This window comes from Denticeps clupeoides, chromosome 10 (assembly GCF_900700375.1).
Source record: "Denticeps clupeoides chromosome 10, fDenClu1.1, whole genome shotgun sequence".
In the NCBI taxonomy this organism is placed as follows: domain Eukaryota; kingdom Metazoa; phylum Chordata; class Actinopteri; order Clupeiformes; family Denticipitidae; genus Denticeps; species Denticeps clupeoides.
This window is the reverse complement of record NC_041716.1, coordinates 10352778-10416866: the sequence shown is the minus strand read 5'-3', so window position 1 is coordinate 10416866 and position 64089 is coordinate 10352778. Positions and strand designations below refer to the sequence as shown.

Genomic DNA, 64089 nt, shown 5'->3' with positions numbered 1-64089 from the left:
ATTGCTTTCCGCCTCAGGACTGCTGTCACGGGCTACTGTCCAACTGCGGCTGCGATGCATCACATATCGACCTTTGTCCTTATCGGCAGTCCTGCCAAGTCACACGGGCATCCGAGGTGCTTGGCACAGGCTGTCGTTGAACTTCAGGCCCTGGTGGGCCGCGGTTCCGTCCCAATAAACAGATGTGGGAGCGTCAAGCTATTTTTTAAAAGCCAAAGTGATGCTTCGGTGATACTGTCTGTTGAGCCGAATCAGCCTGTTACCTCCCTGTCCCTGTCCCTGTCCTGAGGAGTGAAGTCACAGCCTCCTCAGTCGCGTGTGAGAGATCCAGGTGAAATGTAATCCCATATGCATGTTTCATCACCCCTCACAATGCAGTCAGCCTGTTGTTAGTCAGTGCAACACTAAATCAAAGTGGCCTGTAACGCCTACATCTTTATGTTTTTTCTACTTAATAAAGCTCATAAAACATATTCAGCCCTTACAAAGCAATACAAGTACAGTGTGTGTGTATATATATAAAGTGTAGTGATTGTCACATGTGATACACAGCAGCACACAGTGCACACAGTGAAATTTGTCCTCTGCATTTAACCCATCACCCTGAGTGAGCAGTGCGCAGCCATGACAGGCGCTGATTACAGGGGCGCTTCCTTAACTGCTAGGCCACCACTGCCCCGATCGAACATATATAATATATATATTCAAGGACATTAATCGTCTACAGCCATATATTTCGAATGCACGTGTGAACTTTGATATGTGAATACTGATAGGTGGTTATTTACTTGCTGAGCTCTACAATTGTAGAGGCCGCCAAAGCCTTTTTTGACGCAACTAACGTAAAAGAAAAATGACGTAATGACGCTGGCGTCAGTGGGCCTGGCAACACTCTTCCGTCTCAGGAACCACAGGAAGAAAGGCTGCGGTCCGCCAACGCCCGGCACTTGAAGAAAAGGTAGATGGTTTAAGAGCTACGGTGAGATCCCCGACATGCCTCTGACCTATGAGCAGGCTGCGGGCACCTGGACGCTCCGTTCGTCCAGAAATGAAGCCGCTGCCCCGCGTTTCCGGCCTCTCCCTTGCCCTGCGGCTAACGCTGCTAGCGGCAGTATAGCTAGGCTAGCCTGCTTGTCTTGTTTACAGCCGGAACGGGATGATTTGCGAACCGGTGTCTTGTTCGGCCCGGGTCTCCAGTTAACTTGGGTGACTAATTATACCAATAATACGTATCTACCGACAATTTAGTAACTTTATCGCCAGTTTAGCGGCTTGCTGTCTGGGTACAGCGTGTTAGCAGGATGCTAATTGATGAAGTGATAGGTTGTTTAAAGGGTTCTTACTAACCAGCCCCTCGTCCGGCCTAGTTACGTTAATATAGACTTGCGCGGTAGTAATAACAATATAACGTGCGTGCGTCTGTACTCTACTGAACATTTTTTTTATTATTATTTATCATGTTCTCCTTAAAATATTGTATCGAATGCAGCGAGGAACCTGTGCATCATCGCACAACTTTTTACCTTTTCTGAAAGCTGTCTTTATGTGGCCCTGTGATGTGAAAACTCCTCTTATTCAAAAAGTATTTCAGACAAATCTAACACTTACACACATGCGTACACAGTGCACAAAATAATAATAATAAAATATATATATATATATAATAAGCCTTATCAGGGCTCTTAGTTTTTGTAAACTCAAAATCTATAGAAATCGAACGAGAATTGCTGGTGTCTTCCTCCTGTAAGTCGCTTTGGATAAAAGCGTCTGCAAAATAAAGTAAAGATTATTAAACTTCGTTGAATTCCAGATGTTTTCTTATCCGTACTTTAAAAAAAATGATCGACGATTGTCATTTTAAACAGGCATTATAAATCATTTTAATATCAAGCTTTCTTACCCTGGCATCTCTCATGGTGTACTGTGTTCTCCGTTCAGGTTTTGAAGCACAATTCTTTTGGACAAACACATCGACCATGCAGACAATTAAATGCGTTGTGGTGGGAGACGGTGCCGTGGGTAAAACCTGCCTTTTAATTTCGTATACGACCAACAAATTCCCCTCTGAGTATGTGCCAACGGTGAGTTTGTTTTTATTAAGATGCAATTTCGTAATGAATAATATATTAGTTGGTGGCACAGTACTTATTTGTGCAAAATGTCTTATTTTTTTCCCCCAGGTATTTGACAACTATGCAGTTACAGTTATGATCGGTGGAGAGCCTTACACTTTAGGGTTATTTGACACAGCAGGTAGGTTTTGCTTTCTTATCTTTGATATTTAAATGTTATAAACGTTCTCTGACTGATTGTAGACTCTTGGGGACATTATTTTAAAGTTTTATCAATTCTGTACACATAATTTGCAAGCAATATTTCAGAATTTGTCCTATGCACAGTTCACTTTTATACGATTGTAAACCTTATCTCAGTATTTGGATGTGGCTGCTTTTTCTTTATCGGTGTCTGTTCATGACTTCCAATGAGAATTTAAATGCAATTTGTCTTTGTTTTGTCTTTCCAGGACAAGAAGATTATGACCGATTACGACCACTAAGCTATCCGCAGACTGATGTCTTCTTAGTTTGTTTCTCTGTGGTTTCACCATCTTCATTTGAAAATGTTAAAGAAAAAGTGAGTAGTTTTTTCCTGCAAATTCTGATTTCGGTTGCACTTTATATTTAAATCATATCTGCTTGTCATCTTTACGCTGTTGCATTTAGTGGGTTCCTGAGATCACCCACCACTGTCCAAAGACTCCCTTCCTACTGGTTGGAACTCAGATTGACCTAAGAGATGACCCCTCAACTGTTGAAAAGCTTGCAAAGAACAAACAAAAGCCCATCACTCCTGAAACATCTGAGAAGTTAGCACGTGACCTGAAGGCAGTTAAATATGTGGAATGCTCTGCTTTAACTCAGGTGAGCTACATATAAGAAATCACTTGTCACAGCTGGACAATTCAGTAATATGAAAAGTGATCTTGCCAGTTCACATGCGTGAGAGATTAAACCAACCGTGATGAGTTGACATGTCTGTGTTTACAGAAAGGACTAAAGAATGTGTTCGATGAGGCAATACTGGCTGCCTTGGAGCCGCCAGAACCCAAGAAGAAGCGCAAGTGTGTGCTGCTATGAGCTTGTCTTCCCCGCCTCATCCCCCAACCCCACTTTTTTTAAAGTGCCGTCAAATGAATGTCCAGTGTGATGGCAAGTCATTTTCTGTTTGTGAGTGGATGGAAGGTAGACTGTAATTTGTGTTCTGATTTAGCAAACCTGTAACAACGTGTTCAAAAAATCTCACTCACTCACTCACTCACTCACTCACTACACAGTCAGCAGCATTGTTCTCTAAAAGCTGTGTGTGTATTGGCTAGAAGATCCATATAACCCAGAATGTACTTTATTGCTGAGAATTCAGCCACAACATAAGTTTCATTAAAATGTAGTTAATTGTCTTATTATTATATACAGTTCTCTTCTGTCCAGATGGTATTAAGTCTATACATAACTGCTCCAGTGTATTAGTGCAGCAGTCATTAGTAAAAACCTCTCACTGGATGATGAGGTGGGGAGGAATCTGTTCTTCATTAAATTTAAGGCAGAGGTTTGATGCATAACTAGAATGTTGTTTGTCAGACGCCCACCTCAGACAACTATTTGATTAGACTTTTTTTCATGTTATAATCCTCAAACATTTCTGTCTTAAGTGATGCTGCTGTATTGACAGTATGGACCATATGTTACATAAATTCCAAAGTGAATTTAATTTTAAAGCATTTTAAATTTCTTTGAAAGTTTCTGTTCAATTCATTGGCTCTTTTGTGGCCAAATACTAATTTCTTTGGCTATTAATAGAATTGATTGAATAGACATGCTAAATGTAATTCTTGACAATAAACTTAAAATGTGTATTAGGTAATGACGGCTTAACCTGTTTTTCATCAATTTGTGTTTTTTTTTTTTTTTTTCTTGGTTTTCTTAATTTTATACAAATATGTACTGTATGTCATTTCATTGAAAAATTATACTTTCAGTGGACGCTGAAACTTTTTGGAATAACGTTTGTAATATAAGCATATGCATTGAATTTTTTTGACAAATTCATAACATAATAAAGTCAGTAATGTAACAGTTTTTTACAGTGTAGGTTTCTGGTCCATATACTTCAGCATATAAGTGAATAAAAGGTGATAAATAAATATCATTACATATATGTGTTTTACATATGGTCAGGTACAAATATGTCTGCTTTCTTACTTGACTGCATGAAGTAGCATAACTATTGACTTAATTTACGAAAAATAGTGGTGGTGGGTGGTAGAAGCCTGGTGATCAACACACTCACCCATGGGCCATATGACCCCAAACCCTGTTTTTTCTGCCATTGTGTTCCTGAGCAAGACTCTTAACCCTGTGTTTCACTAGGGCAGACAGTCCCTGTAACTACTGATATCAAGTCGCTCTGGATAAGGGCGTTTGATGAATGCCAAAACTGTCAATTTAAATGAAAATGATAAATGCCTAAACTGTAAATGGTCAATGGAATGCAGAGACATAAAATTAGCCCTTGCTCCAGACAGACAGGCTTTTTTGGGCAAGTAGGGTGTCTGCTGCTCCACTAGCCTATATGGTGTAGACCATGAAATTAAGAACATTGTAGAATTTCTTGATGTTTAGGATGTTTAATGTGATATTTAACGGTTATAAACTGAATTAATAGTATAGCCCTACATTTCTGACCCTTTTTCCTGTAGGATGTATGGATGAAATATGAGGATTTGGGAGTATGTGTGATTATTGGCATGCTGTTCCACAAACTGATCTGTGTGGAGGCATCTTGCACTAAATGAAGTAACTATAATGTGCTGCCTATAATAATGAAGGAATATACAATACTTAAAGTATCAATTTACTTCATGTCTGAAGCCATCAATAAAAAACTAGAATTATTTCACTTTATGTTTAATGAATGTAGCATGTATGAAGGTTTAGTAATTGAATATTAGAAAACAAATGATCTTTTTCTAGTGTTCTAATTTTGTTAGATGCGCTATTTTGTGACCACATTCCTGTAGAGAGATTAACATACAGCAAGAAAACTCATTTCTATATGTTGGATTCTCAAGTTGAAAGTGTTTTCTATGCTAAAACCGGCCAGATCTGTCCAGAAATCTCTACCCATATCATTCATGGGAAGGGTCTCCTCAATAATGGAGCTGGCTCCGCTGGAGGTCCTTTGCACAGATAGGGTCTTGAGGTGCAGGTGCGTCACTGGGGTTCAAGGGAGGTGTTATTCTTCTGTCCCCTCGTGGCCACCTGCTCTTCATCCCAACTTAGTCATTCTCTTTACTGACTCTGTCATGATACATTCATATAGGACAACAACAACATTTATTTCTTACATAGCCTATAATCACGTACAGTATGTCTCAATGGGTCCTAGAGTTGACACCCCCCACACTTGACCGTTCTGCACACAGGGAAAAACCAGTAGTGACCCCACACCCTTCGAATGCAGGGCCTTGGGGGTGGGCACATTGAATGGCAATATCTGTTCATTCAGACTGTTCAGTGAATGGTGCCAGTACCTACTTCTCAATTTTAATAGCATTTGGGTTCTTGGGAGGGGCCAAGCTGACACAGACTGCAGTTTGGTAGAGGGTTATCAGCTCCCTTGTTTTAAATGTATGCACAGCTATCTTCTGTCACAGCCCCCTGGGGCTCCTGTTGCCCCCCCCTCCTGCGGCTCTCCTCTACCCTTTTCTTCATGGGGGCCACAGTCGTTCCTGTGGTGGCCCTCCTGGGTCTCCTGTGACCTCGGAGGTCTCTGTATGTCTGGGGTCTGGGCCACCTACATGTCGACTTCATGTCCTGGGAGGGCAGGACTGTGGTTCCCCACATACACTCCCCACATTTTTAACTAGAAACACACACAGGACTGCACACAGCGGTACACATAAGGGATCACGTACGCACACATCCTGTCTGAACATGTCCTGTACTTTTAGTACTAGGTGCTGTTAAATAACACTTAATATTCATTATTCACTGTGATTATACAGACGTTGGTTGTTCCTGTGTTTTTATTCTGCTTCAAGCAGATCATCTGTGTTCATTATCTATACTTCAAATATCCTTCAAATTACCCATTTCATTTTGACAGATTCAATTAAAATTCTCACCAATCGGACACTTTGGTGTCAGGTTGAATTCATCCATCAGGGCCCTTCTGATTTCCCTGGTTAATAACTGATAATAAGTGAATAGGATAGTAAGCGCAACATGGTACACAGTTTTATCACTTAACAAAGCGCATTTGGGGGAAATCTTGATTCAGCCTTGTGCTGAATTCCGTTTTAGTAAGCTGTTAATGCTAAAACGTGGTGGTCTACCTTGTATCATATACAAATTGGCCGTCATTTCCGGTATTACGGAACCAAAGAACGTCGAAGCGTTTTTCTAGGGGGAATACATTGCTGACGACACCGCCGGGAAGCGCCATTGTGGCACAATAAGGCGTTGGATCAGAAGTGAGAAGGTGGAATTATTTACTTTTTTTTTAGAACTTCGTAAAAGCGTAAAGGAACACGTGTTCGCAGGCTGCTTAGTTACTTACGAAGCCAGAAAGAGTCGCCTCACCGGGACTCTTGGCTCATCTTACTGATTATTTCACCCGCTGCCGTCAGTGAGAGAGGACGAAGTATGTTGTTGTTCGGGGGAGGTTCCGAGTCGGTCGTCTCCGGTATCGCATACAAAAAACAAAAACAACTTGTTCTTTACTTTTCTTGTTCAATCACCATTTTACCTGCACTTTTAACCCACTGCGCCCCTTAAAATGTAAAAATATCACTACAGTTAATTTTACTTATTTATCTGTCGTGAACCCTGGTTTAAATGGGCACCTGCTGTCTCGCTCCAAACGTTATCTGTACAGTGACAATAAAGGAATCTATCTAATCTATCTATCAACCAGAAGACCCAGGTTCAAATCCCACTTACTCCCATTACATCCCTGAGCAAGACACTTAACCCTAAGTCGCTCTGGATAAAGGCGTCTGATAAATGCTGTAAATTTAGTGTAGAGTAGAGGTACACATCTACCATGACATGGAGCGCAAAAGTGAAGTGATGTCGTGCTATGATACTTGCCAATAAAAGAAAGTTATTTTATGTTACCCGTTTATTGTGTGTGTGTGTGTCATCATGCATGAACATTATGGAAATCTGACCACACAGGAAAAAAAAATAGATAGATCTACATAGAAAAAAATAATGTTTATTGTATGCCATCAACACAGATAAAGAAATTGCGCTGTCTCCGACAAATCACACACAAGACAACAGAAGAGATCAATTTTCACACGTTACAATTTAAAACGGGTAGCTGAAGCACAGAGATGGTATACTGCTCCTTCAGGGGGTGTCAATTTGCACAATTACCTATGTACTGTCATTTCAAGCATGCTGCATACACATTAAAAAATGTAACTTCCAAAAAGAGTGTGGACTATTCACACAATTGAAGGGAGTGGAAGCTGCAGCATCACAAGGTTAAAGCCAAAAGAACAACTGTACTTTAATGAACTTTGCATGTAGCATACATGCATGTTGTTGTTCACAGATTTTTAACAGATCAGTGATCAAAATTGTTACAAATCATGTTACAAACATTGTCAAAGTCTTTCCAAATGAACTGCAATAAACGTTTTATTTTATTGACCTGCATGTCTTGTTCTGTCTTTGATGCTGGGGTGCTCGCCACCCTATTAGTGCATTTTTTACTCTCCGTTGAGCATGCAAAGGGAGGGTGGAGAAGCTGGCCACACATGGATAATTTTTATGTCTAATGACTATTTCTAGAATTTTATTGGAATATTGGCGTATGTAACATGTTATTGATTGCAACTGATAAGCTCTCCTTCTAACTGAGTTTAAAATATTCTTTTGTATAATTACATTTAAACACACATTATTGAGTATGTAATAATCCGTGTTAACAGTTGTCTGTTATATATATTATAATCTAACAATAGTGCAGAGATTAAAGTGCTGATGCGTTCAAACATTTCTCATTGTGCTGTAAGGCTTCAGAGGTTAAGGCAACAACATGGAAGGAACATTTGCAGATGCAGACTCAATCTTTGCACATGGAAATATATACACGTCATATTAAACCTTTTAATGGTAGATTTCACACGTTTCTGACTAATATATTATTATGCTTCAGGGCCGATTTCAACACTACTGTTAGTGACTCGGATTCCATACCACCCTTTCCAGAACTGCGTATCTTGTCCTCCATGGATGAACCGAATAAAACGTACACCACGTCCATAATCTTTGAAAACATGCGTTACCTGATGACACAAATCATATTTACGTAAGGCCAATAAAACATTTTTTTTTTTTATTCCATTACTAGAAAAACTGAAGCGCGGTTAGCTGCTAACTCACTTGATGCCACTGTTGGTCATTCCACTGCTCAAAAACGACTTCATCAGGCCGGAAACTTGTCAGCACTTTCTTGTTGCCGTTGAGCAGCTCAACACGTAACTCGTACCGACTACCACAGTCCCAACGAGGAGCATACCTGATCCAACACAAGCGTTTAAAGGGACAGCGTATTTAGCCGCCTAACACCGTCATACCAGAATGATGACAATAGCTACGTTCTCACCAATCCGATACTTTAATGGCCGGTTGAAATGTATCCATGAAAACTGGACTGTACCCCTCTTCTTGAAGATTGATCAACTGACATTTCAAGCACTTCCTGTAAATGACAGGAAGGGGTGGGAAGAAATTTAACATAAAAAGAATCATGTTTCAAAACACAAATACGGAGAATACGGTCTGATGTTCATTAAAACCTAGACCCATCAATGCACAAGCCAAGCAGGACACTTTATATGATTATGTTTTCAGTGTTTTCTGAACGTCTTTTTCTCCACAGACATGGTGCAACTCACCCGTAAGATGTAACGAAGCATTTAGTGACCATCTCATCTGGATGGGGCACAAACATGCCTTCCACTACCCAACAGTCTCCGCCATTCTGTAAAAGCTCCCACTTCTCCAAGTCGCCTGGAAGATAGACAGGAATAGGAACATCTTGTTGGGCCATAAAAACAGCAGAATACCTCATTTATCCTCTGACATTTACATACGTTCGGCTTTGGGATTCCTGATTAAGTTGCGCTTCTTTTTGCAGAGGAAGTAAAACAACCTCCAGTCCTCTGGGACTTTGGCTGGATCGCGGGGTAGAAGGCGTTCCCTTCTACACCTCTCTTTCCACAAGGAGACGCTGTCTGCTATAACCTTCCATTCATGGCACACCAGCCGGCAGACACGCACCACCTTCTCCGCGGGTATGTTGAGGAAAATCTCCTCGAGCACAGCCTCAGGGAGCTCAAGAGAATACTGAGGGGAAGCATGAACGGAAGCATATTAATACATTTAGAATTGCATTCACTGACCTGTATAAATCATGCACGCTTCATCTACACCAAACACACATGTACGGTTCTCTTAGGTTCTAACCGATGATATAGTGCATATATAATAACATAGGTTGGATGTTTGCTGTTCAGTGTTCAATCCAACAAATGCCACATCAGGCTGGATGTCATATCAGACCGACTGAAGGTCTGTTCTTATCCGAGACTCCCTGCGCGCTGCATTGGAAAACATTAACTGGACAGGTTGGCTTGGAAAACTGCTCATAGTCAAGCAAGCTCATCTGAGTAAACCCTCCCAGAACCATTTACATTTACATTTGCAGGACGCCCTTATCCAGAGTGACTTACAATCAGTAGTTACAGGGACAGTCCCCCCCTGGAGCAAGTTAGGGACACAGTGGTAGTAAGTGGGATTTGAACCTGGGTCTTCTTGTTCATAAGCGAGTGTGTTACCCACTAGGCTACTACCACCCACAGAACCCAACTTCAAATCGCTTTAGATTTTTTTGTTGTTCTAGTTGTTCTTCTATTTAAGATGGCGTGGGAAGTAGAAAAGGGCCAAATAAAGCCAAAGTCACCAGGCGGCCGTGTGAAGACATTTGGCGACACTGATGGATAAAAGGCGGAGCCGCCGAGGGCAGCGTGGACTTGACGTTCGAGTCGAATGCGTGAACGGGCCGGACCGAAGCGCGTCACCCGACGGCTACTTACACCCAGGCTGAGCTCTGCGAGGCTGTGGGACTGGCCCATCCTGGCCTTCTTGTCGCGGGGCGCCGCGGGACCACGCTGCAGCACGGCGCGCTTCCTTCCTCGCCCGAGCATCTGCGCCGCGGAGAGGAGACCCCGAGAACGAAGGTGGCGTCGGGCTCCTTCCTGGTGACGTCACACGTCGCCTGCTTCCTGCGCGCTCGGGCTCCCGTTCATTCGTGCGTCATGCAAACAATGCTGCTTTATCTATTAGCCTCCTAAGCAAATAAAATGTCATGTAAAAAAAAAGTGTATATATAATCATCACATCACAGAACGCTGCAATAAATCGGATTAGTTGCGCAGGGATCGTCAAAACTGGCCAAGTTTTTGAACACGCCCTTCTTCCGTCATCTGGTCGTTTTCGCGCTTTGTCGCCCTCTACCGTAACTTTGCACCATGTACATGTACATTTATAATCAGGGCAAGTGGAGCAAAGCACCGTCCCCACACGCTGCTCCCTGGCCGCCTTTCATGGCTGCCACTGCTCACCAAGGGTGATGGGTTAAAAAAATCACTTCACTTTCACTTCACTTTCAGATCACCTGTCCATCCCTTGTTGGTTTGACTATCAATATTCTTAAGGTGTGACCAGCGGCGGTTGCCATTGAGGCCTTGTTCATGCGTACAAATATGAAATCTGAAGGATTTGTCCCCCCAACTGTTAACAATTGCTGCAGCAGTCAAGGGCATCCCATGTTCTCTTATCATTTAATTTTATTTCCTAATTTCTAGCTCTTGCTTTTTTGTTCACAAGGAATTCACAGTGTGAAAGGCAACAGTGAGCTTGCAAAGGCTCACAAATATCCAAGTGGTTTTTTTTTTACACAAAGAATGTAGGCAAGGTCTCTCTAGCTGTCATTTCATGTTTGTGTCGCTTATATCTGCCTCCCTTTTTGACACACACCGCTTGTCCGATGGAAATAGAATGTTATGTACTTGTTCTGATACATTTAACTTTTTTGTGAACCTTTCGAACGGCTTGATGTAGTTATTGCTGTGCACGTTGGCCTTTTATTCTGGAACAAACAACACGACACCACACAGCACCGTGCGTTTTTATGATACATTAAATACGATTCTAATGAATCATCTGCACCGCCGTTGCCGTCTCCGGGAGCCGAAGTTTGCCGAGGACACGAATCGGAATTTAGGCCCCGCCCACCCGGCTCGGGTCCGACTTCGGCCGTCGGCGGAGCGCGCACAGCGATGGAGTTCGCGGCGGGGAGCGGCGCGTCCCACGAACACGCCGTCAACTCGGAGGATGGCCGAGCGGCGCAGGTAGCTCCACGCGTTACCTCACTTTTAGCGGAGAAAGGAGCCGAATTCGGTTTTTAACATGGGTCAGGAGAGAATTGGGGAAACTTTAATCGATACCTTTTCATTGCAAATGAATGGCAGCATAACAACAGACACAATAGAGTGGGATGGGATTCAGGGGCGCAAAAATCAGACGTGCAACATTAAGAACACTGTGTGTGATGGTCCATGTTATCCAGTGCAAAGATGACGCGATGATCCTGACCTTGAATACTGATTTGAAAGTTGGACATGGCCAATGTAATAAATTGGTTTGGTGCTGTAGAAATCTGTCTTTGTCTGTCTACAGACGACTTTAAAGAGAGTCGTGAAGTCGATGAAGCTGTTTCCATCTTTTGCAGAAATCTCCCGGCATCCCTTTATCCAGGAAACTGTGTTATGCAGTTGGAGGCATGCCTTATCAGATGACCGGGAATGCTAAAGGCTTCTTCATACAGATATTTTTGCTGGATGTAGTGCAGGTGGGTGATTGCTTACAGGCTGACATTGTTCGTTATGACACTGAAAGGCCGATTACATTTACATTTATATTAACATTTACGGCATTTATCAGACGACCTTATCCAGAGCGACTTACAATCAGTAGTTACAGGGACAGTCCCCCCCTGGAGCAGCTCAGGGTTAAGTGTCTTGCTCAGGGACACAATGGTAGTAAGTGGGATTTGAACCTGGGTCTTCTGGTTCATAGGCGAGTGTGTTACCCACTAGCCTACTACCACCCTCATTCTGGTTGAATATGGAACAAAAATGCCTGTTACAAATAATGTGTTTTTTTTTTAACTGAACTTACATAACGTTTGCCATCACAGTTTCAACAGCATCCTTTTGCTTAATGTCTTCCTGGATTTTGACCTGAGTTTTTTTCACCAACGCATCATGGCTTTATGCTGCTTTATTTTAAACTTTCCACTTTCCACTAAATAATCAGGATTAAATAGGGCTAAAAAGTCAGAATAGATACTTCTCAGTTATTGCCCAATAGCATTTTTAATGAACATGTTTCCAGTAGAACTCCACACCTTCCCTGTTTTACATGTATGTCAGAATTGGGAAAAGGCTCTGCGTCACATTCAGGAAACTATAAACTCCAGCATTTATGAACTGTATCTCTGGAAAACCACATAAGTTCCCATGTAGTTATTTCCCTGTTATAATAGAAGTATTTTTAACTCATTCGTTCTTCCTTTTTTAAGACAACATAGACATACATATGATAGATATCGCTAATTACATTTTATCTACTATGTGATCAAAAAAGGAAATCTTAATTTTTTTAATATTAATGGACTCTCCATAATTTAACAGTCTTTTTGATGTGAGAGAGACGTTTGTCACTGTTGTCTATGATGACCATTACAAATGTGTGCGTTCCAGATGAGCCCCATCTATGTGTCTTTAGTTCTCTTCTTGGGTCGGGCATGGGACGCTATCTCCGATCCCTTAGTGGGTCTAGCGGTCAGTAAGACTGGTCGCACATTCCTTGGCAAGCTAATTCCTTGGTGAGTGTGTTTAAATATGCTTCCATTTTACCTTTACTATTAGTAGGCTTTTGTTTGAACTGAAACACTGCCCAGGGTTGTTTTTTGTCAGCTTTGTCATGAATGCCCATGAGGCATTGCATGTTGTTGGGCACTGTTGGGCAAAATTGTGCTGTGGGCTGATGCAAAACTTTCAGAGGGCCTATTTTCATAATCCAATAATCATGCTTTCTCCTGCTCATGGCATTCACATATTTCCCCTTTTTTATTTCAGGATCGTGTTTACCACACCATTTGGGGTTGTCTCATACACCATGATGTGGTACACACCCAAGGACACCATGTCCGACTCCTTTAGTTTCTGTTGGTATTTTGCATGGTATTGCCTTTTTGACACCTTCATGAGTGTAAGTGTGTTCCCTACTGTGTTGTGCTTAAATGTGCCACAAATATTTGGCCTTATAGCTGTGGTTTACCTGGCTTTTTGTGTCCTCCTGTGCAAAAACTTAAAAATCTTAAAACCAGATCAGCCATGTTCATATCCGTGGTCTTCACCACTATGTTACCATAGTAACAGCTTGCTTTTCCATCGGTATGGTGGCATTGTTCAGTATCCTCGCTCTCACCTTTGCAGTATCACCTTGGTAACTGGTGTACTACTCCCACAGTGCTACCATGTTCCCTATTCCTCGTTAAACATGTTCCTGGGTGGAGACCAGAGAGACAGAGATTCCGCCACAGGCTACAGTAAGAGCCAGGTCCTTAATTCTAACATCAGGGCAGTGGTCTGTATGTGCTTTTCATATGTGTTCCAGTTCCCAGGAAAACTATTTTCTACACTGTAAAAAATTTTTTAGTAATCTGTCATGCCTAATATTTTAGCATTGACGAAATGTACATGGTCCAGGTTACACCAGGTTTGACTGTGCTACATCAGTGCTTGCATATTTTTATGCATGTACACTGATATGTTTTCTGAGTTAACTTTTGAGTTAATCCCATGTGTAAAATTCCACATTTTACACATAATTGCATTTGCTGTTGCCAACAATACTGTTTAGTCAGAAATAGTGAAGAAGTCAAACCCACATTGAGTGGTGCACCAGGTACTAGTCTGAAGAAGGCCAGGTTTATTGCTTAATTGCTTCAGTGCAACTGTTTTCAGCTTTTAACATGACAGACTTGAGTGCATCATTCCAGTGGAACTATCCATTGATGATAATGGGCCTTGAGAAGTTAATACATATATTCCATTGGGCCATTTCCAGCTACCAGTCGTTTATTGCATTAACAATGTCTGTACATTATTTTTGATTGATGTAGAGACGGTGTAGAAACAAAGATTATCACTAGGGGAAATATCGATACAGCAATATATTGTGATATTTTGCGTGGTGATATTGTATCGATACAGGTACATCAAATATTGATATTTTTGTATACAAATTTAGTTCAAAATTCAGTTCTGAGTTATGAAGTTTTGGCTGAATTATTAATCTAATGTGAGCCACACAGATTGTACACAATGTAATATGTACAGTATTACTATATATCATGATATAAGCGTCTTGTGATACATATCGTATCGTGAGATCCTTGCCAACACTCACCCCTACTTATCACCATCTTTTACAGGAATGGGAACAGAAATGTTTGCAACTTTGGCTGGAGCCATTATTCAGGGACAGATAGTGGGGCCGTACCACGCCAAGAATGCAGAGGCTTGCAGCAGTCTGAATGACAGCAGGATTATTGGTCAAAACTATTCATCCACCCTCACTGACACCCTTCAAAACACAGTGAGCTCTCTGGAACTTCAGACAATCATTTTGCTCTATCTGGCGGTTTGTCTCAACCTCTCACACCTTCTCAGCTGTTCTGCAAATATGTCAGAAGGCCTCAGAAGAAGCAGTTAGTGTTCTCTTAACTCTTATAACTTAGTTTGCAGTGGTCAGCCACCCCTGCTACACAATCTTTAAATAGAGGAAGTTGAGAGATTAATATCATGCTTATTTACATGCTGTATGCATGTCTTATGTGCCATTTTTCAGTAAACAAAATGTACTCTTAAAGCCATGATTCAAATTTGCTGTGATGCAAAGTTTGTCACATGTTGCATGCATGTTAATATCATAATGTCTGTCCAATTTATTTTGGTCCTAGAGAAGCGCTTATGTGACTTCTGCTGCTGTGCTAGGGGCCATGTACTTCATGTGCTGCCTTGTGCTGTTCTTTGGGGTGAAGGAACAGCCCGGTGAGTTGAAGTTATTAATTAATGACATTAATGACACTGACTGTATGTATGTTGTTGTCCTGCTTCAGAATAACTTTGGGTCCAATCATTTGCCTACCTGACTGTATTGACAGTATTGAAATCTCTACCTCTATTTGTAGAAATGCAGTCCCAAACTTTCAAGAAACGTCAGCCATGCTTCACTGTTGCATGCAGACACGCATTATTGTGCTGCTCTCCAGGTCTTTGGTGAACAAATTGCCTTGTGCTACAGCCATATATTTCAGTATTTTGCCTCTTCAGTGCACATGAGGCAGTGGTTGGCTTAGCAGGTAAAGAAAGGCTGCGGGTTCAAAGGTGGCGCGTTCAAATCCTCAACATTCCCCTTCTCTTTGTGCTTTTTCAAAAGAGCCCAGTCCCAGATACCTTGCCTTGTTGTATGTTGTAAGCCTCCCACAGTAAATGACTGTTTCAGCGTACATGTGAAATTGATATGCATTATAACCTGTGCCAGCTATAAATGATAAGTCATTCGTCATGAATATAACCCTACAAAATCTCTGCATTTGTATAGGAAATTATGCTGGTTTGATGGCAAAGAGTAGTAACACCAAATAAGAATGTTATTTGTTTGCTCACCTTGAATTTTGTAGGTTGATTAACATGTATTATTTAGTTTATTGAAGTATTTTTTTTCTCTCCTGCCTAAAATTACACCTCACATTGCAGTAAAACAGCCTTGTACAAAATAGGAAGTATAATTTCAACTAGACACAACACAGGTCCAGGTTTCTCAATATTGGACAGTTGGTATTTCAGTATTTCACCGATTTTCTTTTGTCTGGCAACCCCACTGCAGCCCCTCTGAGTAAATTGGACCGCATCAATGTTCCTTATCTGGCCGCTATGAAGATGGTGTGGAAACACACTCCCTATGTGTGGCTGGTGTTTGGCTTCCTGTTCTGCTCACTTGCATTCCAGGTATGTATGTGTGTGTTTGTGTACTATTTTCAACTATCCTCCTTAAACAGGAAGTTGTGGACTGCATTGTTGTAGATTGTTATCCTGCTGCTGTAAAAGAAAGGTATTTTATTCTTCATTCAGGGTGTGTCTGTGAGTCTAGCTGGCAGGAAACTTGTAAAAGTGAAAGTGATTGTGAAACACAGCAGCACTGCACGAGACGCACACAACAAAATGTGTCCTCACCCTTGGTGAGCAGTGGGTGGCCATGAAAGGCGCCCGGGGATTGGCTAGGCCAACCACTGCCTTGTATGGCTAAGGTCATTAAATACAACAACGACAGTAAAGCGTGAAGGATAGGATTGGTTTGGTAATAATAAGTGACAGTTGATTAGATTTGCTCATCAAACGGTGGTAGTAAGTGGGATTTGAACGTGTGAAGCATCTTGTCAAATGGGGAGGTCCATACCACTTCCTTGATAAGAAATGTAGCAAATGCTGTATGTCCTGTGGTTGTGTCTGTGCATCACAACTGATTTCCCGCTAGATTAGCAGTGGTGCGTGTGTGTTTTTTTGTGGTTCTTTCTATTTTTCGTGATGCAGATGGCCCAGGGGAACTTTGCCCTGTTCTGCACTCATGTGGCTGGACTGGGCCCCTACTTTCAGTACCTAGTCATCATCCTACTGGTCAGTGTTTTTCTGTATGCTGTTCTATTCAAATGGCGCATTCATCCCATTTTCAGCATTGTATTTCCATATTCCTTTGTTACATCTTTTCAAAACTCACAGGCCTCTGCTACAGTATTTATTCCTGCATGGCAGACATTGCTTGTGAAAGTAGGCAAGAAAACCACTATATTCATTGGACTTTCTGTGAGTATCTACAAAGTCATTCGTCATCTGTCTTGTGTTGCCTTGTAATTCCTGCAGGAGACTGGGGTAGCAAAAATGTATCAAGCAAAATTTCATTTGCAAGCATGGCCTTGCTGCATTTCAATTTTGCTTCAGTTTGTGATGTTTGTTGTTGCAGGTAAGTTGTCTCTTATTTTCCCTTTTCAGGCCTACATTCCAACAATGGTGATTATAGCTTCAGTGAAGAGCAGTCTCACTATGTTCATCCTGATGTCTGTGTCAGCTGGTGGAAGCCTTGGTGCGATTTACCTGTTGCCCTGGTGAGGTTATGTTGTTCGAGGATAAATCCCTTGTCTCTATATGTCTGGCTAATCTCTGTCTGAACAATAATTTTTTGGTTAAAAAAAATGCAGGGAGAATTATGCCACTTGGTTTTAATGCTGGAGTTTGCACTATAAAATAAAATAATATAAAAATAAAATCTAAAATAAAATATGTCTAAATACAAAATATGATTAAATTATGCATATTTATTAGCTGAAATTCTCTGATTTGAATAGGTCAATGCTCCCAGATGTGGTGGATGACTTCAAAGTGAAAAACCCTTCATGTTCAGACCTCGAACCAATGTTCTACTCCTCCTATGTCTTCTTCAACAAGTTTGGGGGAGGCCTTGCTTTAGGAATCTCCACATTGGCGCTGTAGTAAGGGCCTACCCTGAATTTTCCAATTTCCAAATAATCTCATTCAAAACCATAATTTGATGCAGCCTGATGCAAATAAAAATGAACCTGAAACATGTTTCAGCCCTATTTACTTTGCAAAACCAGCGGTAACTAACCTGTACATTTTAAAGCTTTGCAGGATACAAGCCAGGCGCCTGCAGACACAATTTGGCTGTTATTACCACACTGAAGACCTTATTTGCACCATTACCCATCTGCCTGGTAATAGTGGGAATGGGGCTTTTCTACTTCTACCCCATCAATGAGAAACAGCGGCAGAAGATCAAGATTGACCTTGAGCGAGCAGTGTGAGTTTTTAACACCAACGGGTCACACGCCTTTGAATGCAGACAGACAAAATTGATTAAAAATCAATGTTATGACCAACCTTTTCAACAAGTAGAGCATTTCTGGTCTTCTCATATAGCTGATACAGCAAAATGTTCCAAATCATTAGAAACACTGCAGGTATTGAAAAAGAAATGAGCACAGCTCTGGTAGAAGAGTAGGTGAGTTTCTGGAGTGCAGTATATATCTATGCAGCCATACCTTATCTGTACAGTCTGAGGTCGCAGTTAACATGTTCTACTCAAAGAGGCTGCTGAAAAGAAATGCTGCGGGGCTTTCTTTGTTTTTACTCACTGTTTAATTGCAGTTTTCCTTTACAGAAAAGAGAATGGTGGTGCAGAGAATGAAGTAGCACCCGTCTAGAGGAGCATTCCAGGCTTCATCCACCCATCATATACCTTGCCTTTTACCACTCTATCTTGTTTTTTATTAGGAATTATAAATGTTTTGTGATGCAACATGTCAGTGTTAATTATGTTCTGTGTTATATAATATGATTTATAGTTTCATCATTTCTAAATATACATTGTTCTTCTAACTTAAGTACATAATTTCTTTCTCAGGTTATCTTTATTTACACTTCATGATATTTAATGCATGTAAGACATAAACGTTCAGAAGTATGTTTTGTTTTTCTTTATTTCTTGTATTTCTTGTCCTCTACTGCTTTTTCTTATGATTCTTCTCTGAATATTCCCGGAAATGAGGGCAATAATGGACATTTAAAAAAAATAAAAACAAAACAAAAATAAAATCTAAAGGAGCCAAGGTTTGAGAGAAAGGGTCTCTCGCTGTGCTCATTTTTGCTTTTTTCCCCCCTTACATCACTGTGCTGTAGTTCGGAATGTATGAATTGTGAGATTGATTGCGCCACCTAGAGGTTACAGAATGTAGTAAAGTGTGAGACAGCTGTGTTCAAACCAAAAAGGCCAAAAGTTTGGACACACCTTCTCATTCAATGTGTTTTCTTTATTTTCATGACCATTTACGTTGGTAGATTCTCACTGAAGGCATCAAAACTATGAACTTAACAAAATTGAGATGGTTTGGGGTGAGTTGGACCGCAGAGTGAAGGCAAAGGGGTCAACAAGTGCTAAACACCTCTGGGAACTCCTTCAAGACTGTTCAAAACCATTTCAGGTGACGACCTCTTGAAGCTTATCGAGAGAATGCCAAGAGTGTGCAAAGCAGCAATCAGAGTAAAGGGCAGCTATTTTGAAGAAACTAGAATATAAAACATGTTTTCAGTTATTTCACCTTTTTTTGTTAAGTACATAACTCTACATGTGTTCATTCATAGTTTTGATGCCTTCAGTGAGAATCTACCAACGTAAATGGTCATGAAAATAAAGAAAACACATTGAATGAGAAGGTGTGTCCAAACTCTTGGCCTATGCTGTACAGTGTCCATTTAAAATCTTGGCCAGCATTCATCTCCCAGCGCCCCACATCACTGCAGGGTAACACAGTGTCGAGGTACCGGAAGCTTCAAATGTTCACGAAGACGAAATTATCCGGCGGGACCGGGGGAGAAAATAACAAGATATCCTGAACAAATTGCACACCCACACACGACTGGACGCTCGTCCTTCGTCACCCTGACTCCTACGGCGCTCTTCCCGCATGCGTCGCCCCCCAGTCCCCCCAACTTCCGGCGTCCGCCGCTCCACGCCGTGACGTCACGGCCACGTGATCGTCGGCGCAGCACAGAGGCGGCTGGGAGCAGCCGCGAAGAACACAGATCGCTGGAGGGTCCCGCATTAGGAAGGAGGCAGCGACCGTCGAGCAAAATGGGTGTCGAGATTGAGACCATAACCCCTGGCGATGGTAAGAATCCAATATATATTATATACATTTTTTTTTGGAAAATGTGCGTGGGTTTAATTTAAACTGCTCTTTTGGTCTACGTTTGATGGTTCATAATCCACAAGGCTTCCATTTACGCCGCTCTCTTTCCTGCTTTCCCCCCACTGCGCCTTTTTTTTTTTTTTTTTTTCCCAGGAAGAACTTTTCCCAAAAAAGGGCAGACCTGCGTGGTGCACTATGTCGGTGAGTGTTCCGCCCCGCGCCTCGCTCGGTCCGCCCCGGCTCCCGTCGCGTTTTCCTTCATTATTTTCTCCGGGCAGCATCTCGGCCGCCCCGGGTCGCGAGTTGGGCCGAGTTCTGCCGTTCGGCGCGGCCGGGCGCCCGAACGCCGCTTCCGGATCCCAGCTGAAGCAGCTGGCGGAGGCGTCGGCAGGTGTGCGACTAATTTATCTTATATTTTTTTAAAAAATCATTAAAAAAAAAATCCCAAAACGTAATAATCCGCGCAGCCGATCAGCACAACAACAAAGGGAAACGCGCCTGCGGGCTCGGCGAGAACATCCCCGTCTTGTGGCTCTTCTCTGCAGCCTTCGCTCGCCAATATTTTATTATTTTTTTGTATTAAATGTCGCCTGTTTTGTAACGAGGCCTTTCGTTGATGCCGCCAGACTCCATGTCGTCGCCATCTTCGAATTAAACGTAGCGGTGGTTAAACCCGCTTCGGGTTTAATTACGTCGGTCCTCCAGATCATTTTATTGCCACCACGGCCGATGGAAATAGTCCGCGGCCCCTTCAGGTGTGTGTGCAAAACACGTTTTTTGGAATATCAATATATATTCAGCCGTGTGTCTTCATATTCTGAATACATTACGTAGATGTGTGCGTTTTTGTGAAGGTTTTTTTTTTTTATTATTATTATTATTTTTTTAAACGCCTGCTCTCGGCAATGGATGCAGACTTCGAGGCCAGACAGACAAGACGGCTGGGTTTTTAAAACCCTGTCTGATTTCCTGCCTTTGTTGGAGCTTGTTGGGCGGATTATCGGTGTCTGTGGTGTTGTTGTCGTCCCTTTTGCTAAAGCGGGTTTGGTGCCCCCCCCCCCCTACCCCCCAAAAAACGCGTTCACTCCATTTTTTTTCATTCTAATTTTTATTTGGCACTTAAACAATGTCATTCCCATACCCACGTCCCCCATGGAGTTACATTTTTTAAAATGTGAGAGTGCGGTTATACAACGAGTCTGGGAGTCTCTTGCATGCTAATTATTTCGTGCAGCATCCTGCCCCACATCCATTTCGCGCTAATGGCGTTTTAAATGGCTTTTGTCGTTCTGGGAAGATCTCTGTTCGCCCTGGCAGCACCCCCACCCGCCATAATATCCGCCTGAGCGCCGTGAGGGTTGCATTCCTCTTCATGCGGGTCCCCATGTAACGATCAGGGATTTTTCTTATCATGGTTCAATATCTGACAGTTTATTTTATTTTTGTGTGTGTTAGAATTGCTTCTTGTCCACACGCGTATTTAAAAATGCAGTTATGTATGCACTTAGTCATCCATGTCCCCGATGTGTTGCATAACCACGATGCTGCGGCACGCAGCACCATCGGTCCGGTTTTCATCTGGTTCCTTGCGTGACTATTAAAGAACCCGTCTTCCTGGCCGGTCTCGTGCCTCGTCAGGTTCATGTCCGTGTGTAATTATGCATGATCTGTGGTTTTAAAATTTATTCATTTTTTTTCTTTTCTCAGGCTCTCTCACGGACGGGCGCAAGTTCGATTCTTCCCGCGACCGTGACAAGCCCTTCAAGTTCAAGATTGGTAAACAGGAAGTGATCCGTGGTTGGGAGGAGGGAGTAGTACAGGTAACTGTACTATTTGTTTCTATCAAGCACTAAAGGACAATTGCACTTTACTGTGTGCTGGTTTGGATTGTGTCAGCCTGGTTGACTGCATACTAACCAAAATTGGTTTATCAGTCAAAAAATACAAATCTGGATCTTGCAAGTGTTTCTCGAGCCACACGTTGCAATATGCGTTACGTAAAACGACACCGTGTTTTACAGAAAAACAGGCACACACTATACAATTAGGATGTTAATTATACATCTCATTCACAAGCAATGGTTATTAGTAGCAAACATTAAAACTTGAATTTCTGGAATATGTACGATGTCCATTTGTTGAGACAATGGGCGTCTCTTCCTGTGTTTGTCCTTGTGACACACTTTCCTCTCATTGTATGTTAATTAGCTGGCAGGCCTGCGTACCTACAGTAAAAAAAAAAAAAGGACTTTTTTTTTTTTTTTTAATCAAACGCATGCAAACATATCCTTAGGTAACTCGCAATCTAAAAAAAAAAAAAATAAACACACACACAATCTTACTATTTTTGTCAAAATTCAAAGCTTAAATATATTTCAGCCACAACTGATTCATATAAAGGGAATTGAGTGTCATTGTGGTCCCTTTTTCAATAGCGTTGTATTGCTTGTCATTTTTCCTTTTTATTGTAATATAATGTTAGTGTGGCCATACTATGCACCCAAGTACCATGGCATGCACTGAACAACCTTGGTCTTATTAAAATGTAGATATGGCGACGCATTAAAGTTTGTCTGATTAGCTTCTTCAGAATATTGGGTATGTCATGCAGTTTCATAATTTATTTCATTATGATGTCCAGTGCCATTGAACATAATTTGACGTTAAGTTTGAGTGTGGTGAAGCTTCCTGTGTTGTGAAGTGGGATGCATGATTTTCTTTCATAACTTGTATAGTATTGTGCACATTTTGTGTAGTTCATTGTGATTGTTGCTGTTTATGCTCATCATACCTGTACGTAATTTATTATTATTTTAAGATTCATATTCTAAACCTTTTTGTTTATCTCTCTAGATGAGTGTTGGTCAGCGGGCAAAACTAACCTGCTCGCCTGACTATGCCTATGGTAACAAGGGTCACCCAGGGATCATCCCACCTAATGCCACCCTCATCTTTGATGTGGAGCTCCTTGGTTTGGAGTGAAGTTGTCTACTCTGCATCATTATCTCCTTTTCTTGTTTTGTTTTTTTTGTAAGTACCTACTTGATGGCTTGTTGTGTGTCGCAAGTACAGTTTTGTCGACCATGTGACATGATTAAATGCTGAAGCCTAACATGTTTTTCTTGTCCCACCTTGTAGTTTGCCTCCTGTCTTTGAGAACATGAGGAGAAGCTAGGAGAGTCTGCACTTGATTGTATGAGTTTTTCCAGTCATGTTCCTCCACATCAGTCACTGTTTTGTATAGATGCGTCCCTCCACACCCCTGACATCCCAGTGACTTATTCCTTCCGCCTCTTTCCTTAACTCAATGGGCCATAACATTACAAACCTCATACTCTTACACTTCAGTACTTTAAATTGTTTTGCTGTTATAGTTTGTGCATGATGAAGCTTAACTACAAAATACCAATGAACCATTTAGCAACAATAGCATTTATATCATGTTTTTCTTGCTTATGTTCATTCTTGTTTCCTCTCATTTCTGACGTGATCATCCAAGTATCAGTTCAGCCTGATTGAATGAAAAGCACATGCTGGTATTTGAATCACCTCCTATTAGGAGGACTGAACAAACACAGAGAGAGAGAGTGTAGGATTTTGAGATCTATTATATACTGATAGCTTATGGAATTATCGCAAAGCTTTATCATGGACTGCGTTTACGGGAATTGGTTTAAAGTGGTTCTTTACTATTATCCCTGTCCCATGTTTTATTCTTGATTTAGAACAGTAGTGAATCCTAGTATTGCTAACCCTAGTGCCTCTTTAGATACGCAACCCAATTGCAACTGAGTTTTAAAGGCTTTTGCAAGGTTGGCCTGAAAAGTCATCGCAAGTCTGTATTTGAGCTGGTTTCTTTTAAGTAGCTTTGTCCTGCATGGCCAACTACTGGTTGCAGTCAATTGAAAGAGCATTTTTGAAAATCCTACTGATGTAATTTTATTGTACGTTTTTCTTTTTTTTTTTTTCTTCCTTTAGCCTTTCAGATGATCTTTGCAGATTAATTTAACTTGAGAAGGAACCTGCATGTTATCCATAGAATTGCTTGTATTTGTATGACATTTTAAGTTTCTGGTTAGCTTTATCCTTTTTCCAGGTGAAAACGTAATTTTTCCCACAAAGCCATGTGTTTGCTGATTCATGCAGAGTGTATGAGCACTGCTTTATTTCTTGTCCCTTAAATAGCCTGAGCAGAAATTACCAATGGGTTAAAGGAATCTTAAATGTCATCCCAGGGTTTATTTAACATTGCCATTTTTTTTTCCAAATGCCAACTTTCTAACAGAATCACTGTACTATAGCTACATTGTTTTTCTTTCATTTTCTGGATTTCTGTTTAAACTGACAATAGTGTTTTGATATGGACCACACCTTCAAAACAAGCCCTGTATTAAGTAAGATCCTTGTGCACAGGGGCAGCAGTGCTTAACTTTTATTGAAAGTTAACTGACAACACGGTCTTTGGAAGGTGCTGCCGTTTGCTGCTGATGAATTTCAAGCTATTGTTGGTATGCGGCTTAAATAGTCCCGTAATGCACTGTTTGTCCAGTAGTGCACTGTGTGTGTGCGCCGAATAACTAAGTACAGGTGAAACCAATGAGGAAATCAAAATGTGCCATTGCAATAAAGTGCTTTCTACCTGCTTTGGGAAACTGTCTCGCTCTTCAATTTGTTCTCACACTGGTTTTATTTTACAAACCTCTCTGTGTACATTGCCTATAAAAAGTAGCCACTCCCCCTTTTTTTTTTTTTACCTCTTGTTTACATTACAACTTTATTTTATGCGATTGATCTGTATAAAACAGTCTTATATTGGCGACGTGACAGACATGCCCTCATCCTGCCCCTAAAATGTTCTGGTGCAAAATCAGTGACTGGAGTATTGGTCCTTAGGACGCTACATAGAGCTGGCCTTTATGGCCATAGTAAAAGCTCATTACTCAGTCCATGTCTTGAGTTTGCAAAAGGCGTGTGGGCGACTCCCCAAATGTATGGAGGAAGGTGCTCTGGTAAATTTGAACATGCTATGTTGGACGCACACCCAACACAACCCATCACCCCAAGAACGCCGTGAGACATGGTGGCAGCCTCATGGTATGGGCATGTTTTTCAGCAGCATGGGCTGGGAAATTATTAAGTGAAGTGATTGTCACATGTGATACACAGCAGCACAACACACGATGCACACAGTGAAATTTGTCCTCTGCATTTAACCCTGAGTGAGAAGTAGGCAGCCATGACAAGCGCCCGGGGAGCAGTGTGTGGGGACGGTGCTTTGTTCAGTGGCACCTTGGCGGATCGGGATTCGAACCTTCTGATTACAGGGCCGCTTCCTTAACCGCTAGGCCACCACTGCCCCAAGTCAAGGGGAAATGGGCTTCTAAATTCAGGGATGTTCTTAAGCAAAAACATGTGTCTGTCTGTGATTTGAGACTGGAACAGAAGTCTTTCCAACAGGACAAAGACCAACACGGTCTTTAGAAGGTGCCTTTTGCTGATTTTCAATTTCAAACTGTTGTTGGTATTCGGCTTAAATAGTCCTGTAATGCACCGTGTGTTTGCAGGATAACCATTCCGAGTAAAGGGGGCAGTGGTGGCCTAGCGGTTAAGGAAGCGGCCCCGTTATCAGAAGGTTGCCGGTTCGAATCCCGATCCGCCAAGTTGCCACTGAGCAAAGCACCGTCCCCACACACTGCTCCCCGGGCGCCTGTCATGGCTGCCCACTGCTCACTCAGGGTGATGGGTTAAATGCAGAGGACACATTTCACTGTGTGCATCGTGTGCTGTGCTCCTGTGTATCACATGTGACAATCACTTCACTTAAAAGGGGAAATGGATGGTGCAAAATACAGAGATGTTCTTGAGAAAAACCTGTGTGAGTGTGTCTGATTTGAGGCTGGGACGGAGGTCCTTCCAGCAGCAAACTGACCTGAAGCATACTGCTGAAGCAACACTCCAGTGGTTTAAGGGGAGAATGGCCGAGTCCAAACCATCCAATACCAGGGAGGGTATACAGTGGGTAGCAAAAGTATTTGGCCTCCTTAAACTTTTCCACATTTTGTCAAATTTCAGCCGTAAACAGGAATCGATTTTATAGGAATTCCACATGAAAGACCAATACAAAGTGGTGTACACTTGAGAAGCGGAACGAAAAGGATACATGGTTCCAAACATTTTTTTACAAATAAATAATTGAAAAGTGGAGTGCTTGTATTTATTCAGCCCCCTAAGTCAATACTTTGTAGAACCACCTTTTGCTGCAATCACAGCCGCCAGTCTTTTAGAGTATTGCCCAAAAAACAGCTCCAGCTCAGTCAGATTAGATGGACAGCATTTGTGAACAGCAGTTTTCAGGTCCTGCCACAGATTCTAGATTGGATTTAGATCTGGACTTTGACTGGGCCATTCTAACACAAATTCAAATTTTATTTGCTCCATCCATGTTCCCATCAACTCTGACCAGCTTCCCTGTCCCTGCTGAAGAGAAGCACCCCCAGAGCATGATGCTGCCACTACCATATTTGACATTGGGGATGGTGTGTTCAGAGTGATGTGCGGTGTTAGTTTTCCGCCACACATAGCGCTTTGCATTTTGGCCAAAAAGTTCCATTTTGGTCTCATCTGACCAGAGCACCATGTTTGCTGTGTCCATCACATGACTTGTGGCAAACTGCAAAAGGGACTTCTTATGGTTTTCTTTTAACAGTGACTCTTCTTGCCACTCTTCCATAAAGGCCAACTTTGTGCGGTGCACGACTAATAGTTGTCCTATGGACAGATTCCCCCACCTGAGCTGTAGATCTCTGCAGCTCATTCAGAGTCACCATGGGCCTCTTGGCTGCATTTCTGATCAGCGCTGTCCGTGTACACAACAGTTTTGTGGTTATATATACAGTACAGGCCAAAGGTTTGGACACACCTTCTTATTCAATGTTTTTTCTTTATTTTCATGACAATTTACGTTGGTAGATTCTCACTGAAGGCAAAAGTACGAATGAACACATGTGGAGTTATTTACTTTACAAAAAGTGGAGACCTGGTCTCCACAGTCACCGGACCTGAACCCAATCGAGATGGTTTGGGGCGAGCTGGAGAGTGAAGGAAAAGGGGCCAACAAGTGCTAAACACCTCTGGGAACTCCTTCAAGACTGTTGGAGAACAATTTCAGGTGACGACCTCTTGAAGCTCATCGAGAGAATGCCAAGAGTGTTCAAAGCAGTAATCAGAACAAAGAAACTAGAATATAAAACATGTTTTCAGTGATTTCACCTTTTTCTGTTTAGTACATAACTCCACATGTGTTCATTCATAGTTTTGATGCCTTCAGTGAGAATCTACCAATGTAAATGGTACTGTATAAAAATGTTTTCATTGTTCATTGAGAAGAGACACTGACAATTAAGGTTTTGGCTGATCAGATGTAAACAAATGGCATCCCAACCTTAATCATCTGTTTCATTTCTACGTCTAAGCTTTGAGGATTGGCCAGAAGAGGCATCCTGTGTATAATAATTGTGAGAAAGATGACAACTACTGCAGAACGTCATGTGTAAAGAAGGCCTGTGCCAATTCAGCATCCAGGCGACACTTTCGGCCGTGGATTCAGGAGCTCATCATCACGCGAAACTGTGAACGATGTCATTAACAACGACTTGCACAACTAAAACGTGTTTATAGATGTTGAGCTTTAAACCCGCGAGTCACGTGTTGGGCGGGCGCAACTTTCTCACGAAAACGAAACTCACGAACACGGCAAAAAAAATCCGTAATATTATTTTATATTAGTATATATATATGTGTGTGTGTGTGTGTGTGTGTGTATTTATTAGTATTTTAGCATACGCGCGTATCCCGCGTGGTCGGCAGAGGCCGGGATAAGGGCGGCCCGGCCCGGGCTACAGACCACGTCACCGGCCGAACTCCCACCAGGAAGTCGAAGCGCCGAGCTCCCAGTCGACAGGCTGCGCGGAGGAGAAGCGCGACTTGGACCGGGCTGCGCCTCCTGCCTCTTCTCCGGCCCCATCGCCACGCGTCTCGGGGGCAGCACTTCCACCCGAGAGGGGAACGCCGTCGTCAGGTGGGGCCGCGGCTCAAAACGACGCCCGCGGGCTGTTTCGGCTCCGGCGTGTCCAACAAAAGAACAAGCGGCTCAACTCCCGACGAGAATCTTCATCTAAAGTTACCACCGACGATTAAAACGAGTAGAATTTTTTATTTTTTTTTTTACTTTTAAAGAGGTAAATGGCGCCGAGCGTCGTTAGCGAGCGAGCTAGCGTGTAAACACGGGACGCGAAGCGCCTCGGAAGACCGGACGGCGCGACGTCCCTCTTTGTTCGGCGGCGTCGCGGCGAGACCGGGCACCCCCCGCCGCGCCGAGCCGCTAGCACGTTAGCCGCCCGGCCCGTTACTTAGTTAACGCCGCGTACGTGTCAATTCCGGCAGAACAACTTCTTCTTCTTCTTCTTTTTATTCATTTCGTTACAGTTCGTCGCCGCTGCTTCTGCCTCGACGTTTTAGTTCACGCGTAATATTGGTACGAGGCGCTTGTTGGATTAATACATTGTTTGTTTTTTTATTATGTCGTTTCTTTTCTTCTGTAATTTGTCGTCGTATTGAAGTACGCGGTGTGTTGGGAGTTCCACGTTTTGTCCCTGCGGGCAGAGTCTTCGGTATTCACCGCGTTACGTAAGAACGGCGATGTTTTGTAGCCGAAACCAGACTTCCTTCCCTTCTGTGTCGTCGTGTGCGCGATTATGTCGCTTGAACCCTTTAATGGGGACCCATTTTACAGCATTTACCAGACGCCCTTATCCGGAGCGACTTCCAGTCAGTAGTTACAGGGACAGTCCCCCTTCTGGAGACACTCGGCGTTAAGTGTCTTGCTCAGGGACGCAATGGTAATAAGTGGGGTTTGAACCTGGGTCTTCTGGTCTATAGGCGGGTGTGTTACCCACTAGGCCGCTACCACCCATACACGTAGCTTATAGACTGTAGTTCTTGTCGTAGTTGACTGTTAGATATTTCTTTTCCTCGCAGAACAGATATAGAGAAGCCATGAGCAAGACGGATCTGCGTTGCGGGTGTGGCAATTTGCCATCTTTATTTGGATCAACGGTTAATTTTAGTTTGCGACGTTCAATATCTCGTTTGAGTAATTTGTGCGGATGCTAGGCAGCGTTCTGCGTCCCTTCTTTCAGTCCGCAGAGCAGGAGTCCGTCGCCGTGGGGGAGACATTTGTCATGCAGGTCATTCACGCGTTTTACCTCCCATGGTGTCCACATTCCCAAACCATCGGCAGTTTTAATTTTGTTGTTTAACTTCATGTTTAACACATGTCTGAGTTTCAGAAGACCGATGTCAGCTGCTAACTTTTAGAAAGTAAGGACGTCTGGACATGCTCTTTCTGTGGATGTTGTTTTTATGTATACATCTCTAATAACTCTGCTCAGCAGGATCCATAGGCTTACATCAGTGTTTCTCTTTATAAATTTCTCACGAGAGGGAAATGGACTGACTGCCTTGGCTGAACAATGGCAGCATACAGCTGGATATGGACTGGAGTCCTTCTTAGACTCAATAATGCCGTTTGTAAATGTCCTGGCATTTCAGGAGGGTATTATTATTATTTAATTTTTTTTTTTAAATAAGGATCCTGTCATTTTCGGTATTTATTTTCCACCACATCATATTTTAGGCTGCGGTTGTATTCATGATGTATGAGATGATGCTATTTTAAGATTTCGCACGAAATGTCCAAGGCGTTGGTCCATAAAAACATTCATGGGGATTTTTGAGTCTCTGCTGCCACTAACACAATGGTCTAGTTGTTTGGGCTAGTGTGTGTAACTGGGCAGGTTGAAGAGAAAGGTGCTCTGTTTTTTTTATTTATTATTATATCCTTTTTGTGTCCAGGGTTCATGACATCTGAACATTTAGTTGTAATTTTGTTGGAAAATAAATAATGGGTGTGTGTACTATGAAATTTGTGTTTGGCGCGACCGGTGCTGACTAATTGATCCGTATCATATCTGACTGGTCTGAACATGAAAGCCAGGGATCATTATTAGGATATTCACCACACCCTTAACAGCGGCTTCCACCATTCCCTCTGCTCTATCAGATCTATCGAGCTCTCCAACGGGTTGGACCATTCCAGTTTCCTGTAAGACATAAAAGGATAAATAAGCATGCAAACTCAGGCCTGGCTCGCCTCACTGATTGAGTTGTAATACAGTCTCTTTTGTTCCCTGCTCGGGGGTTTTAAGGTCAGTATGATGGTTAATCCGGTTTCATCTGACTATATATTTTTTGTATTATATAATATATTTGGGCTTGACCCCCACATGGTCCACCCACAGTACAATTTGTTTGATTTTAAATCAAATATATATAAAAACTTGTGTGTAATATTGTTCTGATTAATGATGTGAGCTTGGAAGCAGTAAGTACTGATGCAGATGGTGCACAGTTGTCACAGTTTATTGGTGGACGCCTGGCCACCAGACAAAACGTGCGTTTTACTTCAATACGTCAGATTTACGTTTCTTCCCGTTGTCCTATGCACACGTGTGATTTATATAGGATGTATATTACAAAGGAAACAGCCGTGTCGGGACCTTCTCTGCAGTTTCGCAGTGCGGTAAAGGATCGCAGGGCATTAGCTGTGAAAAGCTTCATTAAAAGCGGAAAGCTCGTTAAGGGCTTTTAGTAGATATGGAGCACATGCCTGCCAGGAAGTGCGATCGTTCCAAAGCGCAGCGCTAAAAGCCCTGTAATGTTCTGCAACGTCATGGCATCTATGAGCAATAGCACCTAAATGAACCAGTAAATGTTTTATTTATTTATTTATTTTTATGCTCCAGTTTTTCAGAATGTCGCTGTATCCATCTCTGGAGGACCTTAAGGTTGATAAGGTCATTAAGGTAAGTGATCTGCATTATGATTTGTGGCTTTTAAAGCGTATCGGTCAGTTTGTGGTGCAGAAGCACCCGTCAGTGAACCACACCAGTTTTGGATGCTTGATTACCGATCCATTCCCTACAGGCCCAGGCTCAGTATGCCCACGCCGCCCCCCCGGGCGATGGCGCCAACCCAACATCAGCAGCAGCTGGCGTGGGGACACCAGGCTCATGTGAGTCCCGGGCTTTAGAGGCCTGTTTTTCTCCTGTAAAAAGTGTTTGTGTAATATGGACTAGACACAGACACGCATTAAAGCTGTCTGAGGCTCTGCCTTCGTCACACAGACTGGATTTTGTTGGATTAGACACACGAAGACAACAAAAGTAACAAGTTTAGCCTGAAACATCAAGCAAATGGATTGTGCTTTACTGTGACACTTTATTTTATAGTACAATAATAATAAATGACCATGTAAGTTAATAAAAGGGGAGAATTATTACTTCAACAAGCTAGGCAAAAGACACTTTCTATCTCTTCTGGTTTGGGGGGCTGAGTTCTTTTTTTTTTTTCCCCTCTCTTTCTCTCTCCCTTTTTTCTTTTCTTTGAGTGCATGTGAAGTGAGACAGGGGACCTCCATTACAGACCCCTCGCTGCATCTGAAGGGAGAGACCTGGGGAGGAATTCAGATAATGAATTATCCAGTTACACACATACACTCACTCTCTCACTCTATCCCCCCCCTGCTCACTCACTCTCTTCATTTGATGTCCTCTGGGTTGTAGAGCTTTAGTTTTTCCTTTTCGGCTTTAGTAGTTCCTTTAGGTCGCCATGGAGACTCTATCCTGGCAGCAGGAGGCAGGCCTGAGGGTCGGGTGGTGTGTATTCGACAGGGTTTGGGTGTGTGTGTGTGTGTGTGTGTGTGGTTGGCCTGAAACCCAACGATGATGTCCGGTTATTTCCACTGTGTGTCTTCCATCACTCCCTCCCATTTCCCGTCTCCACCACTTCCCTGTGCTTAAATTACACGCCCCTTTCTTTCCTTTTACTTTCTTTTTCAGCTGCATAAATAGCCTTGTGGCTTGGTATGAATGTGTGCATATATTAGCCAAATGGCTTTTTTTAGGACATATTACATGTTCCTAGTGGCAGAGAGTGTGAACATGAATAATTCAGTGTTTTCAAAATACTATTTTCATGTAGAGAGACTGGGTTGGACATAAAAGTTTAATTTTGTGAATGTAAAACATTTTTTCCCCTAAGTGTCCTTAATCCACTGAACATGGCACTTTTTTTTTTTTTTTTTTTTCTACAGTATTTAAATGTAAATCCAAGGTAAACTCAATTCTCAAATACACAAAAGAGATTAGAACAATATAAAAAGTGTGCATGGATCTTTTATTTATTTTTTGCGCTCATTGGAGCAAATCAAAGTCAAAGTGTCCACACAAGTGTTTAAAACCAGAGTTGGGTAGGCTGTGCCTTCCGATGGCATCAAATAAAAGCTACTTGCAATGTTTTCTTGCCATTAATTTCTGCCAAAATTGAACATCACTGTTGTGTTTACACTGTGTTAGGTTGACGTTCTGGATGAACAAATATGTTCCATAATTTTATACAGGAATTTCGAGAAGCCACACTTTTATGAAAAGTATCGGACCTTGATCCAGCCCAGTTCATGTATAACAGAAACCAGTGTTGTGGGTTTTTTTAAAAAAAACCCACTCTGGACTGATTGATTTACTGCCCCAGAGAGATTGGGCTGATCACGCAGGTGTTAAAAAGCGTCAATTGAATGCAGCTACAAAACGCAGCAAAAATGTGAATGCCGTTCAGCGGGCGTTCATTTCGAACATCCGCGTGGACAAGGCCTTAACGTTACAGACTGGCCAGCCAAGGCCACACATTAACGTTATCTTTGTACTGGTAGCCATGTTATGTTAACGTCTGTTTGCTAATATTATTGTGCACCAGCCAGGATACGCTGATAAAATCAGTTTAAAGCTTTACCAAGTTTCCATGACACTCTGTGATCTTTCTGCTAATTTATTGTACTACTACATTAAAACCAACACAGCATTGTTCGCATTTATATAATATCATTTCAAATGGCCCTTTTGGGAAGATTTTGAGTAAAACGAGTGAATGAGGCTCTCGCTGTTTTGGGAGGGAGTGGCCGTGCTCCTGCCTGTCTGCTGGGCTGATGCAGCATACCTGTCTGCTTGCCAGCCAACACGGACTTCATTGTTCAGTGGCGCTCGGGTGCAAATAGTAACAGGGCAGTCAGATGTGGGCGCGAGAAGGTGGGTGGACCTTACACATGCACGTCATCCGCAGTGGGACGTGTCGTGGTCATTTCACCGACCTCTTGACCCTGCTATGAGAGGTTGAGAAATAGAGCGAGTGTAAGCAGTGTTCATTGCGTCCAAGGGGCCATCAGTTCATACACACGTCAGATTTTTTTCCTCCGAACACCGATTGGACGAATCAGCATTTCCTCCAGTGGAAATACTGACCAGTGTTGTGTGACTGGATGTCAGACTTTCCACTCCCAGAAAGCCAGAAGCCATTTAAAGCCATTTAGATGAGACCTACCCAGGAAAAGGCTGAATTGCTTTCATGTGATCTGCAGCTCGTTGTCCGGAGATCCACGTCATAGCTGATTACACCATCACAGAAACCGTAGCATGTGACTGTCTCTGTGTGTATTACTCACCACTGATTGTCTTTTGGTGTCAAAGGTTAACTGCAAGGCCTTTCCTTTCTGCTGTTATTAGTATTGCCTGCAAGGGTGTTAATGTTTTATGATCTTCAAATGCCACCATGCATCGTATGTGTGTGATTAATAATGAAGGCTTTGTTTACACTGTGGGAGTTGTATTTAGCTTTTACACTGTCAATAGCCTGAAGCCCTGGCCAGCACAGCAGGACCGTAGCGCGTTCGAGGAAGTAAATCCATTGCTGTGGTTAATGATTGACTTCGAATGTGCCCTTATTCTTGCTCCTTTTCTATTCATTTCAATAGTATGCTGTGTACAGTAAAATATAGGGTCTACTCATTGTGTTTACCTGCCATGCGCTGGTAATGTGTGGTGGGTTTTTTTTTTTTTTTTTATAAATTGTACAATAGGATCAGGGGTTAAAAGGAGGGTTTCTTTCTTTCTTTCTTTATTTTAGAAACAGGTTTTTACATTAGACTTCTGAAGTCACTCATCTTATTAATAGCTGTTAAGAACCCTATAAACCCCGTAAAATTTGTTTTATAAATTCTCTATAACTTAGGCCTGCAGGGACATATCAGAACTTTTATAGACCCCACTTAGGAGGTTACATCTCATGGCATTTTTGTCATTTATACAACGCATGAAATGTAAGGAGAACTAGTGTAAGATAAATATAAAATTGTACCACTGTCAATTTTACCAAGGTTAGGATGAGTAAATGCATCTACAGGCTTTTTTCCAGGTTGTGTTTTAATTATAATCAAAAACATTGGATTATGATAAGTGAATTGCATCAAAAATCTTTATGTACTATTTATCTAGAAACTGGCCATTGACCAGTTTTTGATCATTGATTAGGATTGACACCTGGCTTAAATTTTTGGAAATAGTGTGCATTTATTTGAAGCAATGATGTGTTATAGCTAATGCGTGTCTCTCTTCTTGTCTGTCACTCAGCCCTGTATCCAAACCTCCAGGAGCTTTCCGAGTACATGGGACTGAGTCTCAGCAGTGAGGAAGTGCAGAGAAACTTGGCTCTTGTGCCAGTGGCCGACAACGTAAGTGTGTGTTCTCACGTGGGATCTGTTTAGGTTGTGTGTGTGTGTGTCATGTAGAGTGGCTGCTATAAGGTAATGTTCATATTATTATAATAAGCAAGACAGCAAGAGGTGTATTACAATGAGAGATACAAATTTGATCCAGTAAAAGCCACCTGTTTGTCAAACAGCTTCCGGCAATGTTTCATCTCTGGCATGAAATAGTATGCCTGGAACGCTGAGACTAATTTAAAGTGGAAAATAATCCCGTCTGGCAGGAGTTTTGACGTCATTTCCAGGTTGGGTGTTTGTACATGCAGGTTGCTGCAGACTGAAAACAGTGGAGACGTGATCGGTCTGTGCTTTCCCCAAAAAGACACAATGTTAGTCATGGTCTGCAGAACCCATAAGGCTTTACAGCTCTGTGTTCTTGGATTCTACTGACTCACCAGGAGTTATGTGGGGGTGGTTGCAGTGGAGGAGGTGTGTGTGTGTGTGTGCTATGGGGGTGGGAATTATATTGTCCTGCCCTGAGTGTGTGTCAATGTGCAAGATAAGTCATGTGGTGCTCCGTGCGACTGCATCTGCTGTGTGGGAGCTCTGACCTTTACACCATCTGTATGTGCCGGCCTCATTTTCACAGCCGCCCCGTCGGCTCTGACTGCGGGAGAGGCGTGGATACGGTCTCACATCCTTGCGGGAGAATTCTGACTTCCTCTTACTCAAACGGAAACAGTGGCTGCTGAATTCTCAATTGAACCCTTTATGACTCCCATGTGCTGTATACCAACAGGCATGTATATAATTGATGCCAAGCACTATGCATGGCAACTTTATGAGGAACTTGTAAATTAGCTTTTTTTTTTTTTTTTTGAAGTTACAACTTTGATGTATGTTACAACCCACCAGGGTAGTTTTTGGCAGGGTAACAAGGAAGACAGTGAGTGTGAGAACCCTTAGCTGAAGTCAATTCCATTTATAAAAAAAACAGGCTGTCTGAACAGGCTTTAATGGAGGAAACACAAGTATAATGTAAAGTATGCAAAGAAACAGAAAGCAGACGTCACAGGAACAACCTTCCTGCAAAACAAGAAATGGTCATAACACATAACCACAGCTTATTTGTTTTGGGTACGTTTTATGAAGGTACTGCACGTATGTCTGTTTACTATGGTTAGCTATGAGTGACTTTTGGTTTGCATGCCTCATAATGTTGCCCTCCCTTTGCAGCAGGTGGCAGTGCCCTGCTGCACAGGTGTAGGTGCCATGGTGCGGCCAGTGACTGGACTTGACGTGGGCATCAGGAGGGCAGAGATCCGCCCTGGCCTGCGTGAGGTTGTCCTTTGCAAAGACCAGGAGGGGAAGGTTGGCCTGCGGGTGAAAGACATTGACAATGTGAGTTCTTGAAACGTTGTTCAATAACAATGTAGACTGTTTATTAACTTACTAGTAAAGAGAGCATGAATATTTTATTGCTTCTCTGCCTTTTGGCTAAGATCAAGGTAGTATCTGTTCTTATCAGTTTAATATCTGATACATCCCTCAGCGGGGGACTACATTTTTTTTGGGACAGTAGTGGCCTAGCGGTTTAGAAAGCGCCCCCGTAATCAGAAAGTTGCCGGTTCGAATCCCGATCCGCCAAGGTACCACTGAGGTGCCACTGAGCAAAGCACAGTCCCCACACACTGCTCCCCGGGCGCCTGTCATGGCCGCCTACTGCTCACTCAGGGTGATGGGTTAAATGCAGAGGACACATTTCACTGTGTGCACCGTGTGCTATGCTGCTGTGTATCACGTGTGACAATCACGTCACTTTAATTTATATATATATATTGAAATAAGTTCTCCTAAATCAACACTTATTTATGCAAAAGTAGAAAATGTTGAAACCACACTATAATCTACACTATAATCCACTTCACACCTGTTTACAGCATAGCCTGGGCTGTGCATGTGTACAGTCATGGCCAAAATTGTTTGCACCCCTGAAGTTTTCCCAGAAAATCAAGTATTATACACATGTCTATTTCCTTTGTGTTGGAACAAAACAAAAAACAGGAGGAGGGGCCAAATTTGACATGTCTCAAAACTGGAAAAAATGATTGGCACCCTTTCAAAATTGTGGCTAAAAAAGATTGTTTCAAGCAAGTGATGCTCCCTTAAACTCACCTGGGGCAAGTAACAGATGTGGGCAATATAAAAATCACACCTGGAAGCAGATGAAAAGGAAAGAGGTGCCACACTAAGCATGGACTACAGAAAGAGGGAAAAGAGAACTGTGTGAGGACCAGAGAAACAAAATTGTTGATGTTTTTGCACAATCTCAAGGTTACAAGTCCATCTCCAGAGATCTAGATTTGCCTTTGTCCACAGTGTGCAACATTATCGAGAAGTTTGCAACCCATAGCACTCTAGCTAATCTCTCTGGACATAGACTGAAGAGGAAAAATTGATGAAAAGTTGCAACGCAGGAGAGTACGGATGGTGGATAAGCCGCCCCCAAACAAGTTCCAAAGAAATTCAAGCTGTCCTGCAGTATCAGGGAGCATCAGCGTCATCGCGAACTATCCGTTGACGTTTAAATGAAATGAAATGCTATGGCAGGAGACCCAGGAGGACCCCACTGCTGACACAGACACATAAAAAAAGCAAGGCTACAGTTTGCCAAAATGTACTTGAGTTAGCCAAAATCCTTCTGGGAAAATGTCTTTTGGACCGATGAGACAAAGATTTACATTTACAGCATTTATCAGATGCCCTTATCCAAAGCGACTTACAATCAGTAGTTACAGGGACAGTCCCCCCCCTTGGAGCAACTTAGGGTTAAGTGTCTTGTTCAGGGACACAATGGTAGTAGGTGGGATTTGAACCTGATCGAGCAAGAGCTTTTTGGTAAAGCACATCAGTCTACTGTTTACCAAAAACGGAATGAGGCCTTCAAAGAAAAGAACACAGCACCTACAGTCAAACAAGGTGCAGGTTCAATTATGTTTTGGGGCTGTTTTGCTGCATCTGGCACTGTGTGCAAGGCATCATGAAATCTGAGGATTACCAAAGGATTCTGGGTCTCACTGTAGGGCCCAGTGTCAGAAAGCTGGGTTTGCATTTGATCTTGGGTCTTCCAGCAGGACAATGGCCCCAAACATACTTCATAAAGCTCCCAGAAATGGAGTGTTCTGAAGTGGCCATCAATGAGCCCAGATCTAAATCCCATTGAACACCTGTGGAGAGATCTTAAAATTGCTGTCGGGAAAAGGTCCCCGCACCACACACACACACACACACACACACACACAAAGGGAATAAACATGTGTATAGCAAAACATGTTTAATGCAATACTTTTCTGTGTGAAATACTTGATTTTCTGGGAAAATTTCAGGGGTTCCAAAAATTTTGGCCATGACCGTATACACGAGGAATGCCGGGAAACGTTGTTATGTAAGAAATATTATTGGATAGTTCTCTAAATGCATACAGCTGATTATTTTAAAAGCAGACTTAAAAAAAAAAAAAAAATCGGCTTAACTATCAGCTAATGAAATCCTAAAACATGCCTTTTTTTTTATAATGCAATTTGTAAAACAAAACTGCTCCTTCCTCTGCAGGGCGTGTTCATTCAGCTGGTGCAGGCCAACTCACCTGCTGCCCTGGTAGGCCTGCGCTTCGGGGACCAGATCCTGCAGATAAATGGACAAAACTGTGCTGGCTGGAAAATGGATAAAGCCCACAAAGCCTTGAAGGCCGCGGCCGAATACCGCATTGAGCTTGTTGTGCGTGACAGGTCAGTCAGTGAGTGGAGGGGGCGGCTTCCTTCCATAAGTACCATTTTAAGTGAGCGTCTCCTGAAGCTAAATGCTAGTTTGCTTGTCCTCTGTGCTAGCACTTATTTGCACAACACATAGAACCTGCTAACGTGCTACTCAAAATTCAAGAATCTGATTGAGATGCATTCTCAGAGGTCTCAAGTTATATTGGTCAGTTTGGATAGTAACACGTAATGGCTGTACATAAAAATGGGAGAACGGGCTCATTTTATTCAGAAGCCTTTTTAATTGCTTCTGTAAGAAATGCAATTTCCCTAGTTCTGGTGCCCCCTGGTGGTACTGTGTAAAATTTATTATTATTATTATTATTATTTTTTTTACATAAACCAATCAGATCTCCTCTATCACAAACTCTATGAGCCATCAATTTATAGCAATCATTGAGCCATTAATTTTCTTAGCAAAAAAAAGTCCTAATCATAAATTTTGTTGCAGGCCATTCCAGCGCACAATCACGATGCACAAGGACAGCTCTGGCCATGTGGGATTCATCTTCAAGTCCGGCATAATCACATCGTTGGTCAAGGATGGATCAGCAGCACGCAACGGCATGCTGACTGACCACTACATCTGTGAGATTAATGGCCAGAATATAATTGGTCTGAAGGTGAGCGTTGATCTTTGACCTAGTAGCTTTGGACCACGTATTGATTTTTACATTTTTATTTATTAATTTTTTTTATTAAAACTGTTTTATATTCAACAGAGAAGGCCATGCACATAAGCGTTTCATGACTAGTAGGCTTCTAGAAGCCAAACAAGAAATTATTCAAATGATACAAATTCACGTTCATGAGAAACATACTGATTTACTGAAGCTGTCCCTGTTTCACGTTCACAAAACTACGAGTAATTCAATCACCCTGGACATAATGCCATCTGCAGTACAGGAACAAATATGAAGAGAACATAGTTGAAAGCTGTTTGTCTGTCTGTAGGATGCCCAGATAAAGGATATCCTTACCACCTCTCCAAACACCATGACCATCACAATCATGCCTAAGTTCATCTTTGAGCACATGATTAAAAAGTAAGTGAACTGACTCTTTCAGTCTGCATATATATATATGTGTGTGTGTGTGTGTGTGTATTTTAAAACATCATGTAGAGAATTTATGGCATGCATCAATATTGAGGCATTCATAGTCGTAATTGAGACCAGTGAATGTTCACACCTCTAAATATATATTTAGGAAAGGTAAATATTTATGAATTTACTTTATTCTTCAGGATGTCTGGAGGTCTTCTGCGGTCCGCCATGGACCACTCTGTGCCTGAGGTCTGAAGGCTCTGTACCAAGCCTCTAGTTGGACTCCTATGGTCTACAAAGGCTTCCCGCTGTGCCATCTGGTCACATGGATTGCCGGATATCTTTGAACTGTAAAGGAAAAAAATTCATCATATCATCTTCATTTATCAGAACTTGCACACATAAAATGCCTTTTTCTACCGTACTGTAGTTCATCACACTCGTTTTTTTTTTTTTTTTTTTTTTTTCCCAAATCTAGTTCATTTTGTATGGCTGCTCATGTCATTTTTTTAAATTCATGTCTTTATATTTAGTAATAATCCATGACATTTATTTTATTTTTTGCTTACTGCAATGCATCTTTTTGTTTTGTTAACGACATTGAAGAAGCCATAGGTTGAGTCCAGAGCTTCCACAGTGAAAGTGAGGATAAGGATTGTGGGCATTGGCTTTAGCACTCTTGGATGTGTCCCTATATGCATGGAAGGCGCCTGCTGTGTTTTTGTATTTAATCTGTGCGTACCAAGAGAGGTCAGCATTTTTATAGACTGAAAAGACAGGATTGTGGGGCAGAAGACAGAAAGTAATCTAATTTTGCTCATTTAGTATCCATTTCCTTTTAAAAAAAGTTATAACGCTGGATAACTTCCAGCCATTGGTCTGTAAATGTTAGAATCTTTAGAAATTTATACATATTATGTAACCTCTAGATAATGACAAATAAATAATAAAATATGTTGTTTAACAAAGTCTCTTTGCTTATCTAACATTTTGCTTTAATATTAAATTGGATTATTTTTATAGCCATAAGCATCAAATTTTGATGTAAATTTATGGACCATAGTGATGGTGTAACCAGGGCTCATCAGAACAAGTTAGAGACTCATTATTTTTAAATACTTTCAAGTATGTGGTACTAGGTGAGAATATGAGCCTTTCATGATATACACATTTAGACAGTTATTGTATAATTCATTATGTAGTTTCAAACAACCGTAGCTAAAAAGGTTAATTCCCTTCTTTGACTGAAATGGCAATTATGACAAACACTGTTGTATTGTCCATGCTGTTTTAATATAGAGACCTGTGGTTTATACAGAGTGATAATGAACCCTTTATGGACAGTGACATCTGTTCACAATAATATTGCCGTTAAAATATTTTGCTTACATTTGATTTTTCTTTATTCATATGATCATAATCAATGGCTACTTCATCCTCCAGTGAGGCATATGTGACATTCAATGACATTCTTCACACATAAAATCAGCAATTGTTTGATCATTTAAACGCACACACAAGTACACAACCTTGGAATAATTTCTACCAGGCTTCATCTAATGAGTTCAGACCTTCAGGAAAATGTAAAAACCACATAAAGTACAGAACTGGATTGATATTGTGAAGCTAGGCCTAAAAGATTGTCATCCCAAAATAAATATACATTCAACAGGTTGCTATTGATGAAAGATCATCAGAGATGGACATTTTGTTTCAGCCAACCAGTTCACTCCTGCAGCCTCAACTGGTTGGTTGAAGTCCAAATTTTGTCTGTTTTTTTTTTGTTGGTCCTGAAATATCTTTGATAAAGAAGACGGAAAAATGAGTTCATTCAATAGACTTAAAATACAAGAACATATTCCTGAGGGTGCACAGGGTTCAAAAGAAAAGAGGAATACAGAATGGACCCTTTGTTTACACAAAAGTATTTATGTAAGATATGTAAGACTTGTAGTATGACCGATAATGTAATTCATTCACAGCATTATATAATCTCTCACCAAGAGATATTTGAATTGTATTGGAAATATTAGTATATACAGTTATGTATATGAGATGGATTGAGCATTAATTTCTTGACCTATTACTTGATTAGGATACTTCAGGGCAAAATTAATCTCAAAAACCAAAAAATGAAAAGTTGTTATATTGTAGGCTGGCCCTTCGATACAAGGACTGTTGAGAATACAAGGACTTGATTAAAAAAGGAAAAAAAAGTCAGTCAAACACTCATCTTTGATTTATATGTTTATATGTGGGCCTGTCATATATAAGATTTAATTTCTGGATTGTCAATCAGTGATGAGAAATGCGGTTCCAGAAAAAAAAGCCTACTTACACTATCTGTGAAGCACACACATACACACAGAACAAAAGGCCACAAACATTAACAGTAGCAAAGGCAGCAGAAAGTTTCATGAAGGAAAATGAATAAAATAAAACCCAGTTTCAAGATCTAAGTTAAGCATATTCTGTTTTCAAATACTGCAGCTATATTAATGAATTATATTAAATAGGCAAATAGTATTTTGTTTCAGGTGTTCAATGGGATACACAATAAATCTTAATGATGTGATAATGATTTATGGCTCTATTTAAAAGGTGCATAGGCCCATTTTTAAACCCCACCAAGTTACTGTATGTGCATAGGTCCCTTTCTCACCATGCACCTGCATCCTCGGCAAATGATTCTGTGCACATTTGACATTGGGTATACCGGTACTTTTTAAAACAGGCTGTAACTGGCAGTAATCTCAGCCCAGTGACATGCCAGTGTGAGTGGTATATTCATTTATATACTAAAAATGCCCATCTGACTAATTAAGGACAATTTTTAAGGACAATTTTTTTCTGCTTTGAATTGGCATGTATGTGAAAACAAATGAACTTGGACACGCCTTCCAACATGCGTCAGATTGCCAAAATAGCGCCCATGGAGATGTAAATATATTTGGATGCTCCTGACTTTGGGTATACACTCTTGAGTTTCAAGTAATTGCCAACCTCCTAAAGTGAATAACAGTGCAATAAAAACATAAAATATCCATTCTGTATTTTTAATTTTGTTACACATACAATGTGAGAGAATATTTGAAATGACCAGAGTGATATCACATTCACACATATTTGAACACATTCAACCATGTAGTTTTTGGATACATTCACAAAACACACCAATCACACTGCACAATTTGCAATTCAATTCTTATGAATTGGATCAATTGTGAAGAAAAATAACAAGATCAAAACCAACAGAGCAAAAATAAATACTTGAAACAGAATTGCCGTCTTATTACTATACACAAGGCTATAAATGCGGTCACACTTTACTGACCGTTCATGAAGTGCCTGGCTATGAGTAAAACGTGGGAGAAATGGCTACTACATGGCGAGCGTGGCCTTTCACGTGTAACACGAACACCGCACTAACTACAGCGACAGCGATGATTGCCCTCAATCAACCAGGTGATTTGGATTTTCGGTACGGTACGACAACACAACACTCGCGCAGATGAACACACACAGACGCTCGTAGGCCAAGTCAGCCGGAGGGTTAACTGACGGTACATTTATCTCCGTACGGTACTGAGAGCCCACAATCGTTTGGAACTCCTGCTCAGATGTGCCTGGGTGTAGAAGAGCCAGGTGGCGATATAGAGCGCTCCTCATTCTCTCTCTCACTTTGCAGAGCTCAGCCGTGGTATGAGGAGGCTCTGAACCCACTACAACCAAGCACTCACTACCTAGGCTAGCACAGCTGACCTCAGGTCAGTAATAAATGGCCGTCGCTCCCAATTCTTCACTAAGCAGCGGAGGTGCGGTGGAGGCGCTGAATTTCAAATTTGCATGGTTGCCCCCGGCCCCCCGCCCCCCGCCGGATAGTGTCGAATACCGCCGCCGCGGCGTAGCGAGTGCAGGGCCACTGTACAGCAGCCGCGGAGGAGGGAGCCGATGTGGTAAAACGGCTGGCCCTGGCGGCAAGGACCACGGCAAAGCCAGGCCAGCGTGGGCACCACCGGGACCGCCACAGCCAGCAGGTCAATCAGGAAGTGCCTGCTCCAGTATCTCCTCACCGGCGCCATGGCTTGGTCGCCGCTTTCACTCTCCTCATCAACCTTCTCACTGTCCTCGTCCACCTCAATTACAGTCACCCCGGCTCCCACGGCCAGTTCCTGCGGTGAGTGGGCAGCTCCGGTCTGGGGGGTCGTGGGGGGGGGTGGGCTCTTCTCCGCAGCTGATGAGAGAGTCACCGCACAAGACGTGGAGACAGGACTGAGGGAACAAGGCTGAGGCACTGAGGCTGGCTCGACCGCAGTGACGGTGACAGTGGCCGTGGTGGCGGATGCCGTGGTGACGGAGTCCAGGTCATCGCCTTCGTCTGAAAGCCAGGTCGAGGTTGGACTGCAGGCTTGCGAGCGGAAACTGCGCTCGGCTATGGTGTCCAGGTCTGCCGCATAGCCATCCGAGCCCTGCACGGGCGCCGAGGCGGGGAAGAGGTCCGTCTGGATGGCCTGCTCCCGGAGGTGATGTAGGTACAGATGGTGGTGGGACAGGCAGGGGTGGCTGGAATGGTCCCCGCCGCACAGCCGTTCGTAGGTGGCGGAGTGGGGGAAGTGGGAGTAGGAACTGAGCAGTGAGGCCGTCTCCTCCAGCAGCAGGTCGGCCCGGCTGGCCACGCTCTCACCGCAGCAGACAAAGCCGCTGTCCTGAGTCCCTTCCCCTGACAGGCAGGGGTAGTCGCCCGGGTTCCCGTTGCGCTCTGCCAGAGTCTGGTCGCTCAGCTTGGTGTAGGTGGAGCTGCGGGTGAGCGAACGGGCCGGCGAGCCTTCGCAGGACCCCGACAGCCCGTTGCTCACCTCCAGCTCTGCCCCCACCATGGTCAACCCCGCCCCTGCTCCGCCCCCTGCTTCCCCCAGGGCTCCGGTCTGGGCAAGCTCCATGCTCTGCAGAAGAGTCTCCAGCTTGTGGTTCTGCAGGTTGATGTCCTGGAAGCATTTCTGCACACCAGTGTCGGCTTCGCCAAGGCTGGAGCTCACCACGTCCACCGCTTTCTTCAGCTGATGAATCTCTTGGCGGGCCTCCTTCAACGCCAGATGCGCCTCCACGCGGTGGCATTCCTCCTCAATCCAGTCCTCCTGCATCCGTGACAGTTGCGTCCTCAGATCATCAATCTCAGTGTCCCTGATGGGAAGGGAAGCATCGTAATCAAATTTAAAAAGCATAACGTGAGTCCTGCATGTGATGTAAGAGTGTCCCACCTGTCCTGCAGCTGTTCAACGGTCTCTTTGAGTCTTGCACGCAGGTGTCTGATGCACACCTCCTTCTGCTGCAGAGGGGTGAGGTACTGCTCCGGGGGCGGAGGTCGGATGCCATGGTTGTCGGTGCAGGAGGTGTACTTCGCATGCCGCCTACGACAACAGAATGCACGCTGAGGACAGTTGCAGTGGCAGTACGAGACACGTGTCGCATGTACTTGCATGTGCAGTACAGGGTGACATGGGGAGGTTTCACTCCTTTCTGATCACTCTCCCATAAGATAATTTTTTAAAAGAATCCCAGAAGAATGACTCCTGTTGCATCCAAATCCCATTTAATTTCATATTTGTATACAAATATACAGACCTATTATGGACCAGTGTATAACCTGTATTTGGTGAATTATAAGTACCTGGGTAAAAATATGGATAATAAGTTGTGTTTCATGCATACATGGCTGTACTGTGTGATGAGGGACGTTGAGTCTGTTTGAGTTTGACAGAAGAGTCTCACGCAAATTCAGGTCTGTATTGCAGAGAAGGCGTTAACGTGTAAAATTTGAAGTGGAAATGTAAATACGAGTGTAAACTCGTGTTGTGTGGCAGGTACCTCGACGTGGGGCTACAGTCACTCCCCTTGCATGACCCTGAATTGCTGCTGCTGCTGAGGGAAGCGTTGCCATAGGGATCCCTGTTGCTCGCTGGGGCAGGAGGCCGTCTGCGACACACAACCACGGGGATATCATTCCAGTAATCGTTATTAATCACACAGGGCCAAACCTTAAAGTGTCCTCCAGATTGCCTCCAATTTGGTAACAAAACACAGAGACAAAACCTCTTCGGACAAAACCACAGTACAATGAAGCGAAACATGGCATAAAATCCAACAAACATGCTGGGTATGTTAAGAAGGCACTAGAACCTCCATCACAACAAAGCAAAACCTGCATGTCAAAAACATATAAGAACCCAAGCAAGACAGAACTGAATGAACGATCAACAGTTGTATGTCACTGTAGGTGATGCAGATAAATATCTGCAAAAAAAAAAAAGAAGAAACAAATCAACAAATGAAAAGAAAAAAAAGTTGAGATGTCATGTTCTAACTGACACAATTGTCCAATAAACAGCAATTCATTCCATCCACCAGAGATTTAATCCATAATCTATTTACGTCTCAACAGCCGCATTGTCACTTTGTCTCAGCCACTGGTGGATGGACTGAATCCCTGCTAAAGCTGGGTGACTCGGAGGGAGACAGAGGACGGCAATTGAATTGACGGGGTCCTGACCGACAGTTGCGCTCCGGCGACTTCTGTGTCAGAAATCCTCGGCTCTGCCGCATTGAGACCATAAGGCCTGCCTCCATTGGAATGTAGTCAAGCCCTATAAACCTGCAATAGTCAAAACTGACCAAGAAACAACAAAGTGTTACAGTGTGAAGGACCAATGTTATGTTCTTGGGGAAAACATTTTATGAAAGCATCTTTTTGTACCCTACAAAGCAATAAAGATAAACCAGCCTTGTCTGTATTACAAAGTGGTAGTAGGGTGGTAGTAGCCTAGTGGGTAACACACTCGCCTATGAACCAGAAGACCCGGGTTCAAATCCCACTTACTACCATTGTGTCCCTGAGCAAGACACTTAACCCTAAGTTGCTCCAGGGGGGGACTGTCACTGTAACTACTGATTGTAAGTCGCTCTGGATAAGGGCGTCTGATAAATGCCGTAAATGTAAATGTAAAGTAGGTTACTTCTGAAATAACTTCTGAAATGAATGTTTGTGCAACATCTTGTCAGAAACCTTTCGGCAGATGGGCAAGTTACTAAAGTCTGTTTTGTTTTTTTTGTGTACAGACAATTAATCGGTTACCATAATAATTGCACCGACCAACGGGAATTTGAAAGCTGATCCTATTCTACCTTTTTACGCTTGCCCCAGAGATTTGAGGCTAGAAAGGCAGTATGGTCCTAAGCACGAAAATGTGCTTTTCTGCCATAATTTGGAACAGATTTGACCCAGGCGTGGTCTGCTTCCTACACATTGTTCACCTGAACTGATGCACGGCAATATAATAAAATTAGGGGATACTACCGAAAATAAGTGAGAAAATAAATGTACACAACATAAAATGTATCCCCTTTGAAGATGGCTCATAATAATATATGTTTGTTATAATGTATATTTTGTCTGTACGGTGCGATGACAAAAAGCAGCTTTAGTGATTAACCTGCTACAACCTCTCCAGAGCCACATGCAATGAAATGTCCCAGATTATGTTCCTTTTTACTGAAGGTTTATTCAAATTGTCTCAAAAACCCTTTTTGGCTACCTTTATTCCTTGAGGGCAAACACACATACACACACACACACACACACACACACACACACACACACACACACACTACAAGAGGCATAAATCCACAGCAAAATGAAAAATTATAAAAGCACACAAATACCTGCCAGATTAAATGAAGCACCACTAAAGGAATGATGCTTAATCCTGTAATATCTCCACTCACTCTAGATTAAACGTAGAATGTGACATAAACTAGATGCTGGGTTTTGGAAAGTTAAAAGTACTGACACAGCATTTTAAATACAGGAAAGCACATTTTCTGTAATATTTTACTACTTTATTAACAAGGTAGGAAACCATAAAAGACCCTTCACACAGCGGAGATGTGAAGGCTATTCTTCACTAAAAGGCAGTGACCGAGAAGAGAGAAAGATGCAAGCAAATAAGAGATTAAGCCTGAAGCAGTTTAAGACAGCGCGACATAATGTGGGATAATGTGAGGAGAAACATGCCTGGAAGGAGGGAACAAAACCGGGTGGCCATTGGCCTGTCATCAGTGAGGTGAGCACTAGGTGGTGGTGGCAGTTTGATATGCCATTCACTGTGTAGAGTGAATGATTAAGAATCTGGTGAGGCAACGGTCTATCAAGACAGCGATTTTGGTAGATGTGGAAATAAAGAAAATACTGTGCACCTCACTAAAAGGTTTTCTGGATTTGAAGTCTTTGGTGAAAATGGCTTAAGAAATGTAGATATCCTTTAACAGTTCCTCAGCTGCAGCAGATAGGTTTTTATGTATTAACTCTGTTCAGCTTTGTTCAGAGCATGACTTATTTTTTGCTTGGTATCTTTTTTACAGTGGATATAACCGATGTGCTCGGGGGGAAAAGGCACATTAGGATTAATGTGCACATGCTTAAAATAATACATTGTGTTAAAACTACTGGTTTCAATCTTCTTGGGAACACATCTACCATTGATTATATCAAGGCCAGATACATTTCAGATGCACTAGTAGGAATTTCCTGACTCAGTTGTCAACAGCAAAAGTAAAGTTGTGATCTCAAGAAAAAATCATGAGAAAGAACATATGGCCATCCATACAGTGATTTTCATTTCCAAAGCCTTTCATATTTAACCAAATCTGCTAAGGTATGGAGTGCAGCACTCCCTTTAATTCTACTGACGAGGTGTCAAAGGTCATCACCATTTCCCAACCCCAGCTTTCAGCATAGCTGAGCTGTGCACGACTTCAAATATGTGGTCTGAACCTTTTAGTCTGGTATGAGGCCAAACTTTTCCTCATGATTCTTAGCTCAGTGGCTGCAGCCATGGCTGAAGCTTGGTGATGTGTTGTTCGGAGGCTTCATAAGCAGGGTGTGACTGTAAAAGCTGCTTCTGTGTCAAACCTACAACACTTTTTGAATATGTGCCATTTGTAATACCATGCAGCGTCTGCCATGGTCAACACATCTCTGTGAATCTGTCAGGAGGCCTTTGAAGCTATATAAACAGCAAAAAGGGGAAACAACTGAGACACACTTTCTGGAAGATTGTAGAACTTTATAACCCTTCTTCGTATCTTCCAAAGGCAACATTTTCATGAGGTACACATGTAGTGGCTGTTCAGTAGGTTTGACACAGAAACATCATGCCCTATGGTATTATAAGAGAGGTGTGTCTCACGCAGGGGGAGCGGTTGGGGACGGCAGCGTTTGTGGCTGCATAGGCCTCAACAGATCAAGTCTGAGGAGAGAATGAGAGGGGCATCCTGAGCTCTGCCAGAAACAAATGTGACCAAAAGTGACCACAGAACATACTTGACCATACATCAGGAGGCAAGTTGTTTTTATAAAATGCTTTGGTTGGGTCCTTTGCAGCCTTTGTGCCTCCATTCTGCCATGTGCATTATTATTTGGTAACCAGGTCCCAACTAAGCAACAGTCTCAAAGAACAACCTGGTTCTAGATGCAAAGTCTCATCCAAATGTCAACCCATCAGCACACCAAGTTATAGGATACTAGGTAAAACTGATCAGCCTCCTACTGTACAACTACTGGTGCCATTCAAGAACATCACATATTTATGGGATTTGAGGTTGAATACTCACACACATTTGCAACCCCCTAAAACTGCTCTTCATTCCTATTTACACAGCGGACATTCATGAAACTCCATGAAGTACGTATTGAGTCTCCCATTTCACGTCTCAAATTGTTATGAGGCTTGAGTGCTGTCCCTTGGTTATAAGCCTCCACAGACAAAGAGTGTTGCTAATTGGAGATATCATAATGGAAATAAACCATCATGGTTGTCGGCTGTAGCTAGGATCTGAGGAGCATGCAGAAAATCACCAGGAAGACTTGGTAAGATGTTGGGCAGTGAATCCACCAAGGTGAGCCTTACTGATTTAAATATCCATCTGCTTCTGAGGCTGTTTTTTGGAAGACTCGGCACTGACAAGCGCGCATGTACTGACTTTAGAACCTGGAAGTCCATAGTGAAGAAAGGAAGATTTCAGAAGGGGAGCGTTTAGCTGCAGAGAGTACAAGTCCTCACCAGTATTTTGTTCCAACAAGCCACGATCGTTCGGTAGCTCAGTTCTTCAGCCAGGAGGTCGAGCTACTTACTGAAACAAAAACATGGCAGGACCTTTTAAATTCTACATCTCTTTTAGCAACCTCTAGAAGCCAGAGAGCCAGAGCACCTTAGCCAACAGCATCTAAGTTTAAGGACTTGCTCTCAAGTCCACCCTGATGACAAACCATGTTTTGGATTCTGCAGCAGCAGTTCTGGCGCCATCTTTCTAAATTATTCCAGCCTTGTGATTTGGGTGAAATCCATCAGAGAGCAGAAAAGACAGAAACGTACAGAGCTAAAGAGCTGACACAGTCGTGACTGCAGGAAAACGAGAGGAAGGCATTAGCCAGCTTCAGCGGCATGTCACACAGGAACGGCTCACCATTCGCCTTTGAGACTTCTTCGAGGAAAACAAGAAAAAAGGAAATGCAAGAAAGACAGGAAGGGACTGTGTGTGCGGTGGGTAAAGAGGTAAAGAGAAGATGACTGACTCTTACCTGCATGACCCTCCCGAAGAGCTCCTATTAGCAGGGGCGGACATGAAGCTGGACCACTGCTGCAGTGCCCGTCCTATTTAAGCTGACTGTCCTCCTCTCTCTTTTTGTCCCACTATGTCCCTCGCTCAGCACATCTCATCGGCAGCCGGCCTGGAAGAAAAAGACAAAATGTTCAGTTGGCAGAGCAGCACAGAGACTCTCAAAACATTTAAACCAGTGCGTTTTACATAAGCTGATCACAATGTGCATGATACATTTATACATTTACAGCATTTGGCAGATGCTGCTATCCAGAGCGACTTACATAAATTCTATAAGATGTGTATACATTAATACAATGTGCAATATGTTTATAACATTTAAACAATTTCTGCTGGAGGCACCATCAATAAGTGATGGACCCACATAATTTCAAGGCAGGATTTAATGTTTTTCATGGCTCTTGTCAAATTTATAATCTATTTCTTGATTGATGTCTTGATTATTTATAATCAAGACATTAGATGTGGCGATAAACTGACATGATCAGGCAATATTCAAAGAATACAGCTGACCGCAGCCCCTGTGTTAGAAGGAAACAGTGCCTCACAATGAACTAATTCAGAGAGACGTATAAAATACATTTTGGCACAGTCAGGACTAAGTGATGGGGACCAATGCATTTAATCTCAGAATGAAACTGTCCAGAAAATAATAACTCATTGCCGTGTTTAATGCTAGAACCATGCTGACTTGCTTGGCAGGAGTGGTTTTTGGGACAGGACTGAGATGCAGGATCCTCTGCAGCTCCGACCAAACCGGTTCTGAAGCCTGATCTATAACGGGCAGAGTTTCCCTCTGATGAAAGGGTAGACACCTACACACACATCTTACATGGGTCACACTTCATGCTTCAAAACATGAATTCGTTCATTAACAATGAATCTTCATTGTGTCTTCTAAACTCTATTTGCATTCTCCTTCACTACATCTTAATTCATATCAGGGTTGTCGGTGCCAGAGCCCACCCCACTTCAGGGTGCACACACCATTCACTTAAACAGTCCACCTTGTGAGAGTGCCTTAGTGTCGTGGAGGAATGGGACAGAGGCGAGAGAGCGCGTGTTGGTGAGGACGGAAAGCCCAGCACGGAGTAATGCGACACAGGCGGGTGAGTCTTCACCAGTTTAAGAACCAACTTGTGGATGCTCGCGTTACCGGGTGTACACAGAGAAATGAAGGAGAACAGGATGGAGACAGGAACAGGTAAAAACGGATCGGGAAACAGTGACCGAGCAACGCGGTGGCATTTCTGCTGTCTTATATCCGAGACGCGGTCCCGGGGGCACGTGAAGATTCAGATTGACAAAGTTCTGTGGATGCGGAATGGAACTGCCACCCTCTGCCCCTAAAGGCAACCAAAAATGACAAGCGCCAGCCCTCAGTGCCTGTCCTTATTTCACACAGATCTGTAATTCCTCTGCTGTCTGGCCGTAGCGTCAGTCTTACTGTTAACTTGATCATCTCAGCTTTTCACAATCGCTCATGTGATGTGATGACACTAACACCCCCATGCTGGTCCAGGGACAAACCACTCACAAAATCCTCAGCCAACAAGGGCTCAGGATGGCAATTCATTCAGAACTGGTTTGTTTACTGCATGTATTGCATTGCTTGTTTTTACTTTAGTTTTGTTGTACAGTGTGAACCTGTGAATGAGTAAGTGTGTGTCGTGCCATGGGGTACAAATGAGACGCAACTGGCATCACAGACCCCACCCACAAAAGCACAACAACCGGGTGCCCAACGAAAGTCACAGGAGGCAGGACGGGCCACTCTGGTAGCGCCCGTCTCCCTGGCTCAGGAACGTAAGGGAGCCGGGGCACTCTTGGCAGCGCCCGTCGCCAGCTCAGGAACGGAGGCGGGCCTCGGCACTCCAGCAGCGCCCGTCGCAGGAACGGAGGCGGGCCTGGGCACTCTTGGCAGCGCCCGTTGCCGGCTCAGGAATGGAGGTGGCCTGGGCACTCCGGCAGTGCCCGTCGCAGGCTCAGGAACAGAGAGTTTCGCGGGCCTGGCTCCTGGCTCGTTGTTCACCCAGATGTTGTACCCTTGTGTGGGGGAGCTCTGTGATGCCAGTCACACACACACACACACACACACACACACACACACACACACACACACACAGTTTATCACCATCTCTCAGAGTGATAACAGAGCCATTCACACCACGATTAGCAATGAAAATCAATGCGTTGTACTCAACAGAATATAAAGAGTAACAGGGACAGAGTCTAAAGTTCCACAAAGTGAATGAAGAAAAAATCGATTCAAATGATATTTTCTCATCACTTCCTATAGGCCACCTTACTACAGTCACCAATTAACTCATGTAACTATCCCATGAATTAAGTCATGAATTAAGCCATGATGCTATGCTATTCTATAAAATTAAATTCAGTGGAATCTAATGTGTCTTTCATTGCCAATTGAACAGAAGATGAAGTGATTAACAAAATGGTGCATCATCTTTAAATTTATGCCTCACCCTCTAAATAATAGAAATAAATATGTGGTCTTGCTTTCAAGACCACGTGTATATATTTTTTATCCGACATGCAAGCACAGGTGTGCTTTTCACATACAAATACACATAGCTAGTGGATAAAAGGGAAATGAAAGATGAGATGGTTCATTATTCAGCACCGAGCGGATAAACAGTGAGGGAGGGGAAGTCACCTATTGTCCTGCTGCAGGAAGGAAAGCAAAAGTCCCAAAATCAGGTAAGGAGGGGCCAACACCTGAGGTCCGGAATTTAGCCAAGTCATTATAACGTTTCAGAGGCTGTCTCTAAGCAACCTAACTGCAGGGGACAATACAGACTCCTATTGGACCGTTCAGAACTCACCTTTGTCCCCCCTGGGGGTCTATTTCTGCATCACAAGATGGGATTAACCAAGTCCTCTTACATAACCAAGCAGGGATACAAGTAAACTCTCTCTCACACACACACACACACACACACACACACACACACACACACACACACACACGTCATGACGTCACAGTTGTGTACTCAAACAAAGCACTTTAAAAGATCAAATGAAATGAGAAGCAGGGAGATGAGGAGAGGAGGACAAGATGGGAGGGACAGAGGGAGAGAGATCTGAACCAGGGTGGGGGAGGGGAATGAACCTCCTCTCCATCATTTACATAAGACTCAAAAACATCTGACACAAACAGTATTTACAGAGGACTCACCCCCACACATGTGCACACTGCAGGCAGTCTTCATAAAACATACACACCCATACTCACACATCTGCGTGGTTATGTGCACACAGGCACACACACACACACACACACACACAAACACACACACCGTGCTGCTGATCTCTGCGGCAGAGTGACTGCGGATGCTCAGCATCACCCGGAAACAGTGCTGCTGTTCTGTTCTGAAAGAGGTCACCTTCACCAATCTTTAAAAACAAAGAAACACACACACACACACGCACACACACACACACATATTAAAAAAAACTTTGACCTTGGCTCGGAAAACAGTTAAAGAATGAAAGTATGAAGGCGAACTGTGGAATCACTGTTAAGTTAGTTAATTCTAATACTAGCACGCTAACATCAAAATGCTAACAAGATGTGGTGAAAACTGTTGCTATGTAAAATGCATGGGAGTGAATGGGAGGATGAAGAGATGAAAAGGAGAAGTGGAGGATAGGGGGCTGAGGGGAAAAAGGTTGGACGTTGTTTAATTGGTCAAATTAGGTGAATATGTCAAATATGTGGAATTTGGAAGGCTGAAAGTGTGACCATAGTGGCTCTGTAAAATGCATAGGGGTGAATGGGTGGATGGAGGGATGAAAAGGAGGAAAGGAGAATAAGGGAAAGAGGTTAAATGTAGTTGAATTGGTGGGAAAGGTCAAATATTGAACACTGGAATACACTTTACTAATTGATCTTGTTATGTGTGTATGTGTAAATTGCTTCCGTTTGTGCATGTGCGTTCTGCGCAACACCTCACTGGGACCCCCCCCTTACTCACGACTCACAGTTTTTCAGAGACAGTGAGTCATCACACACACACACACACACACACACACACACACACACACACACACACACACACACACACACACACACACAGTTACCAACCACTGTGTCCTCCAGCACAAAGTCCCAGACAGATCATATTTAGTGCACTAAACCAGAGCAAAACAAGCCGCATTTAGAGCTGTCAGATCACATTCATTATTTATTCATCTCCTTAACTCATGCAGACCATTTTTTAAATGATCACATATGATAATTAGGGTGGTAGTAGCCTAGGGGGTAACACACTCGCCTATGAACCAGAAGACCCAGGTTCAAACCCCACTTGTCCCTGAGCAAGACACTTAACCCTAAGTTGCTCCGGGGGGGACTGTCCCTGTAACTACTGAGTGTAATTCACTCTGGATAAGGGCATCTGATAAATGCTGCAAATGTAAATATGATAAGACATTTGCGCAATTCTAAATAAAAGATGGCTCTGTGGCACTTTGCAATATATAATTTGTAATATATTTAACTTTATAAATCCACTGTATTATAAATCCACTATAACGGATATAGGGGAGATAAAGCCTTCAGATTTCAGCAATAAACAGATAAAAAAAGGATCATTAGATCAGTTTGAACTTTATTGTCACTACATGTCACAAATTCAAGGCATCAAAATGCAGCCTCTAACCTGAATAATACCTGAAAAGCTTCAGGATATAGAAGTTAACAGACCATTGATTCAGTATTAGAGAATGCATTAAATGGCTATAGACATTAACTATAGAAAATATAAAACTATGACTAAACAAAATAAATACATGTTTGCTTTTCGCACACATCGCTTTCTATGGATTTCTGTGGGCAGTTCTGATAATGTAAATGTGGGTGTGCATGCCGTCTGTTTTTCTCCTGAAGCCAGGTGCTCTTTACTCTTAGGATTTTGGTAAAGGAGGTAGTGTTGCCTCAGGCAGTTTTGAAGTACAATTGTTTCGGATAGGGACAGCCCCCAGCCAGCTGTCCAGCACTTTCCCTGAGCCCACATCCAGGGATGCCATCGTGCCCAGCAGTCTTCCATGCATTAATCCATGCATTACAGTGTAATGAGTGTAAGGGGGTCTTGCTAGTTATCTGTTTCTTGCTGGTGTCTATATTATTCTGAAACTGATGGGACATAATGTGGCGCTCTGTTTTCAAACTATATACATTTACAGGGACAGTCACCCCCTGGAGCAACTTAGGGTTAAGTGTCTTGCTCAGGGACACAATGGTAGTAAATGGGGTTTGAACCTGGGTCTTCTGGTTCATAGGTGAGTGTGTTAACCACTAGGCTACTATATAATTTTTTATTGCTAGGTTTAGTTATTTTTCTTCTACTTTAATACCTACGGCTTAACCAAATGTCATTCCACTTCATGTGTCACATGTTACGAGTGACAATAAATGAATCATATAAAGAACAACAAAAAAATTTCTGTGTTCTGTGAAAAAGCTTCTTCGGTGGTTGCATCTCTCTGAGCTTGCTATCTATGACACTGTGTTGGACATAAATAAAGTAAAGTGAAGTGATTGTCACATGTGATACACAGCAGCACAGCACACGATGCACACAGTGAAATTTGTCCTCTGCATTTAACCCATCACCCAGAGTGAGCAGTGGGCAGCCATGACAGGTGCCCTGGGAACAGTGTGTGGGGACGGTGCTTTGCTCAGTGACACCTCAGTGGCACCTTGGCGGATCGGGATTCGAACCGGCAACCTTCTGATTACGGGGCCACTTCCTTAGCCGCTAGGCCACCACTGCCCCAGTGGTCATCGGCTCCCACCACAGGCTCAGGAATACAATCTAACTTCTCTCCCGGCTCTCGGTTTGGAAAGTGTGAATTCTGGATGCACCACATTCCAGTCCCAGATCCCCTGCTCTCCCCTCTCGGCTCCAGACGGATGAGTCACACCCTCCTGGGAGGGCAACACCTTCACAGCCTGTGCAGTCATTCATCCACAGCTAACGCTAACGTTAATGCTACTGTTAATGTGCTTTTTGTTCAGAATGAACAGTCACAGCAATAGCATCTGCGTGTAAGTAGTGTTGAGAGTTCAGGGATCTCTGCAAAACTCGTGGTATTCTGATGCAATGGAAGGACGCCTCCCTGCACCTGTATCGTCAGGGGAAAAAACAGGGGGGGGGTTCGTCCTCATCCTTCAGCTCAGGGGAGCTGCAGATCACTGCAACACCATTGCTTGTTCTATACGGGATTAACAGCAAGACCGCAGCACATATAAGGGATATACATATAAAACAAATACATATAAGACTGCAAAATTTGTATTCAAAGCATTAAAGCTATAGTGTCACGATGGAAAGGTAGGGCAGATAAAGGTGGACAATTGCACGAATAACAAAAAGGGGATATAATAAAAGGACAAGGCACGATGGCCAGACACGCACAGAACGTGAAACACAAGCAGAAGGAGAAAGGCCGATGACCGGCCCGGGATACGGCACACTAGGCTTACTTAGGTACATGTACAAACACTTGCACACAATCAGGAAATCAGGGAGACCATGTGAAACTGCGGACTGGAACAGGGACCCTGACATACCGATTGTGACCTTCTGCGGTTAAATCTGCTGCATCATCCTGCACAACACTGTTTCAGTGATGTCACGACACAATACCAGACATCCCGAGACCGGGGATTGTGGGTAAACCCTTCCTCAAAGCAGAGGAAGCACCTCAAGAGGCAAAAGGTGAAATGATTTAAAATCACGCTGACATACAATACAGATCAGTGGCTGTTAAACATCAGTGACACTGAACACCCCCCACCCCCCCAGATAAAAACCACTCCTCACTGCAGGACAGTGTCTGCCAATATGGCACTTCACCTCAGTGGCCATGTGGCCACACGTACACTGACCAGAGGCATAGCCGAGAAATTAAGTTGTTGTGCCTAATTCGTGGTCATGTGACAAGGACATGAAAGCCAGAAGGGAATGCTGCTTTGAAGACCCAAATCCATTTTTTTAAATGCGAAACATCGCTGCCACGTGTTTAATGCCACATTTCCACAGCAAGCCAAGATCATTGCAGTCACGTGGCAAGAACTTAACACCAAATGATCCGAAATAAACAGAATAAAAAAATTCCTGACTTATTTTGTCCTAAGAGTGTAAACAGTCTGCTGGAAATACCAAATGTTGCCATAAAAACCAACAGCGGAGTTAAATACGGGACTCATCAATGAAAGTCGTGCATTATGTCAGCAGGACCAGATCGCATCCAAATTTAAAGTGAGCTCTGGTATGTGAACAAAAGTAGATATTGCAGTTCCAGTCTGATTAAACCTTACTCACAGGTCCACTAGCTCAGCAACTATCAGAGGAAGGATCAATTACTTACCGTGTATGTTACCGGTGTGAAGGTGGGACGTGACAGTGATCATGACAGATTATGCGAGATAAAAGAGCCGTGCCCTGCATTTAATTCAATTAAACTGAAAGGTTTGGAGGCCAAAAATACGGGGGCAGAAAAATCTATGAGCATCCATGCCTCCCCTTATAGTGTTCTGCAGGGATCAGCAGATGCAGCAATCTTGTACCGTGGGGGTTATGTCACAACGAAGCGTGCAAAACCCCCCCATCTTAATCCGTGCACGCGGCGAGAAGAATCTTGACGTGACCTTCAGGCACAACCAGATGTCCTAGTTCTTCCTTTTAAAATCCCTATACTAATTATGCGGATGGAGCTCGGCAGGAGTAATGGGAGAAAACACAACGTGGGCCGCGAAACGTGAAGATCAGCCAAGTGCAGGCTAGTGCCAAACAACACGCTGGGAAGATGATGGATGTCGCCATGGAGACGTGTCCTTCCACCAGCAGAATTGAAGCGCCACAGGAAACGTGGCAGTCAGTGTGCACACGTATGAAAAAGCGATGTTAAACTGGTCCGATGCTAATCTGATGTCACCATATATAACTGCCGCTGTGCAAATAATACCGCACACCAATACCCTTCGTAGAGAATATGATGTGCACATTATGTTCCATTATTTATTACCAGTATCACAGCTAGAGTAGAGCTGCATCGCATTTTATAATAGAATAATCATATTACAGAAACCACGCATTAGCTGTTTTTTTTTTTATTTTGTGGAAATACAAGATGAACTTTTTGGTTTTGCGGCCAAGGCTCTGGGTCGGGTTCAGGGAAGACGACTTTCCTACCGCTGCTGAAGAGTTGTCACGAAACTGGACACGGACACGCACGACGCCTGCACCAGAACCCGCGACCACGACCTGCCGTGCACGCGCACGATCGAATATTTCACGTGCATCCACACGGATGAAAGGAAAGCATTCTACTCATCATCATCATCATCATCATCATCGTCGTCGTCACTCGCCTTAGTCCTTGGCGTGTCCTACAAGCCGGGCATTTGGAGCGATGGAGGTCGTCCCCGCCGCGGACTCCGCCAGGGCGGCGAGTGCGGGGAGAGGGACAGAGCTCAGCCGACGCGAATCCTCCTTAAAGAGACACGCGTCACGGGAGGAAGGATCGTGACGCTTCCCCAGGTTCCCCGAGAACAAGGCGGCGAGATGGTATTCCGGTCAGAAGCAAATCTGCTGTCTCACGCAGGGGTTCCCCGGGCGCCGGCTGTCCCCTTTATAACCTAGAACAGGGCGTCACCACGTACAATGCAGATGGTTCAATCTGCCTCTCACGCAACACAATGCAACGTTTTAAAACCCCAGACGTGCAGCAAACAGGAGCCAAACAGGAGCCAGTGCTCTCCATAGTGCTTCTGGGACGTCTGGTCCTGGTCTGCAGACTCCTGTGTTGAAGGTATACTACAGGCCAAAAGTTTGGACACACCTTCTCATTCAATGTGTTGTCGTTATTTGCATGACAATTTACATTGGTAGATTCTCACTGAAGGCATCAAAACTATGAATGAACACATGTGGAGTTATGTACTTAACAAAAAGTGGAGACCTGGCCTCCACAGTCACCGGACCTGAACCCAGTCGAGATGGTTTGGGGTGAGCTGGACCGCAGAGTGAAGGCAAAGGGGCCAAAAAGTGCTAAACACCTCTGGGAACTCCTTCAAGACTGTTGGAGAACCATTTCAGGTGACGACATCTTGAAGCTCATCGAGAGAATGCCAAGAGTGTGCAAAGCAGTAATCATAGTAAAGAAACTAGAATATAAAACATGTTTTCAGTTATTTCACCTTTTTTTGTTAAGTACATAACTCCACGTGTGTTCATTCATAGTTTTGATGCCTTCAGTGAGAATCTACCAATGTAAATGGTCATGAAAATAAAGAAAACACATTGAATGAGAAGGTGTGTCCAAACTATTTCTCATTTAGCCCCAAATCCCATACAGCATGCCTCAGTCAGCTTTGACAGTACCTGCAGTTGACACCCTCACACTTTGACCCTTTCTGCACGCAGTTTTTGTCTTTTGCAGTGCACCATCACTGCCGAGGTACAAATTATAGGTAACATTAAATTTGGTGAAAGCTTTGAAGCTTTTTTTGCAGTGTTTTACAGGAGGTGTAAAATTAGTCTATTTTACCCACCAAATGAATCAATATACTGGTCTAGTACTAGATTAATAATTATAAAACATCTATATTTCACGACGACCCTGTTTTCACTTCTTGCAGTGGTTCGGGAAGAAACTTCTTGAACATCTTTTGTCAGAAGTAGGCTCCTACGCAGTGTCTGGTGTGACCCCGTTATGATAGGTGTTTATTACATTTTACGGCCCCCGTGGGGTTTGAACTGGTGACCGGTTTATAGGTGGGTGTGTTAACCACTAGGCTACTACCACCTCTAAAAATGTGTCTGGGTCTCTATCACGTTTGTCATTTTCTCTCTTCTCCTCTCTGCTTAAGGTCTTTCAGTTCAGAGAAAGACTGAGGTTTATAGACAGATCTTTTGATCTTTAAAGATAATTTATGTTCATGATATCATGAACAATCAGCCTAAATCCACCTCAAAACCCTAGGCAGAGACTGACTCATGTACTACAGAACATTAGCAGTGAAAATACCCCATAGGGACTGTCCTCACCTGGTGAGGAGTGGTGGCCTCGGGAGGAAGGGGACCCGTAATCAATCGGCAAGGTGCCTCTGGTGCCACACACTGCTTCCAGGGCACCTTTCATTTCTGCTCACTGCACACTTGGTGATGGGTTAAATGCAGAGGACACATTTCATTGTGTGTACCTTGCGCTGTGCTCGCTGTTCATCATAATGACAGTCACTTCACTTTGTCTTCACCTTTGAAATAAAAAAAAAAGGTTTTCTTGGTTCCATTTTCTACATGGCCTGTAGGTGGCCCTATTGGCCCATAACTCGTGTTGCTTCATGATGATTAGAGCAAAGCAACAAGAAAAAGACACTTGAATATTTTAAATATAATTTTGACATTGAAATGACAACAAAATGTGTTGAAGAATTCAAAATGTTTACATTTCAATTCACATATAAGGTTATATCTGAGGAAGCCCATTTAAAAAATGAAACCAGGCTCCCAGGAAACTTTATTCAGTAACAGTACTGTGAGTGTCTGTTTTATATACAGCATGCAGAAAATGTGTTCCTGCCATAAAACATTGTACATGGCACAGGTAGATTGCATTTGGCTCATGATTATCCACAGGTAGCATGCAAAAATTTTCAAAAAAATGGGAAAGGAAAATTCTAGTACGGCCCCTGTCCAGAGTGCTCAAGCAAAAAGTGCTTATATTGGATTTTACCGGACTTGTAACTTGTAACCCAGCACATTTTCCGTTCATCCCTTTCATGAATGGGTATTTCATTTTGAGCTCAAAAAATGATATGAATATATATGTGTGGGTGTGTGTGTATGAGTGTGTGTATATATGAAAATTGTGTTCTGGCAGGGCCACGATAGTAATGCACTGCACCAGCAGACAGGATTAGAGGGTTGTAATCTACAAAACCGTGTGGGAATATTCTGATGTTTGAATGAATCATAGTGAGGTGACAACTGAGAAGACATGGTGAGATGTCTCTTTGAAAGAAAATATTATACAGCTTTGATAAATGATATATGGAAATTGAACTGCATTTCATTATTAGTTGATAATCATGAACAATTGCCCTTGCTTTTCACAGTGTTTTTATGTAATAAGGGACAATATTTTACAGATCATTGAGTACAAAAGTGCATTTAATATCCAGGCTATTTTTTTTTGCTTATGTCCTAACATTTTCTGGTTTCCTGCCTGATGCGTATCACCCGAATGGGTGATACTGAAGTGCTGGGGAAAAATTCCCTCCTGTGACATACTGAGGTTCAATGAGACCTTGAAAAAACTAGTGAACAAAAAAATGAAATGGTAATATCAGATAATGCATACAGATATGTGCCTAGTGCCTTAAACAGCTCTCCAGTGTTCTCAAGAATTCTCTGTAGGAACATCTGACACCCTTGGGGCAAAGGCAGCACTTTTCGGGTTCATTTCCTGGTCTGTGGAGACAGGATATTTGCTCCTATTTTTCTATGTAGGAAAACAAACTTAAGAGACACGATTCAGCCAAAAATTATTACAGAGACCTGACAGCACAAAGACCTGTTCAGGGTGAGGCACATCAATTCTTGAAAATTTATAATTTGAAATAATTTGAAAATTATTTTAAATAATTTCAAACCAACCCAAACCAATAAAAACATCTAGTTAAGATACAATGCCAATACATTACTCTTTAATACAATGTATGGGCACAACATTTGAACTTGTGTGAAATATGGGGCTGCTTATAAACCATCTTTAAAAATCATGGTCTTTAATAATTGCACACCAACAAAAAGGGTAGTTTTTAATTTATGCCAATCCTGAGTAGGCCTTTTACCTTTCAGTAGTGAACACCCCCGAGCTAAAAAACAGCGCCCTATGACCGCAAATTTAAACGGAAGTCCATATCTTTGACACAGGTTATCAAAGGTCCCTGATTGGATTTGCAGGTTTGCTTACCCCTCAGAAAAAGGGTCATTCTCAGTAGTGTGCTTGACAACATTTATTTTATCCATCTGAGTGCTATTCAGCTATGTGTGGCCTCTTAACATTGCCAAATTCCCACTCCCAAAAGCAACAAATGTCACAACCATGGTGGCATGACGAGGCAGGGGAACAGAGATGACGAGGAAGTCACGAAACCGGGGTTTAATCGGTGAAGAACAAGACAGGGCAGACATCCGGCAACTGGTGAACATATAACATAACAAAGACCCGACCCGCATTTGGACGCAGCCGACGCCGCCCCGCTGAGATCAGAGGAGCCGCGACTCGCGGGGGGGCCGCCAGCTTCCTTGTCCCTGGCCAAACTTGGCTTCATTTTCCGCATGGTCCCGACCCCTGCCTCATAGTCCCGTGCATGGTGGCGCTGACGGTGAGAAGTGGCCATTCAGCGGGGTGAGCCGGGAACTGACTGGAGCGGACGAGGTGCCAGTGCCACACTGGCCTGAAACTGCGCAGGACTACCGCCTCTCATGAATACCGGACCAGTCATCATTCATTTACCATTCATCTACCATTGAGAAGGAGTGATACAGAGAGGGACCCCCTTCCAGGGTAGAGTGAGCCTGCAAATGGTGTCAGTGCAGGGTTGGGGATGATATAATAACAAGTCCTACAGTTGTAGGGTTGGAGGAGTCCAGGGTGTAGTCAGTGTCATGGTCTAGATTACGTGTCCGTAATGATGTTACTGGTCCACTTGAAGATCCCTGGAGCTGTAGTTGTAATGGTTGTGGTGGCTGTGGTGACCCTCTGGTTTGTTACATGGTATGTCCTTGTTTAGCAGTTGTCAGGAACCAGGATTTTTTTTGCTGGTCTCTTCACTGGGGTCTGCCAGTAGTCTGGGTGCTTGATTTCGTGTCTCGGAGAAAAAAAAAACAGAAGCAGCGGCAGACGGTGGCATCGTACGACTGATACTGAAATATGTGGTTATAATGGTATATTGGTGCTACAGTGGCCCGGTACCCTAACTAGGACTGCCTAACTAGGGTGAATTTAACTTTGTCTGTGTCTAACAGGGGGACTCTGTGATAAACTGGACTTTATAATTGACACTGCGTCAAAGTGAAGTGAAATGAGGGTCTAGGATTTTAACAAAAAGCCAGAGAAAACAGATTTAAACACTGAGACTGTGTCTGAGTCCCGGACACTGACAGGCAAGCCGTTCCACAACTGCGGAGCTTTATAGAAGAAGTATGCAGTATGTATGCAGTTAAATGTATGCAGTTTCGTGTGAAGCTCACCATCAAACCTCAACATTCATTTTCTTTTCAATTCTTTTTCTTTATAATCCAAGGTCGCCCCGTGCTGAGCTTTTCCAAATTCTGTATTCACGTTTTACATATTTGTATGCCAAGCTGTCACATGAATAGATGGTGCTAAGATAAGAACCTTGCCATGAACCTTATCTGAGAGAAGCACCATCAACACTGATAGCTGGCAGGTCTGTACAGCTGCAGGCTTTGTGATGCACCAGAGCACCTGTGGTGCTTCGACCAGGCATTATATGTGTAGGTACCTGTGTGTTTGTTTGTGTGTGTGATTTTCCTCTTCGCTGCAGGAGATGGGAGCAGAGCACAGTGTGAGGCCTTTAAGTGCCTTCAGAATTACATTCCCACCTCTCAACCCGTCTGGGGAAATTTTATCATGACACACATACAGACACACACACACACACACTTCTGTAGCTGACCAATGCCTTTGAAAGTCTGCTGAACTTCATAAGCCTCCACTAAGCTCAAGTACATTTGTTTACCGTTTAACTTTACGATTATCATCCATTGGAGTTGCAGTCTAAAGCTGAGAGCCTCTATTTCACATACACAAGATTTCACTCCACACACAAACAATTCGAGGATGCGAATCTTGCATTGAGTTTGCATTA

At 42.9% G+C, this 64089-nt stretch overlaps 6 protein-coding genes and 1 pseudogene across 10 annotated transcripts; 5 read left to right on the top strand and 2 right to left on the bottom strand.

The window, feature by feature from the left end:
• Window positions 1–845: 845 nt before the first annotated feature.
• LOC114797870 (cell division control protein 42 homolog) lies at window positions 846–4213 on the top strand. Of its 2 annotated transcripts, none has more exons than XM_028993118.1 (6): window positions 846–958; window positions 1939–2081; window positions 2181–2253; window positions 2525–2634; window positions 2724–2921; window positions 3048–4213. In XM_028993118.1, exons 2-6 carry the CDS (start codon window positions 1977–1979, stop codon window positions 3135–3137), a joined length of 576 nt encoding a protein of 191 aa, XP_028848951.1. In that variant the 5' UTR covers window positions 846–958; window positions 1939–1976; the 3' UTR covers window positions 3138–4213. The 2 variants fall into 2 exon arrangements, with proteins under 2 accessions (XP_028848951.1, XP_028848950.1); XM_028993117.1 differs by having other exon boundaries at window positions 863–979.
• Window positions 4214–7258: 3045 nt separating this feature from the next.
• LOC114798330 (F-box only protein 6-like) lies at window positions 7259–10565 on the bottom strand. The gene is made up of 6 exons (XM_028993957.1): window positions 10172–10565; window positions 9170–9422; window positions 8972–9086; window positions 8680–8775; window positions 8457–8592; window positions 7259–8359 (listed from the first exon to the last, which is right to left on the bottom strand). The coding sequence occupies exons 1-6, from the start codon at window positions 10280–10282 to the stop codon at window positions 8219–8221; spliced, it is 852 nt and encodes a 283-aa protein (XP_028849790.1). The 5' UTR covers window positions 10283–10565; the 3' UTR covers window positions 7259–8218.
• A 716-nt stretch (window positions 10566–11281) lies between these two features.
• On the top strand, window positions 11282–18883 carry LOC114798218 (sodium-dependent lysophosphatidylcholine symporter 1-like). The gene is made up of 14 exons (XM_028993725.1): window positions 11282–11488; window positions 11869–11988; window positions 12902–13026; window positions 13280–13412; window positions 13674–13752; window positions 14641–14804; window positions 15169–15259; window positions 16098–16219; window positions 16802–16885; window positions 16988–17071; window positions 17258–17370; window positions 17611–17754; window positions 17907–18083; window positions 18444–18883. The coding sequence occupies exons 1-14, from the start codon at window positions 11417–11419 to the stop codon at window positions 18484–18486; spliced, it is 1551 nt and encodes a 516-aa protein (XP_028849558.1). The 5' UTR covers window positions 11282–11416; the 3' UTR covers window positions 18487–18883.
• A 913-nt stretch (window positions 18884–19796) lies between these two features.
• On the top strand, window positions 19797–24623 carry fkbp1ab (FKBP prolyl isomerase 1Ab). Its single transcript, XM_028994854.1, has 5 exons — window positions 19797–19950; window positions 20125–20172; window positions 21679–21791; window positions 22825–23001; window positions 23110–24623. The coding sequence occupies exons 1-4, from the start codon at window positions 19914–19916 to the stop codon at window positions 22951–22953; spliced, it is 327 nt and encodes a 108-aa protein (XP_028850687.1). The 5' UTR covers window positions 19797–19913; the 3' UTR covers window positions 22954–23001; window positions 23110–24623.
• A 3140-nt stretch (window positions 24624–27763) lies between these two features.
• On the top strand, window positions 27764–40453 carry sdcbp2 (syndecan binding protein (syntenin) 2). Of its 2 annotated transcripts, none has more exons than XM_028992775.1 (9): window positions 27764–28048; window positions 30834–30893; window positions 31015–31102; window positions 34548–34648; window positions 35858–36022; window positions 38234–38409; window positions 38888–39059; window positions 39391–39482; window positions 39683–40453. In XM_028992775.1, the coding sequence occupies exons 2-9, from the start codon at window positions 30843–30845 to the stop codon at window positions 39735–39737; spliced, it is 900 nt and encodes a 299-aa protein (XP_028848608.1). In that variant the 5' UTR covers window positions 27764–28048; window positions 30834–30842; the 3' UTR covers window positions 39738–40453. The 2 variants fall into 2 exon arrangements, with proteins under 2 accessions (XP_028848608.1, XP_028848609.1); XM_028992776.1 differs by lacking the exon at window positions 27764–28048 and adding an exon at window positions 28479–30236.
• LOC114798962 (uncharacterized) lies at window positions 36099–36203 on the top strand (annotated as a pseudogene).
• Window positions 40454–40756: 303 nt separating the features above from the next.
• On the bottom strand, window positions 40757–58931 carry snphb (syntaphilin b). 3 transcript variants are annotated; one of them, XM_028992773.1, is made up of 6 exons: window positions 58558–58930; window positions 50116–50265; window positions 46030–46146; window positions 45348–45455; window positions 44741–44890; window positions 40757–44663 (listed from the first exon to the last, which is right to left on the bottom strand). In XM_028992773.1, the coding sequence occupies exons 2-6, from the start codon at window positions 50157–50159 to the stop codon at window positions 43319–43321; spliced, it is 1764 nt and encodes a 587-aa protein (XP_028848606.1). In that variant the 5' UTR covers window positions 50160–50265; window positions 58558–58930; the 3' UTR covers window positions 40757–43318. The 3 variants fall into 3 exon arrangements, with proteins under 3 accessions (XP_028848606.1, XP_028848607.1, XP_028848605.1); XM_028992774.1 differs by lacking the exon at window positions 46030–46146 and having other exon boundaries at window positions 58558–58931; XM_028992772.1 differs by lacking the exons at window positions 46030–46146; window positions 50116–50265; window positions 58558–58930 and having other exon boundaries at window positions 45348–45761.
• Between the last annotated feature and the right edge of the window lie 5158 nt (window positions 58932–64089).

Bases quoted from the DNA above. Each gene is read 5' to 3' on its own strand.
- LOC114797870 (XM_028993118.1), top strand. From the start codon at position 1,977: ATGCAGACAATTAAATGCGTTGTGGTGGGAGACGGTGCCGTGGGTAAA. The intron at 2,254-2,524 runs GTAGGTTTTGCT...TTGTCTTTCCAG, and splicing joins AGGGTTATTTGACACAGCAG to GACAAGAAGATTATGACCGA. The intron at 2,922-3,047 runs GTGAGCTACATA...CTGTGTTTACAG, and splicing joins AATGCTCTGCTTTAACTCAG to AAAGGACTAAAGAATGTGTT.
- LOC114798330 (XM_028993957.1), bottom strand. From the start codon at position 10,282: ATGCTCGGGCGAGGAAGGAAGCGCGCCGTGCTGCAGCGTGGTCCCGCG. The intron at 9,087-9,169 runs GTATGTAAATGT...TCTATCTTCCAG, and splicing joins CAGGAATCCCAAAGCCGAAC to GCGACTTGGAGAAGTGGGAG. The intron at 8,776-8,971 runs GTGAGTTGCACC...TGTCATTTACAG, and splicing joins TGCTTCGTTACATCTTACGG to GAAGTGCTTGAAATGTCAGT.
- LOC114798218 (XM_028993725.1), top strand. From the start codon at position 11,417: ATGGAGTTCGCGGCGGGGAGCGGCGCGTCCCACGAACACGCCGTCAAC. The intron at 16,886-16,987 runs GTCAGTGTTTTT...CAAAACTCACAG, and splicing joins ACCTAGTCATCATCCTACTG to GCCTCTGCTACAGTATTTAT. The intron at 17,371-17,610 runs GTGAGGTTATGT...TGATTTGAATAG, and splicing joins GCGATTTACCTGTTGCCCTG to GTCAATGCTCCCAGATGTGG.
- fkbp1ab (XM_028994854.1), top strand. From the start codon at position 19,914: ATGGGTGTCGAGATTGAGACCATAACCCCTGGCGATG. The intron at 20,173-21,678 runs GTGAGTGTTCCG...TTCTTTTCTCAG, and splicing joins CTGCGTGGTGCACTATGTCG to GCTCTCTCACGGACGGGCGC. The intron at 21,792-22,824 runs GTAACTGTACTA...TTATCTCTCTAG, and splicing joins GGGAGGAGGGAGTAGTACAG to ATGAGTGTTGGTCAGCGGGC.
- sdcbp2 (XM_028992775.1), top strand. From the start codon at position 30,843: ATGTCGCTGTATCCATCTCTGGAGGACCTTAAGGTTGATAAGGTCATT. The intron at 31,103-34,547 runs GTGAGTCCCGGG...TCTGTCACTCAG, and splicing joins CGTGGGGACACCAGGCTCAT to CCCTGTATCCAAACCTCCAG. The intron at 38,410-38,887 runs GTCAGTCAGTGA...ATTTTGTTGCAG, and splicing joins GAGCTTGTTGTGCGTGACAG to GCCATTCCAGCGCACAATCA.
- snphb (XM_028992772.1), bottom strand. From the start codon at position 45,631: ATGTTTGTTGGATTTTATGCCATGTTTCGCTTCATTGTACTGTGGTTT. The intron at 44,891-45,347 runs GTACCTGCCACA...CTGTTGTCGTAG, and splicing joins GACTGTAGCCCCACGTCGAG to GCGGCATGCGAAGTACACCT. The intron at 44,664-44,740 runs GTGGGACACTCT...CCTTCCCATCAG, and splicing joins GTTGAACAGCTGCAGGACAG to GGACACTGAGATTGATGATC.